General features: G+C 39.8%; 1 protein-coding gene across 1 annotated transcript; it reads left to right on the forward strand.

The window, feature by feature from the left end:
* Positions 1 to 24,441: 24,441 nt before the first annotated feature.
* Positions 24,442 to 59,356, forward strand: gucy1b1 (guanylate cyclase 1 soluble subunit beta 1). The gene is made up of 13 exons (XM_052042320.1): positions 24,442 to 24,475; positions 25,015 to 25,088; positions 29,048 to 29,148; positions 31,633 to 31,751; positions 38,691 to 38,888; positions 42,072 to 42,302; positions 45,664 to 45,780; positions 45,891 to 46,024; positions 47,972 to 48,169; positions 55,280 to 55,517; positions 57,659 to 57,799; positions 58,633 to 58,787; positions 58,954 to 59,356. The coding sequence occupies exons 1-13, from the start codon at positions 24,473 to 24,475 to the stop codon at positions 59,084 to 59,086; spliced, it is 1,842 nt and encodes a 613-aa protein (XP_051898280.1). The 5' UTR covers positions 24,442 to 24,472; the 3' UTR covers positions 59,087 to 59,356.
* The last annotated feature ends 12,733 nt before the right edge of the window (positions 59,357 to 72,089 follow it).

Here is a 72,089-nt window from a genome sequence, read left to right on the forward strand (position 1 = left end):
ACTACCTCAATGTACTTATGTTTTGAAATGGTCTGTATGGATGGCTTGCAAAACGAAGTTTTTCACTGTAGCTCGGTACATGTAACAATAATAAACCAATTCCAATTCCTACATGCGGATGAAGAGGTTGTGTGTTTGAGAACGAAGTTCCTCACCATCAAGTTTCAGTTCAAAAGGGGATATGATATTGACTTTAGTGGGAATTCCTGGCCCATGATCACGTAAACAGAGAAGGAGCTTTTGGAATGCTACTGAGAACCTTGAGTTCCTTCCTCAGGAGCAACACAAGTCTGGTAGAAGGAACACACCACCTCATGAACTACCAACCCACCCACGTTGACATGCATCATCTGCCTCATCTGTGGCAGGCTCCACACAGGCCTCACCAGTTACTGTAGAACTCACAGACAGGAGTGGAAGCTAGTCAGAGAGACACAAGAGACTGCAGATGCTGGAATCTGGAACAAGATGGCACTGTACTGAAGCACCAAACAATCTGCTGGAGGAACTCAGTGGGTCAAACAGCATCTGTGGGGGGAAAGGAACTGTTGACATTTCGGGTTGAAACGTTAAAGCAAAAGCAAATCACCCTTGATACCACAGGATTGCCTAATAAGGAGAAGGACTGTTTAACATTTTACTGTTAAAAGTGCAAACTAAATGTGAACTGTCAATAAATGTATTTTATCAATACAGTTCACCACTCTTTACAGAACAGCCTAACAGTTTTTTCAGGTGGTTTTTCATTGTGCTATGGAATCTGATAAATGTAAATTCTCTAGCCAGTCTGGTTAGACGTGTTTAGTTCTATGATATTGCTTCATGTGAGCTTTACGATCTGCTGTACATTAATGCCTAATACTAAGTTTCCTCCCTGATATATAATGATGGACAATTGGAAGGTTAGTTACATAGAAATGCAATATATGTGAGAAAGAATAGTTGTCCATTCATTCATTAAAAACTCAAAATAGAAGACACAGAGTCAATAAAAAGAAAGACATAAAGCAATTGTTACGGGTATAATGTACTTTATGAAACTGCCCAAGTACTCCAGAGCTGGTGGAATATGTGATCATAACCTAGTCCTTTACAAATGGGAATGGTCAACAATTACCAGCACAAAAACAGTTCTGACGAAGGGTCTTTGACTTGAAACGTTAGCTCTCTCTTCCCACAGATACAGCCCTGTGAATAGAATAGAAGAGCGACCTCCTGTGGAGGAAACTGGGTTTCAAAATGATTTTGAACGTAATTTTCAATCTTGTATTTTGAATGCTTTTGTGGTATGTTTAAGGTTGTGTATAGCTTCTTTGTTTCAATGTATTACAGAAAAATATTGTCTTTAATTGTATTTACATTCTATATTTTAACCATAAGTTTTGTATTTCATCCTTCGTTAAATGAACCTGAACTGTAGATTAATTGGGATACAATAAACATGGTTTATAATTAGTTTCCTCCCAAATCACAATTAAAAGCAATTCACTTTTCTTCCAGCACCTTTGTGGTACAGATCATTCCGTAACTGAGAAAATGACTGAAAATCTTCTCTAATTCCTTACTTCACTGCTGCCCCTGGTTCTGGACAGAAATCTGTTTTCCCCGGGCCAGATTTCATTTCCTTGCTGGCTTTAAAGATGGCTCCCACATTTGCCCTCATTTAAAATGAGAACATAAAAAATAGTTGAAGTAGCCTTTTCAGCCCTCCTTGCTTGCTCTGTCATTCAGTAAGATCATGGCCCACCTATTACCTTAGTGCCAGTATCCTGCACCAACCTCGTATCCCATGATTCCCTTAACATTCAAAATCTATTGACCTCTGTCTTGAACGTACTAGTGAATGTACAAAGATTAATTATGCTCTTTGTGAAGAAATTTCTCCTCTGCCTTGAATGGCTGACCCCTGGTTCTAGATAGCCCAGCCAGGGGCAACAACATCCCTGAATCTATCTTGTCAAGCCCAGTTTTGGCACATTGTCACACTACTTGTCTTAGTAGAAAACTCTATCAGGCAGTAGGCATCATGGAATGTCCTGCAGGCCTTGCAAAAGAAAGACATGATGGATCCAGTGAGATGGTTCCCTGAGCAGACTGTCAAAATCATTTGGCAGAATGCCTCATCACCAGAACTCACCAACAAACACCAAGAACTCGCTTGGCTGGCAGAGAGAGAGGGGCCCTCCCATTCGATCCTTTCTGCATAGTTAGAGTCTCACTCCCAACACATGCTGCCTTCTGGATGGCTGTAGTTAGAATGGGATGATCATCCACTTCTTTGTGGACTCTGCGTTTGCCAAGAAGGTCTGGGCAAGGATGCAAGGGTCCTTGTTGAGGTTTATCCTGAGCAGCTGCTTAACAGAAGACTCTCTAATCTATGGGCTGTTCCCAGGGATGTATATTGAGACAAACATCAACTGCTCCTGGAAGATCATCTTCTTTCTTTTTTCCTTTCTTTTTCAATATTTTTATTAATTATTGGTATTGATATTGGTTTATTATTGTCACTTGTACTGAGGTACAGTGAAAAGCTTGTCTTACAAACCGATGTAACAGAGCAGTTACATTGAGTTAGTACAGAATGCATTGAAGTAGTACAGGTAAAAACAATAACAGTACAGAGTAAAGTGTCACTATTAATTCCAAATAGTTCCAATTAATTCCAAAATTAATTCTATTAATTCCAAATAGAAAATACAAAGTACATGAAAAAAAGAAAAGACAAAATGTTACAAAATACATTGTATTGAATCACACTTGAAATCACAATACTTCATATTAATAAACAGAAATGATAACTAATTAATATTAATAGATTGGAATAATTTTATTATTAAAAAAATCTAACCCCACTACCAAAACCGAAGCTGTTTGGTAAGAAAAAAGACAAAAAAAAACACTCTAAAGACATAATAGTATTGGCCAATATCTGTACTTTAAGCACCAAATCAGTGGTTTTGAAAGTAGTTCAAAAAAGGTTCCCATAATATTTGAAAGTTCAGAACAGATCCAGAAATAGAACAATGGATCTTCTCTAAATTTAGATATGACATAACATCCCGTAACCATTGAACATGAGTTGGGGGAGTAACTTCCTTCCATTTAAGCAACACGGCCCTCCTGGCTATAAGAGAAATAAAGGCCAATATGTGTAAGTCGGAAGTCTCCAGAATTATATCTTTTTCTCCAACAATCCCAAATAATGCAGTTCAAGGATTTGGCTTAAAATTTATTTTAAAAAGCACAGAAAAGGTTTGAAATACCTCTATCCAGTATTTTTTCAGACTCGGACATGACCAAAACATATGATTAAAGAAGCCTCTCCATTATTGCATTTGTCACAATAAGGAGATATATCTGAATAGAAATGCGATAACTTGTCTTTGGACAGGTGAGCACTATGGACCACTTTAAATTGAAGGAGGGAGTGACGCGCACATAATGTTGAAGTATTAACCAATTTAAAAATTTGATTCCAAGTTTCCTCAGAAATTGAAATCTGCAGATCATGTTCCCAAGCATTTTTAATTTTGTCTAAAGGAACTTTATTCGTTCCTGATAACCTACCATAAATCTTGGATATTGAACCATCATAAAAAGGCTTCAAATTAAAAATTGCACCTAGTAAGTTCTTACCAGGACTTATAGGGAAAGTATGTACTTGAGATCGGAGAAAATCTCTAATCTGCAAATATCAAAAAAAGTGAGTTCTTGGCAAATTATATTTAGCTGACAATTGTTCAAACGTTGCGAAATTTCCTCCAACAAACAGATCCTGAAAACAAGTAATACCCAATCTATCCCATTCTTTAAAAACTACGTCAGTCATGGAAGGTTTTAAAAAAACAATTAGCAGAAATGGGACTAGACAAAGAAAATCTCAATAAACCATAATATTTTCTAAATTGTAACCAAATCCTCAAAGCATGTTTAACTACCAAATTATTAGTTAATTTATTTATTGATAAAGGAAGTGAAGAGCCAAGCAAAGAAATAACAGAACATTCTTTAACAGAACTAGCTTCCAAAGAAACCCATATTGGACAGGCCTCATGATTAATGTAATATAACCAAAACGTAAGATTTCGTATATTGACTGCCCAGTAATAAAACCTAAAGTTGGGTAAGGCAAAGCCTCCATTACTTTTAGCTTTCTGAAAGTGAACTTTATTTAATCTAGGATGTTTATTTTTCCATATGTAAGAAGATATAATTGACTCAAGGGAATAAAAAAAACTTAGGAATAAAAACAGGTAAGGCCTGAAATAGATACATAAATTTAGATAAAATATTCATTTTAATAGAATTAATGCAGCCAATCAACGATATAGAGAGGGATGACCAGTTTGATAAGATCCTCTTCACATAATTCAGTAAAGCAAGAAAGTTCTCTTTAAATAAATGTTTATAATTTTTAGTAATTGTTACACCCAAATAGGTAAAATGATTTTTTACAATTTTAAAAGGAAGGTTAATATCGAATGGCATCAGATTGTTCAAAGGGAAAAGTTCGCTGTTGTGTAAATTCAGTTTATATCCTGAAAATTGGCGAAAACAGGAAAGTAGAGAAAGCATAGAAGGTAACGAAGTCTCAACATTAGAAGTGAAAAGCAGTAAATCATCAGCATAGAGTGAAACTTTGTGGCTAATACCTCTCCTAAAGATACCGGCAATATCTGTAGATTCTCGAAAAGCAATAGCTAAAGGTTCTAAGACCAGGTCAAAGAGCAGAGGGCTCAAAGGGTATACCTGTCTGGTTCCGCGTTGAAATTTAAAAGGTTCAGAAAATTAAAAGTTAGTAAGAACATGGGCAGAAGGAGATAAATAAAGTAATTTAATCCATTGAATAAAATCGGGCCCAAAATTAAATTTCTCTAAGGTTTTAAATAGGTAACTCCATTCGACCCAGTCAAAGGCCTTCTCGGCATCTAGAGAAATCACACATTCCAATATTTCCTTAGAGGGAGAATAAATAATATTCAATAAACAACGAATATTAAAATGGGAATAACGGTTTTTGATAAACCCAATCTGATCATCGGATATAATTAATGATAAAATATTTTCCAATCTATGAGCCAAAACTTCAGATAAAATTTTAATATCGACATTCAGTAAAGAAGTTGGTCTTTATGAAGAACATTCCTTTGGGTTTTTATTCTTCTTAAGAATATGTGAAATGGAAGCTTCATAAAAGGATTGTGGTAACCTTCCCAATTTAAAAGAATCCGAAAAAACAGAACTTCAATAAGGTATAAGCAGTGAGGAGAAAGCCTTATAGAATTCTCCAGGAAATCCATCAGGACCTGGAATCTTTCCAGGGTGCATTGACTGTATAACCTTGGTGATTTCCTCATAAGTAATAGATTTATCCAGTTGTTTTCGGTTATCAGCAGAGAGTGTAGGAATATTTAATTGGTCGAAAAAGTTGTTCATTGCAGTATCGTCTTTAGGAGAATCAGAACTATAAAGTTTAGAATAAAATCCTCTAAAAGTATAATTTATTTCTAAATGATCCATTGTCCTTTCTCCATTGGCTTTGCAAATTTCTTTAATTTGCCATCTAGCTATAGAGGTTTTTAACTGGTTAGCCAATAATTTACCTGTTTTATCTCCATGAATATAAAATTGACTTTTATCTTTTAAGAGTTGATTCTCAATTGGATATGTTAAAAGGAGATCGTATTTGGTTTTAATTTCAACTCCCCTTTTATACAAAGTAGGATCTGGATCCAAGGCATATTTTTGGTCTAGAAGTTTCAATTGATTGGCTAAATCAATCCTCTCTGTGTTAGCTTTTTTCTTAACGCTTGCCGCGTAAGAAATAATTAGTCCTCTGATAAAGGCTTTAAAAGCATCCCATATAATAAGTCTATCCCGGCGTATTCTCTTTAAAAAAGAAAGTGATTTGTTTCTCCAAAAATTTTAAAAAGTCTTTATCAGGTAGCAAAGTTAGATTAAAGCACCAGGATCTGTTTATTTGAGGGAGTCCAGGGAGATTTAAAGATAAAAACACAGGAACATGGACTGAAAGAACAATCTCTTTATATTCACAGGATCAGATTTGACTATCAATAAAAAAATAATCAATCCTGGAATATGTGTGGTGAACATGAGAAAAAAATGAATATTCCCTGTCTTCTGGATGTAAAAAATGCCAAACATCAGTAACACCAGCTTTCATTAAAAACGATTGAAGAAATAAAGCTGATTTATTAAGAGCTGCTGGTTTAGTAGATGACCTATCTAACCTTGAGTCTAACCAACAATTAAAGTCTCCTCCTAGAACCAGAGAGTAAAGATTCAAATCTGGCAAAAGTGCAAAAAAACATGCAAAAAATCCTGGATCGTCCGTATTCGGAGCATAAATATTGGCAAATACCACTAGTCTATTATCTAGCCTCCCTAATACTATAGCAAGATGACCAATAGTGTCCTTTATTACCTTATGTTGAAAAAATGAAACGGTATTATCTATAAAAATTGAGACCCCCCTGGATTTAGCTTGGGAAGAGGAATGAAATTGCATCTCTCTCCATCGACTGAAAAAGCATGAAGTATCACAATTGCGTGTATGAGTTTCTTGTAAAAAAATAATTGAAGCTTTGAGCTTTTTAATATAAGCAAAAATCTTGTTTCGTTTTACAGGATGGTTTAATCCTTTAACGTTAAAACTAATTAAATTAATCACTCAATTCATTTTAATATTATTTAAATGTGAGTAATAAAAAGGGTAATAAACAAGCCATATTGGAATGTAGATTCAAATTAGACAATGAACTTTCCGATAAGGTAACTAAGCAACAGACTTGGCTAAAAGCCCAAAACAGCTTCCAAAGAAAGAACCCATTCCCCCTCCTACCACCCAAAGAGAGAAAGCCGACCAAAAGAAAGCCGGCATCTATATCTAAGGACAGTATAACCCAAATAATCCTGCTGCCAATTTCTCAAGGTTGGTTAATTTCAACCCAGTCAAAACAGTAACTTGAAAAAAACCCACAGGTTCAAAATCATGGAATAATAAGTATCTTTGTTAGTTTATTAGTAAAAAACCTCAAAAGAATATATGTAAAATAACATGTCAAAAGAAAGACCAAAAATCAAAGTACATAAGCATTCAAAGTATTAGTAAAGGGTTATCAAAAATAAAGAAGTAGATGTTTATGAAGAAAATTACGGAGTTTTTCAATCATCAGATTCCAGAAAATTTTGAGCATCTCCAGGCGAGGTAAACCACTTATACGAGCCATTTTTCAGAATAATTCTAAGCTTTGCAGGGTAACAGAGGGAAGGTTTATAACATTGGTTATAAAGCTCTGACATGACCTTTTTGAATTTAACACATTCATTCATAACCTCAGGTGAGAAATCTTCAACAATTCTAATCTTGTAATCTTGGTAGTTAATCATTCCTCTTCAGTGGGATTCATGAATTAAAAGGTCTTTAATTTGAAAGTCATGTAGAGAGATAATGACTGACCTGGATTTCCCTTCCGTAGGAAGTTTGTTCACCGGTGATCTATGTGCTTAATCAATCTTAGGCACAGCTTTTAAAATAGTAGGAAACAATTCAGCCAAAAGGTTTGCAAAGAATTCTGTAGGTTGGTTGCCTTCCACTAGCTCCTTGAGACCTAGAATTCAAAGGTTGTTTCTTCTGTTCCTGTTTTCTATGTCAATAATCTTCTGCTTTAGTTTTTCATTGGATTTAGATTGCTTTTTACAAAGCTTTTCCAAGTCATCGATTTTCTCATCCAAAACCGAGAGAGACGCTTCGTGCTGTTTAATCCGTTCGTCATGACCATGTGAAGTTTCTTGGATAGAGTCCTACTTAGAATTGATCTGTTGAAGTTGCTTTTGAAATTGTTCAAATTTTCGGAAGAATCATCTATATGTTTTCGAAGCAATTGTAAAATAGATTCCAGAGATGCAGGAGTGTCATCTTCCTTGGTAATTTTAGTACCTTTGGCATGCCTTGTAGTCATGGTAAAGTAAAATTGCAATTAGAGAGTTTCAAACCGGGTTGAAAAAGTAAGATAAATGGATGCTACGGCAAGTAGCTGTTACTCCATTAACGACCAGCAGGCTTCTGGAAGATCATCGACTTGACGAAAGAAGCACTTTGGTCTGCCCGAAACTTGTTGGTCTTCCAGTACAACAAAATGTCCATAAGTGAAAGTTGCCAACTGGCACATTCCAAGCTGCAGGAATATTTGCTGAGGGATATTTTGAAGCTCGGTGCTGCCACCACAAAGACCTTGTGGGGAAGGACCACAGTCTAAGGTCCTGCTGTGCCTTGACACTGTGGGGTTAAGTCCTGTATAAAAACCTCTCAAACAATTTGTCGTGTATTGGATAAAGAAACACAAATGGCATTGATGCATTGTAAATAGAATGTACTGGTTTGATGGCACAATGAATGTATTGACTTAACGGCACAATGAAAGTGAAGAAAGGCATGTTCTGATTGTGTTGTATTTCCTGTATTCACATTTATGAATGAAATTTATTTTTGAAATAAAAAATTTGTTTCAATGGGATCACCTCTCTTTTTCTAAACAAGGGAGAACACTAGCCCAGCCTGTCACCTCAGCAATCAAACTGGTGAAACTTGGCTGCACTCCCTCTATCACAAGAATATCCTTCCTTAGGTAGGGAGTCCCAAATTGTTCACAATATTCCAGGTGTGCTCTCACCATGGCCCTATAATAATTGGAGCAAGACCTTGCTACTCCTGTACACAAAACCTCTTGCAATTAAAGTCAACATACTGGTGGCCTTCCTAATTCCTTGCTGTACCTGCAGTGAACTTTCAGTGATTCATGTACATTGACAACCTGGTTCCTCTGAACGCAAACCTTCTTCTTGGGCAGTACGTCAGGATCAAGGATGATTTACTTCCACTCTGTTTTTCTGAGTTTTGAGGTAACTAATGAGGCCAATGTTGTGAGTGCAGTGTCTTAGAGTTGGGATGGGTGGTGGCTGATGGGACAGGCAGGTAGGTAGTTTGTGAGGTGGTGCACTACTTCTGTCGCTTACACAGGGCCCCTGTGCAATCGTGACGCATGGCCTTGAGTTTCTCAGTATCATCCAGGATGCTCCTTCTTCAGCTTCAGTGGTGCTGGGGCAGAGGTTTCCGCAAGTAAATGGGGATGTTTTATTTAATTAAGGAGGCTTTGAACACATCCTTGAAACATTTTTCTCTCTCCTCCTTGTAATCTGTTCCTATGACAAAGCTTAGAAAAGAGTATCCATTTTGGGTGTTAGGTATATGAAGCAAGTGGCCTGCCCAATGTAGTCGACAGATTAGGGTCTCAATGCTGGGACGATAGCCTGGGAGAGGATGCCGATTTGCTTATCCTTCCCATGAATTTGGAGGATTTTGCACAGTAAGTGTTGGTTGTACTTTTCCAATGCCATGACGTTCCCACTGCAGGTAGTCCTGGTCTAAGAAGCATATAGGAGGGCAGGGATCACTGCCGCCTAGTAGACCGTAAGTTTTGTAACAGGTCTGAGGTCTGATCTTCAAACACTCTTTTCTTCAATCATCCAAGGCTCTGCTGGCACAGCTGAAATTAGTGGTGAATTTTCTCATTGATAAATGATAATGCTACCTTGGTGAAGCAGCCAGCATAATCAAAGACCCCATCCACGTGGATTATTCTCTCTTCTCCCCTCTCCCATCAGGCAGAAGATACAGGAGCTTGAGGATACATATCACTAGGCTCAAGGACAGCTTCTATCCCACTGTGATAAGACTATTGAATGGTTCCCTTATATGATGAGATGGACTCTTGACTTCACAATCTACCTTGTTATGACCTTGCAGTTTATTGTCTACCTGCAATGCACTTCCCTGTAGCTGTGACACTTTACTCTGTATTCTGTTATTGTTTTTACCCTGTACTACCTCAGTGCACTGAGTAATGAACTGATCTGCATGCAAGATGAGTTTTTCACTGCACCTCGGTACAAGTGATAATAATAAACCAATACCAATATCTGCCTTGGCCGAAAGATGGCTCCTGAGATATGGGAAGTGATCCACATCGTCTATGGTCTCACTGTGAACCTTTATTGTTGGAGAGCGGAGTGATGCAACAGGGGACTTGCAGTTGTTGAGTGTATGGCCCTTTCTCTTGTGTGCTTCAGTGAAAGTATGGACAATGCAAGTGTTGTCTACATATTGCTTCTCAACTACTGACTTTTGGGTAACCTGGCTCCTGGAGTGCAGTAATTATAGGTTAAACAGCTTCCCATTACTTGCGAAGATTATCTCCACTCATGCGGGACATTTTTTGGAGATGATTTGTGACATTGCAACAAGAAAGATTGAGAATAGTGTGGGGCTGTAAGCAGGGCCTTGCTTGACATTGGTTTTCACTTAGGACGGCTCAGTTGTAGACCTGTTGGCTAATATCTTGGCTTGCCTGAGGAAGACTCTGGGAATGATTTTTCCCATGGTGGACAGGCAGGGATATCTCTCTGTACTTACCACAGTCGGGCTTGTCTCCTTTCTTGAAGGTGGTCATGATTCCAGCATTCCTGAGATTCCTGACATATCTTCCACTTCCCAGATGTGGTCAAAGAAGCTGTGAATTTGTGAATGAAGCCTTTTACTGCTGCAATAATATTTCTCCAGAAGCCTTGTTATTTTTCAGTCTCTCACCATTTAAACAGTACTCTGGCCTTCTATTTTTCCTCATATTTTTCCACATTACAATATGTTCCATCTGTCACACCCATGTCTATTTATGTAACCTGTCAGCATCCCTATGAGGCCTGGATGCATCCTGCTCACAGCCCCACACAGCCACCAGCTTTGTATCATCAGCAAAATTGGATATATTATACTTGATCCCCTCATCCAAATCATTGACATAGATTGTGAACAGCTGGAGCCTCAGCACCAATCCTTGTGGGACCCTACTACACAGCATCCCAACTCAAAAAACAATTCCTTTGTTCCTTCTCTCAGCTTTCTGTCTGTTAACCAATACTTAGTTCATGCCGGGATATCACCCCCACTTCCAACTGCTCTAAATTTGTTTAATAATTTCTCATGTGGCATCTTATCCTGTTATTCTCAGTCCCGTTATCATTTGTAATAGATTCCAGTGGGACAGCGGTGCGGCTAGTGGAGCTGCTCACAGCTTGAGAGACTCAAGTTCAATCCTGACTTGGGATGCTGCCTGTGTGGAGTTTGCATGTTTTCCCTGTGACCACGTGGGTTTCCTCTCACATTTCAAAGATGTGCAAGTTAGCAGGTTAATTGCCCACTGTAAATTGCCCCTGTTGTGTAGGTCAGTAGTAGAATCTAGGGGAAATTGATCAGAATGTGTAGAGAGCAAAATATGGGATAAATGTAGGAATAATATAAATGGTGGTGGATGGTCGACACAGACTCGGTGGGTCCAAGGGCCTGTTTTGCGCTGTATCTTTTGATGACTATTTTTCCTACTACTGATGTCAAGCTCCCCATTTTCCTTCTGGTGAACTGCCTCTACTCCTGAAATTGGTCTGTTCTTTTTGGCTGCTGTGCTGGGACCTTCTGGAATTTGGGAGCTTGAGTTATAAGGTGAGACCGGATAGGCAGGGACTGTTTTCCCTGGAAGGAAGGAGGCTGAGGAGAGACTTAATAGACATTTATAAAATCATGAGGGGCACAGATACAGTGGACGATCACAGTCTTTTTCCCAGAATAGGAGAGTCTAAAACCAGAGGACATAGTTTTAAGGTGAGAGGGAAAAGGGGATCTGAGGGGCAGATTTTTCATGCAGAAGGTGGTGGGTATATGGAACAAGCTGCCGGAGGAAGCAGCAGAGGCGGGTACTATTACAACGTTTAAAAGACACTTGGACACGTTCATGGATGGGAAAGATTTAGAAGAATATGAACCAAATGCAGTCAAATGGGACTAGCTCAGGAAGGTACCTTAGGCAGCCAGACAAGTTGAGCCAAGGCCTATTTCATTGGTGTATAACTCTATGATTCTATGACTTGTCCTGAGCAAGCTGTGATATATGATGCTGAATGACCTCTGCTTCACTGGAAATTGGATCCAAAAATGGCTGAGTGGGGTACAATTGACATTTGTTTTGTAATTGAATGGCTGCATCCAGTGCTTTTTGTAATATATATTGATGATTCACATCTCAATAAAGAAGGCATGATAAGGTAGTATGCAGTTGATAGAGGTTAGTTGTTTGTGAGAAGGAAAGCTTTGCATTGCATTGATGATCCAGTCAGTTTTGCAAAAAAAATGGCAAATAGAAATTAATTCAGAGAAGTGTGAGGCAATGCTGTTGGAAAGGAGCAACAAGGGAATATCGAGTAAGTGGAAGGATACTGAGTGGTGTGGAGGAAACGAAGGGAATTTGAATTGCTCTTGAAAGGTACTGAGTGGTGTGGAAGAACAAAGGGACCTAGGAATGTTTGTCTGCAGATCCATCAAGTAGCTGGAGAGGTCAATATGTTGGTTAAAAAAGCATTTTTAATTCTTTTATTAGCCAAGACCTGGAATATAAGAGTAGGGTTACGGTTATGGTAGAATTCAGTATCAATTTCAGATAACCAGTCATTTATGCTTATATCAGAACTGGCCAATCACTGAACACTCTAACAAACTTCTACAGATGTACTGCTGAAAGTATCCTGACTGGTTGCATCATGGTCTGGTATGGCAATTTGAATGCACAGGAACATAAGTAGCTGTAGAGAGTAGTGGACTCAGCCCAATACATCACAGACACATCCCTCCCCACCATCGGTAGTATCTGCACGGGGCGTTGCCTCATCAGCAAAGATTCCCTTCATCCGGGCCATGCCATCTTCTCACTTTCAATGTTGTGCATCTGATGCTATGTGCCTGTGATGCCGCTGCCAAGCTCTTCATTGCACCTGTGCATACATGTATCCTGTGCAGATGACAATAAACTCCACTTTGACTTTGAGCATTGTAAATCTGAAACTTTAACTCTGTTTCTCCCTCCAGACCTACTGAGTATTTCCAGAATTCTGTTTTTATTTCAGACCTTCCAGCATCTTTTAGTTTTATGATGGAAAGAAGGTAATTGATGAAGCAGCTTGGGTTCAGCACACTGTCCTGAGGCACTCCAGCTCTGTGACTGGGATGACTGACCTCTGATAATCACAACCATTTCCCTTTGGGATAAGTATCATTCCACTCATTGTAGCTGTTTCCCTTTGATTCCCATTGACTAGTTTTACTTGGTTTCCTTGATGCCATACTTAGTCAAGGGCAGTGACTCTCACCTACCCTCTGGAATTCTGTCCTTTGATCCATGTTTGGGCCAACATTAGGAAGAAGCCTGGAGTCAAGCGGGCCTGGCAAAACTCAAACTGGACATCATCGAACAGGCTATGATTAAGTAAAACTGCTTCTAATAGCTTCCATTACTTTGCTGATGATTGCATGTAGACTAATGGGGTGGTAATTAGTTGGGTTGGGTTTGTGCAGTGTTTTTGTGGTCAGGACATATCTGGGTAATTTTCCACACTAATAGATGGATACCAGTGTTGTAACCAATTGTATAGTCTGGCTAGAGGTGCAGCTAATTCTGAAGAGCAAGTCTTAAGCATCAAAGCTTTCTGGTATCACGGCCTTTGGTGTATCTCATCTTTTTCTTGATAGCATCTGGAGTGAATTGATTTGGCTGACTAGCTTATGTGATGGTAGGGAGCTCAGAAGTAGGCCGACATGGATCATCCATTTGCCTCTTCTCCTAGATCATGATTGTAAATGCTTCAGTCTTTTTGGCACGCCCATGCTTCTAAGAGTAGCAGAGGTCTGGAACTCACCACCTCAAAGGTGGTGGAGGCAGAAAGGCTCCTCACAAATAAAAGGTAATTGTATGAACCCTTGTAGGCTGTGATCTGCAAGGATATGGATCAAGAGTTGCAAAGTGAGATTAACCAGAATAGATCATTTTACGATGGACTTGATGGCTTCCATTCCTCACTGCAATCTTCTATGACATTTTGATGTGAAATATTCCATGCGACAAGCATTCTGTTGAAAAAGAACAAATTGATGATACCAGACATCCTACTCATAGTGGAAAACACCAAAAAGTTTGTAAATGACTCCTAAAATCTATTTGATTGGAAAGAATTAAGATATAAATTATTGTAATCTGCAGTCACTATTTTTAGGTCTGCTTTTTATATACTTGCATCAGCTGTTAATTTAAGAAGCTGCTCTTTCAATGAAAATAAGTATCATTTCCCCATTATTCTCCAGCATTCCTCAAGAGATGAATAGCAGGCATTGTTACCACATCAAGTGTTCCTGGATTGAATTATGACACCTTTTGACTTGGAAACAAGAACAAGGTGGTAAAATCAACACCCACTTCCTTCAGGGTCAAGTTCTTCTCAACACGATGATGCTGGAGGAACTCAGCAGGCCAGGCAGCATCCATGGAAAAAAGCAGGCGGTCAATGTTTTGGGTCAGGACCCTTCTTCAGGACTGAAGATAGGTAGGCTGGTGGGATGAAATATGAGGACAAGGGGGACATCTGAGATGTTCAACTTCTTTTCTAACTGGGGTTTCCCCCTGACTGTGGTCGAGAGAGCTCACACCCGTATCTCTGCCATTTCCCGCACCTCTGCTCTCACCCCCATCCCTCCCAGACCCAACAGGGATAGGGTCCCCTTGTCCTCACATTTCATCCCACCAGCCTACCTATCCAACACATAATTCTCCACCACTTTCACTATCTCCAACGGGACCCCACCACCAAGCATACCTTCCCCTCCCCACCCCTTTCTGCCTTTTGCAGGGACTGCTCTCTCCATGACTCCCTAGTTCGCTCCTCCTCCACCCCCCCCCCCCCCATCCTGCTCCCATCCTGGGAACTTTCCACTGCCCCCACCATAGGTGCAACACCTGTCCCTACACCACCTCCATCCAGGGACTCAAACAGTCCTTTCAGGTGAGACAGAGATTTACCTGTACTTCCCTTAATATCATCTATTGCATTCGGTGCTCCAAGTGTGGCCTCATCGACATTGGTGAGACCAAACGCAGACTAGGTGACCACTTCACAGAACACCTGCGCTCTGTCCGCAACTGTGATCTGCATCTTCCCGTTGCCACTCACTTCAACTCCCCCTCCCACACTATCACTGATATGTCAGTCCCCGGCCTCCTCCACTGCCAGTGCAAACTGGAGGAACAGCACCTCATTTTCCGTCTTGGAACCTCGCAGCCTAATGGCATGAACATTGAATTCTCCCACTTTAAGTAACCCTCCCCCACCCCCAACCATGCTTCTTCTCATCTTTCCTTTCCTAGCCCCTTTTTGTCAACCTTGTTTTCCCCCCTCTCTTCTTACCTTTGACCCATCCCCCAGTGGATCTGCTCTCCCCTCCTCCCCCGCACCTGCCTATCACTATCTCTTACTCTTAGCTGCATCTACCTATCACCCCCTTGTGCCCACCCCGCCTCCCCTCTTTTGTCCACCTATCACTGCTCTGCTTTTCCCTCCTATGTATTGGGCTTCCCCTTTTCCTATCTTTAGTCCTGAAGAAGGGTCCTGACCCGAAACGTTGACCGCCTGCTTTTCTCCACGGATGCTGCCTGGCCTGCTGAGTTCCTCCAGCATCATCGTGTTTTTCATCTAGATTCCAGCATCTGCAGTCCTTTGTCTCAAGTTCTTCTCACTTGTCCTCAGTTCCTTGTTAATGGCAGTCATCACACCCTTCAGGAATTCTGTAACTAAAATCTGTTTCTCCACTTGTTTCACTATTCAAAGAATTCTCAAAATATACAGTTTGCCTGAAATCTGTCACATCACAGCACATTCATAAGATGTAAGGAGGCCATTTGGCCTGTTGAGTCCTTCCTGGTTCCATAAGAGCAATTTTCTCTTAGCACTGCAAATTCTTTCCTTTCAGATGCTTACCCAGCTCCCTTCTGAATGTTACAGTTGAATTTGGCTCCAATACTATCCCAGTTAGTGCATTTCATACTCTAATCACTCATTGTACAGAAAAAAATTGCTTCTTTTTGCCAATCATCTTCATGCTATGTTCCCTCTTGACTCCTTCAGCAATGTGGCAGTTTCTGTCTATAATCATTGACTTAATATCAATATCAATGTCTCTGCAATCTCCTTGCAACTTCCTCTGTTCCAAGGAGAATACCCTAGCTTCTGTCTATCCACATCACTGAAGTCCTTCATCCCTGGAATAATAATATATCTTTTCTGCTCCCCCTCTAAATCCTTTTTTTTTTAAAATCTGTGTAGCCCAAAATTGGATACAATTGTGGCTGAACCACAATTTCATTAAGATTCTTTGTGACTTTTTTTGCTCTTGCACTCTATGCCTCCTACTTTTTAACTACTTTCTCAACATCTGCTGCCACTTTCAATGAAGTGTGCATGCATACGCCAAAATCTCACTCTAGAACTTCAGCCTTGTCATTTCATTGGAAGAGATTAAAGCAGTGTGCATATGAGTGATGGAGAGAAAAATGACAAGCCTTATCAAAGCATCAATCCTTATCTTGCAGAAAGTCTTTTAGCTTGTATATTGTTGATGGATTAATTCTGCATCTATAGTATTACATTACACAAGTTTTTGGCAGCTTTATAAATAGAATATTCTGAAATATTTGAAATATCTGAAATATTTGGTTTTGCTCAAGATTTAATTTTAGTTTGTATAGTTAGTATACACTCCAGTTTTAATTCAGTATGTACTCCAGTTGTTTGCCCATTACCACAAGGCATGCAAACAAGTACATTCAGCTTTGCAGAATTAACACAGCTGGCTTCATTAAGATGTGGAAACACAGTTTCATTTGTTGCTCATCACTGTACACAATTTTAGTTCGTTGTCAGCATCTGCTGAATATTCTCAGCAGTTTCAACTTCCACCATTGCCACTTTTGTAACTCCTTTCCTTTGTTATACATCATCACAGATCTTCCTCTTTATCTCCTCAACTCCTCCCTTTCCCAGTATCTTAGTTTTTTCTCCAACTACTTCCAGTTCATCAATCTGAAATATTAACTGTTTCTTTCTCCACACACAGCCTTATCAGCTGAGTATTTCCATCATTTGCTGTTTTTATGTCATATTTTCAGCACCCATAATATTGTGCTTTTGTAATTTCTCCTTGAATTTCCCATCAGATGGCTTTTATTGAACAATATACAATTTAAAATGGGACCAAGATGACACAGTACTGAGATGACTTCTTGACACAGGGAAGTGTTAACATTTTTGGCTTGAAATTTAGCATTGGCAATGCAACATTCAGTCTTTCTGTCCAGCCAGTAGATAGGCATTTGATACATAATTACCAAAAAGATAAAACAATCCAAAATGCGTCTTTATAAGTCAATGATTATGATTTAAAAGCACATACCATATATTAAAGGCATCCATCAACTTGTGAAGGGATTACATTCCAGGAAAACATTGTGTTACGTAAAAACATAAATTAATAAAGCATTTCCCATTAGCTTCAAATTAAAAACTCATGTTCTGCTCCAGAGCTCAAGAACTTTGTTTAAAAACCCTTAATACCTAAATTAGTACAAGTATTTGAAACAATAAAATATTGTTCTATTAACAATTACACTTTAAAATAAGATAATTAAAAATATAATTACCGTACCCATTTGTGATAAAGGATTTCTCGCTCTCTCTTTCTTTCTCACACACCCTTTTTCCTCCTCTCCATTCCCCCCAGTTACTACCTTTGACCTCCACCCTGGCTCTTGCCAAACTTTTCTCTTTCAAGGCTTACGTTGGCCCTCTGACTCCCAGCTGACTCTGCTGTAACTGTACCACCCCTCCCACATCCATTCCACCTTCCTACCCTTCCTCCCACACCATCCATTCTCCCACCTTTTCCCCCAGCACATTCTCTCCAGTTCTTCCACTTTCACTCTCTTACTCTTTCCCTATCACCCGATACTTCATAACCTTAACCCTCGATTCCCCACACTCCTTCCAATAACTCACACTCTCTCTTCCCGACTCCGTTCTTTCTCCACTACACCTGCACTCTTGCCCCAGATCCCCCTCTTGTCTCCCCAATCTTCCCCCACTTTCCAACATCCACCCTACTTCGCCCATTCTAATTTCCCAACTTCCACAATTTCACCTGCACTTATTACCCCACTCCCATGCCCTTCCATCTACTGTATCCCCATACTCTCTTCCTCACTTTCTCCCCACACAGTCCCTCTACTCAGCCTACTTTTCCCCTCCAAAACCTCACTCTTCTGCCCATCCCCCATTCTACCCCACTGTTCTCTTCCCTCTCCCTTCCCCAGTCTCGACCCTCCCCTTCTCCAACCACTCTTCCCTTTCTTCCCGTTCCCCTATTCCCCTCCCCTTCTCTATCCCACTCTCTTTCCTTTCCCTCCTCTTCTCCCATACTCTTCCCTCCCCCAGTGCTTTTCCCTCTTCCTCCTCTACCATTTGCCGCCCTGACCCTAGTGCTCTTCCCTCCTCCTCCCATTGCCTCCTTATCTTCCCTCCTCCTTCCCCAATCTCTTCCCTAGTCCCCTGCTCGCTTCCCATCACTCCTCCCCCTACTTTCCTACTTCCTTCCCCCACTCTCTCACTCCTCCTCCCTCTCCTATCCCTACTTAGCACCCCTCCGCTATCTTCCCTCATCCTCCCCTCTTTTCCCTCCTCCTGTCTCTCTTCCCACCACTTGCAGCCTCTCTTGTCCTCCTCCTTCCCCAACTCTGCCTTGACAGTGTGTCAATGAGAATCACTCGCCACTTGACTGGAGTCTCAGCTGCTTACAATTTAGTTATAGGATCGTACAACACAGAAGAAGGCCCTTTGGCTCACCATGTCCATGCTGACCATCAAGTACCCAACTATGCTAATCCCATTTACCAATACTTGGTCCATGGCCTTCTATGCCTTGGTGATTCAGATGTTCATTCAGATGCTTCTTAAATTTTCTGAGTGTCTCTGCCTCCACCACCCCCTCAGGCAGTGTGTTCAGATTCCAACTACTGTCCAGGTGAAAAAATTCTTCTAAACCCCATACTCCTCACCTGAAACCTCTGCCTTCAGGTCTCAGATATCTCTGTCATGTGGAGTAGTTTTTTTATTATCTGTGCTATCTATGCCTCTCATAATTCTGTATGCCTCTATCAAGTCCCCCTTCGGCCTCCTCTGCTGGAAAACAAACACAACCGCTCCAGTCTCTCCTCATAACTGAAATGTTTCATGCCTGGCAACATCCTGGTGAACCTCCTCTGTGCTCTCTGTAGTGCAATCATGTCTTTTGCCCAGTGTGGCGACCAGAACAGCAACAATATTCCAGCAGTGAACTAAACGATGTTTTATAAAGTTGGACCATAACCTCCCTGCTTTTATATTCCATTCCCTGGCTAATGAAAGCAAATGTCCTATATGCCTTCTTCACCACTGTATCTAGCTGTGTTGTCACGTTCAGGGATCTTTGGACTTGTGTACACCAAGGTCCCTTTGTTTCTTAATAAAAATGTATTACCTCATACGTATCAGGATTAAATTCCATCTGCCATTGCTCTGCCCAATTTACCTGTTGATCAATGTAGGCTAGGAATATCCAGCTCACTCTCAACAACACCACCAATTTTCAGTCATCATCAAACTTATTAATCATACCTGAGAAACAAAGGAGTGCAGATACTGGAACCTAGATGAATAAACAAGATGCTGGAGGAACTCAGCAAGTCAGGCAGCATTGGTGGAGAAAAACAGATGGTCAACGTTTTGGGTCAGGAACCCTTCTTCAGGACTGAAGATAGAAAAATCTTCGTTTGCTATATCAACGACCACATTGGTGCCACCTCTTACACCTGTATGGAACTCGACAGTTTCATAAATTTCGCCACTAATTTTCGCCCAGCTCTCCAATTCACTTGGACCATCTCTGATACCTCTCTCTCCTTTCTCGATCTCTCCATCTCCATCTCAGGAGATTCTTTATCCATTAACACCTTCTACAAACCCACTGCTGCCCACAGCTACCTTGACTACAGCTAATCTCACCCTGTCTCTTGCAGGGACACTATTGCTTTCTCTCAATTTCTCCACATCCGCCGCATCTGCTCCCATGATGAGGCTTTCCACTCCAGGACATCTGAGATGAGTTGAGATGGGTGCTCCGGTTTCCTCCCACATTCCAAAGACGTATGGGTTAGTAGGTTAACATGGGTGTAACTGGGCGGCACGGGCTCGTTGGGCCTGTTACCATGCTGTATAAATAAAGTAAAGAGAGTCGATTGCCTTTTTCCCTACCAGGGCTTTTAAAAAAATTTCTAAAACATACATTTTTCATAAAAATATATACAGGAAATACAAAACAATCAATACATGTCTTTCTTTATATTCATTGTGCCATCAAACCAATACATACATAAACAAAGGAGCAATGCTCCTCATGTTTCCTCTTTAAACAATACACCGATGAAGTATTTGAGAGGCTGCTACACGGGACCCAGCCCCTCAGTGTCCATTAGTGGCAGGACCTTATACTGTGGTCCTTCCCCACATTGAATTCTCCCCGTGACTGCGTGGGTTTCCTCTGGGTGCTCCGGTTTCCTCCCATGTTCCAAAGACGTACGGGTTAGGAAGCTGTGGGCATGCTAATGTTGGCACCGGAAGCGTGGCGACACTTGCGGGCTGCCCCCAGAACACTCTATGCAAAAGATGAGTTTCACTGTGTGTTTCAATGTACATGTGACTAATAAAGAAATCTTATCATGACCAACTTCTTTACAAACTGTGGTTCCCCCCCCTATGGTTGAGACCTGTGCTCCGACTGTCACCGCGATCTGCATCTCCCCATTGTCAGTCACTTCAACTCTCCCTCCATCACTGATATGTCAGTCCTCGGCCTCCTCCACTGCCAGGAGAAGTCTAAACGCAAACTGGAGTAACAACACCTCATTTTCCGTCTTGGGATCTTACAGCCTAACAGCATAAACATCAAATTCTCCCACTTTAACTAAACTAACCCCACCTCCACCATGCCTCTTTTTTTCTTCCTTTTCCTAGCCTCTCTTTTTTCTCCTTGCCTTTTTTTCCTCTCCTCCTCTCCCCCCATACCTTTGATCCATCCCCCGGTGGATCTGCTCTCCCCTCCTCCCCTGCACCTGCCCATCACTATCTCTTACCTGCCTCTACCTATCACCACCTTGTGCCCATCCTGCCTCCCCTCTTTTGTCCACTTATAGCTGCTCTGTTATTACCCCCTATCTATTGGGCTTCCAATTTTCCTATCTTCATTCCTGACCCAAAACATTGACCATCTGTTTTTCTCCACGGATGCTGCCTGGTCTGCTGAGTTCCTCCAGCATCTTGTTGTTTTTCTATTATTAACCATACCTATTACACTCACATCCAAGCCATTAATGTACAGCGACCAGAACCAGTCCCTGTGGCTCACTGCTGGTCACATGCTTCCAATCACGAAAACAACTCTCAATCACCCTCTGTCTCCTTTATTAAGTCAATTTTGAACCCAATTTGCCAACTTGCCTTGGATCTAATAGAGTCTAACCTTTTGGGCCAGACTTCCATGTGGGATCTTGTCAAAAGCCTTACTGAAGTCCACATCAACCGCTCTGTCCTTATCAATATATTTAGTTACTTCTCCAACACACTCAATTAAATTAATCAGACAGGATCTCCCACCAACACATCTCTTCTGATTATTGCTGATCAAGCCCTGCTTTTCCAAGTGTAGATTAATTCTGTCCCTCAGAATATTTTCCAATAATTTCTCTACCACAGATGTGAGACTACCTGGTCTGTAATTTCTTGGCTTGTCCCTGTTGCCCTTCTTGAAGGGAATATTGTTGCTGTTCTGGTCACCACACTAGGCAAAAGACATGATTGCACTACAGAGAGTGCAGAGGAGATTCACCAGGATGTTGCCAGCGATGGAACATTTCAGTTATGAGGAGAGACTGGAGCTGTTGTGTTTGTTTTCCAGCAGAGGAAGCCAAGGGGGGACTTGATAGAGGTATACAGAATTATGAGAGGCATAGATAGCACAGATAACAAGAAACTACTCCACATGACAGAGATATCTGAGACCTAAGTACCTCATTTGTCCTCCAGTCATGTGTCACCTCACTTATGACAAATGAAGATTTAAATATCTCTGACAGGGTCCCAGCAATCTCCTCCTTTGTCTCTCATAGCAGCTAAGGATACATCTCATCAGGCCTTTGGATTTATCCACCATTATGCCCGCTAAGATATCTAAAACCTTTTTAATCCTAACATGATTTCACCATCCCAAACGAAATCTCCCATCTACAAATTCTTTCTCCTTGGTAAATGTGAATAAAAAATATTAATTTAAGTCCTTGCCCATGTCCTCTTGCTCCACACACACAGATTGCCCCTTTGGTTATGACCTTGCCCTCTTACCGTGGTTACGGTCTTGCTCTTAAAATACTTGTAAAGTATCTTGGGATTTTCCTTAATCTTATCTACCAGAGACCTTTCATGGCCAGCCTTTGTCCTCCAACTTTCTTTTTTAAGCACCACCCTACACCTCTATACTCCTGAAAGGCCTCCCCGGTTCTCAGTTCTCTATATTTTCCATGCTTCCTTATTTTCCTTTATCAAATATTCAATATTCTTTTATGTCCAGGGTTCCCTGGATTGCTGTCTTTACTCTTCACTCTTACGGGAACACATTGGCCCTGAACTCTCATTATTTCACCTTTAAAATGCTCCTATTTCCTGACTGTAGATTTACCTGCTCCCAGTCTATGTTTGCCAGGTCCTGTCTGTGATATTGAAATCACCTTCCCCCAATTCAGAGATTTAATTTCCAGACTGTTCTTTTGCCTTTCCATACTTGCTTCGAAACTTACTGAATTATGATCACTATCCCCAAAGTGCTCAACCCTGACACTTCATGCACTTGTCTGGTTTCATTCCCTACAATTAGGTCTAGCACTGCTCCATGCCCACTAGGACTACCTACATACTGGCACAAAGTTCTCTGGGATGCATTTTAAAGATTCTACCCATCTAATCATTTCACACTGGCGCAATCCCAGTCAATATTGGGGAAGTTGAAATCCCTTACTAATATAACCCCATTCCACTTACACTTCTCTGTTATTTGCCTACATTGCTGCTCCATTATTTTCCAATAACTGTTGGAAGGCCTACAGTATAATCCCAGCAAAGTGATTACCTCTTTTTAATTCCTAAAATCTACCATCTGGCCTCATTTGAAGAGGTTCTTAAGACATCCTCCAAAACGGCAGTGACAGTCTTCTGCAAATGCAATTTCCCCTCTCCTCTTCCATCTCCCATCACGTCCGAAGCTTCTATACAGGCGATCCCACACAACCGGGGAGTCATGGGCGTGGGGTGGGAGGGGGGCTGTGTTCATAGAAAAAGGTCCATATCACAATTTTCCGTAACATGAAGCCATGTCGTCTGTACATGCGTCAAGAATGCAGCTTGAAAAAATACTTTTTGTGTTTACTTATTTACTTTTTTTCACATAAATTCTGTAAGAATAAATTGTATTCTACATCTCAAAATTTTGGTTAGTGATATGTGAATTCTGTAAGGGCGAATTTCCGTCTCCCGATCGGCCGTAAGGCGGGGGTTCGCCTAAACCCGGGAATGTGGAGTTGCCAGTCCTGCCCTTTCAACCATGTTTCAGTGATTGTGACAATATCATATTCCCACCTGCTGATCAATGCCCTATTGCCATTTATCGCCAGCATTAAAGATTGTACGTTGCAGGCTAAACGATACTCGTAAATCAAAGACACAGACCCTGGAGTCAATTGCATTATTGCGAAAATACGACAATAGAACAGCCGAAAATGGAGGCAGAATTGCTTGTAAATTGACAGTCAGGTACTTCCAAAATAAATTCTAAACTACTTTGAATAGTGCGCTTGTTCACTGGAGCTAAATCCGATTCCATTACTGTATAACACTGATGTACCCATGCAACGGAATTTCTATTATATTTAATGCAGTAAAAGATTAATTAATATTCATCTGGTGATTCTTCACAATAGTAAGAACATTGTAAACTTTCAGTTATACCCCAAATACTTCATTAATATGAGATACATCAATCATAAGAACAACTCTTATAAAGGTTACTTATTTTGGTTGCGATAAAGAAATACTTACTAAATTTTTTTCCATATTTTGCACGCCTTATGTTTGCACTTTATGATCTCAATTCATTCCTGCGCAATTCTTATCCCTGCACTGCTACTTCATACCCGAAGAACGTTCTACTCGCCCAACGATTGGCTTTTTATACTTAGACTAAATCCTGCGAAAATACTCTGTTCCTATTGACGGCGCTCCTTGTCAATCAGAATTGGACGCACGGCATTGGCTGGCGGCGCCTGAGCTCACTGACGGATTGTCTGCCTCAGTAAACTTACCCAGAAAGAGGGAGACGGCTGTCAGCATCGATATGGTAAATAATCGCGTTACTCGCGAACAGTAAAAATGTATCTATGGTGAATTTATTTAATTTAATTTGAAGGTTCCAATAACGCTGCCATTGCAATGGAAGAACAATGCTGTGTATACGCGATGATGGTCTTTCTTTGGAATTTATTTCTCTTGGATGAAATTCAGTTGTTTTCCCCCCCCCCCCCCCCCCCCTCCTTCTCATTCCCGCAATGTCTGTTAGATGGGAAAGGAATCCTGTTGTGCAGCGTTTGTTGGTTGGGAAAGGAATCCTGTCGTGTAGCGTTTGATGAATTCCTCAGAGTGTTGATGATGGAGAAAAAACGATTTGCATCGGTGTTTGTAAATATACGTGTTGGCTTATTGGCTGCTTCCACCTCTCACCATGGAGGAGAAGACAGTAATTCATGGCTTCCCAGGGAACTATTGACACGCACGCACTGTTCTGCTATACTTTACAATTATGCTTTAAGATATTTAAAATTATGACGTCAGTTCATGAAAAAGAAATCACATATTTTGCATTTTTTTCCTTATTTATAGTATGGTTTCGTAAATCACGCTTTGGAATTATTAATACAGCGCAATTATGGACCTTTGGTGTGGGAAAATATCAAGTAAGTGAAGCATACATGTATCTTAAAATTGCAGACATTTTATCATTATTACCTTAACTTCAAATTACCGTTAAACGTGTTTCGGGAATGTCTGGGTTTGGAAATGAGTAAATAGAAATTTGTTTGAACCAGAGTCTGAAATAAATAACGGTAATCCACAAGCAACCGTTGTCGGCTGAGGTGAAAACTCCAGCGCAGACCCATGCATCAGTCGGTGTCTACTTGACATAACGCACTTTCGTTTTGCTGTGAAGGACCTTTGCATAGTTTATTTTGTAGGGACACTGAGAGAAATGCGTGAAACTGTCATCACTTCTGTTTGTAATTGGTTATCGAAAAGCTCGTGTTGACAGCTACAGTAGAGTTTATATGGACATGTAACTACCAGCCATTTTATGTCGGTGAGTTTGCAATATTATTCGTAAAACACTGTTTGAAGATGTGTTGAGAAGACGTAAGGATTAGTTCATGCCAGAGCTGTGACAAATTGGCTAAGTAAGATTATCATGAATGCGTGTAACCAGCAAGTATGGAGGTGTTTACTTCTTAATGGCCCAAATAAAACCCAAGCTTACTAAGTCCAGTTTGAATAAAACATAAAAAAAGCAAATAGGCTTTTGCCTATCTGATTTTATCCAAGATTATTTCAAATTTGTTGAAAATTGATATTTATCAACATATGAACTGGATTGTCTAATTTATTTTCATTTCAGTTTAATTTGGTGTTATCAGATATTATGTCATAACATGCAACATATAATATGCTTTACTAGACAGTTTATTGCCTATTTTTTATTAGTGAGAATTCCAACATGCATTTTCCTTTTTAAGATGCAGGTAATTGAGAACCACAGCTGTATTTAATAATGTGCAGTGTGATTCATTTGCCAGTAGACACTGCTGCCAAAATTGGTGGAAAGCAAAGCTGGCAAGATAGAGATATTTAGAGTTCACTTTGGCTGTTAGTTAATGTCTGTTGCTAATTGAGGCTAGTTAAGAGTATGACATTAATTTGTGATTATTTTTCATTTGATAAAAGAAATCTCTGCGGGAGTCACTATTGGGCCTGAAGGGTTTGGTTAATGGATAGTATTTGGGACTTGTTACACAGCAATTGCTAAGACCTAAAACCAAAAGAACATTACTGGAAATGCCCAGCAGACCAGGCAGCATCTGAGTGAGAGAAAAACTGAGTTAATACTACATATGGATAACCTTACAGTAGAATTGGCTAGTGAAGAATCAGAGGTGGATTGTGTGAGTTGAAGGAGGTAACTTGAGTAGTACTGACCAAGAACTGTTCCATGTGACCCACAGAGTCAGACATAACTTGGGTACATGTGAGTTCCCATAGTTACATCTTTGACTATGGAGAGGAGTTGAAAGAGAAGCAGTTAAATGTGAGGAGTACAGCAAAGCAAATGGGTGTGCTAGAGGAGGGGAACTGGTTGAGCCTCTGTTCAAAGAAGAAGCAGAGGTCCTCAAACAATCCTGGTGTGAAAGGAAGGTGGTAGAGGGATTATATGTCCATTGGTGAAGTTGGAACCATGAAACTGTCAAAGTGGTGGAGGTTATCTAAGATATTATGGATGTAAGTGGGGAGGGAATGGACTGGGAAGAAAGAACAGAAGAACATAAGAATTAGGAGCAGGAGTAGGCCATCTGGCCCATCGAGCCTACTCCACCATTCAATAAGATCATGGCTGATCTGGCTGTAGACTCAGATCCACCAACCTGCCTTTTTCCCATAACCAGTAATTCCCCACTATGCAAAAATCTATCTAACTGTGTCTTAAATATTTTTAATGAGGTAGCCTCTACTGCTTCCCTGGGCAGAGAATTCCACAGATTCACTTCTCTGGGAAAAGCAGTTTCTCCTCATCTCCATCCTAAATCTATTCCCCTGAATCTTAAGGGATGTCCCCTAGTTCTAGTCTCATCTACCAGTGGAAACAATCTTCCTGCCTCTATCTTATCTATCCCTTTCATAATTTAATATGTTTCTATAAGATCCCCTCTCATTCTTCTGAATTCCAGTGAGTATAGTCCCAGGCGACTCAATCTCTCCTCATTGGCTAACCCCCTCATCACCAGAATCAACCTGGTGAACCTCCTCTGCACTGCCTCCAAAGCCAGTGCATCTTTCCTCAAGAAAGGAGACCAGAACTGCATGTAGTACTCCAGCTGCAGCATAACCTCCCTGCTTTTAAATTCAATCCCTCTAGAAATGATGGCCAACGTTCCATTTGCCTTCTTGATAACCTGACGCCTCTGCAAACCAAACTTTTGCAATTCTTGCACATGCACTCCCAAATCCCTCTGCACAACAGCATGCTGCAATCTTTCACCATTTAAATAATAATCTGATCTTCAATTTTTCCTTCCAAAGTGGATGATCTGGCATTTACCAACATTGTACTCCATCTGCCAGACCCTTGCCCACTCACTTAACCTGTCTAGATCTCTCTACAGACTCTGCATCCTCTGCACAATTTACTTTTCCACTCAATTTAGTGTCATCAGCAAACTTAGATACACTACACTTGGTCCCCTCTTCCAAATCGTTAATGAATATCATGAACAGTTGCGGGCCCAGCACCAACCCCTGCGGCACCCCACTCACCACTGATTGCCAACTAGAGAAACACCCATTTATCCCAACTCTCTGCCTTCTATTGGTTAACCAATCCTCTATCCATGCTAATACATTACCCCCAACTCCATGCATCCTTATCGTATGGATAAGTCTTTTATGCGGCACCTTATCGAATGCCTTCTGGAAATCCAAGTATACAACATCCACCTGTTCCCCTCTATCCACTGCACTCATCATATCCTCAAAGAGCTCCAGTAAGTTTGAAAAGGATGGAAGTAAGTTCAGTGGGGCAAGAACATGCCGAAACAATGAATCTTATAATTCCTTGGTTTACTTACTTCCACTTCCTTGAAGAGGTTTATGTTTGTTACTCTCCACTCCTTTGTTTTAATTCATTTCTAAGTATATGTGGAATGTTAATTTTTGCCCCTGGTTTCTCTTCCGAGAACTTCTTCAGGATTCTGAAGAATATCTTCTGGACATGTGGAATAACCTTGGATAACATCATATGGGCAAAAGATAATTTATGTTTTTCTTAAAATTTTTGATTACTCAAACTGGATTTAATAACCTGAGTATATTAGGGCCATTTAGAAACAAATACCTCCGTGCTTGCTAGTTACGTGCATGCATATGAGCAGGAAAACATAATCTCTATAGTTGCTGCCTGACATCTGAATATTTTCTGGTTTTATTTATTTTCCAGCTTCTGCAGTTTTTTTGCTGTTTGACACCTCATTCTCTGACACCACTATAAGCCAACTATAGAGCCATTTTCATCTTTTGGAGCTTTCACTTTTTACTCAGACAATGCAGAGGAAGTGATTTGAAAAGCTACTCATCCTTTGAGCAGCCATGGTCATCCACATAATATTCAAAGAACAGAGGGAGATGTTGGAATAAGCAATACATGCTGGATCATCTCTGATCAATTGGATCATTAAGTCAAAACAATACCTCCTTGGGAATTCTCATTATTGGAAGCAATTATTAACCATGAAGTAATTTACACCAGACTTTGAAAATCTGTCCCAGTTTCATTCCAGTTTGATTTCAACAACTTAGATTAACCATAGCAGTGGGAAAGTATTAACATTAGTGCACATCTCTCCCTTTGTAATGTTTATAAGTAGCGATATTTTGGCAATGATTTCTTACCCTTGAAGCTTTCTCATCATTACTTTTGTATACATTGTAAAAATGCTTTGTTCTCCATGGATTTTCACAGAAATCCTTGTCGGGAGATTCATGGAAGCCCTAAATAAAACAGCATAAACAGCAATGGAGAAAGACTGGCTGAACCCCTGCAGAAACTCATTGTTTATTGTGTATCATATTTTCTCATTATGCTTTCTTATTATAGAAAAGAAGCACAGGTGGACGTAGAAGGACAATTTCTGGTACGGATTATATATGATGATTCTAAAACATATGATTTAATCAGTGCAGCAAGCAAAGTCCTAAGTAAGTAGTTCTACTTTATTTCTATGAAGTTTGATAATAGAATCATGAATGGATCATTTGTTTTCTTTAAATTAAACTATTATACCACTTTATCATGAGATTCACAGCCTAATTGTTTTGAGTTAGTTACCAAATACTTGCAGCTTCATTCACTTAGCTTTGATTCATAAAGGGCAACTTCTACTTATGAATATTTGGGTGTGGGGAATTTGAGTGTGACAGTGACGTTGATCGCCCCAGGCAGAGCATTCTGGGCATGGGTGTGTGGCTGGAGGAAAACACACAGATTGTCACATCTCTCTGATTGCCTCAGGCAATCTAAGTTTACAGAAGCATTGCTCTTTAGAACAGTCAAGACAGCATATGTCCCCATGAAATCCTTGAATGTGAGCATTACCCTGCTTCTTCCCCTGACTGTACCAGTTACACATGTGATGCCTGCCATGGTACTCCCACTCGAGAAGAACATGTTGGAAGGATCATCAGGGAAGCACCCATTTTAGGTAACTTCCAAATGCTGAAATGTCAGTGGAGGAATGTGTTCACTGGGAGTGTTCATCAGCTTGAGCAGTGAGTTTTGAGAAAAGTTTGACCTTTCAGTTTGACTGATGCTTTTAAATAGTGTTGCTAGAAAACAAGAGATGTTATGGAAGCATGGTTGTTTTGTGACTGCCGAGTGCCAGCTCTGCCTTGGTAATGTCCCAGTGAATGAAGTTGATGTTAACACATGCTTGTCTAAAATGGAAAAACATTCAAATATGTATTGTGAGCTGAAGTACCCAGTTCTATTTCCAGAGCAGCACAATGCAACCCAGAAATCATTGCAGTGATATTTCACTTAAGGCAAAATCAACTTTCATTTGCATAGCATTGGGAACCAAAAGTGTGGGGCACTATTTAATTTCAAGGCAATTCTGTTTATTTCATTCTTACCTCCAAAGTGAATAATCTCCTATTTTCCCATATTATAATTCTTCTCCACTTACCTAGCTTTTGCATACTCTTTGCAGCCACCTCATTTTCCCATCTATCTTTGTATCATCAGCAAAGTTGAATCTATTAAATTTTCCCAGTCTTCTGGCTTATTACTAATCTCTGTAATATTGTATAGAGAGGGAATTATTAACAGCAGTATAGATAAAGCAAGGACTCTGAGATTATTTTGAAAGTGGGATGGAAGTTTACAAATAAGGCACTGAGAGAAGTTCGACCAGAAAATGTGGGCACACAATGTGATTTTTATTTCATTTCTTTTTAATAATGAAGAGTAATACATGGTAAGTGTAAGCAAATAAGGGGACCACGAGAGGTATTGGCCCAATAAATCTGTTCCGTTGCCTGGAAAATGGACAAGTGAAAGGTACTGCAAGTATGAAATACCCAAATCTGGTGGGCCTGATTATTAGGAAAAACTGAATTTCTCCCTAACGGGTCAAAGGCTTCAAGCTGGAGGATGCAATGTAAGAAAATATTAAGCCATAACTTCTTGGACTCATTTGTTGTCAGGCCCTGGAATTGGGAGAATCTGGAAAATTCCTTTGATCATAGAAGTTGATCTATCAGGGCTGAACTTGTCCCACCAACCTGATAGTTGGATTCATAAATTGCACATTATTACGAAGAATCGAGGGAGCTGAAACAATACCAGGTTTACCCTTAAGCTCATCCATGCTATTTGGTTCATTCACTTCCATGTGCTGGTGATTTTTCACATTCTTACCACTCTGAGTAAAGAAGTTTCTTCTCAATTGCCTGTTTGATGCTTGTCTTCTGTTGATAGCTTCTTCTTTTGGTCACCCCCACAAGCAGAACCAACTGTTTTATTTCAAAATTGGGGGGGGGGGGGTGGAAATGGCATTATGGATATGAAATTGACTCAGTGAAAAGTAACGGTGGTGGATTGGTGTATGCTTCAGTCTGGGAGGAGCTTTCCCCTGAGTCTGAAGCTTTCCATGACAGGAGGGAAGTCTCTCTTAAAGGTTAGTTTTGGGACCATACTTGTTACAGTGAAGTGGGATTAACTAAGATCCATTTTTGACAGGAATGCATGTGGTGGGTCAAATGCCCTCCTTTGCTGTAAATTTCTGTGGTTCTATGATTCTGTTTTGATCAATGACTAAGACTCCAATGCCATTGACTTTTCAACCAGAATATATTTGAGTCGAGAAGGTATTTGTTGAGAGTGGAATGTTCATAAATGTGATTCACAGGAAATCTGAAAAGGTTTATATATTTTTACCTTTCTCGGATAGAAATTCAGCTTGGTCTGTTGCACAAAATGGGCATTATTGAATGTTTCTTCTGTTCCATGTTGCATCAGATACTTAAATTCCCTTTAGTCATTTCCATTTTGCCATAAGTTATTATGAATATTTTTGTTTGAGAAGTTACTAAGCTTCTACAGATACAGCCAGGTAATAATACAGATACTCAATCTTATTTGAGATATTTGGAACGAGACTTAATGAGATAATTTCTTTCTAGAAATCAATGCTGGTGAAATTCTGCAGATGTTTGGGAAGATGTTTTTTGAATTCTGCCAAGAATCTGGCTATGATACAATCCTTCGAGTTCTGGGCTCCAATGTCCGAGAGTTTTTGCAGGTAAATGCATAACGACAACGTATTTCAGTTTAAACATATGAACATAAATTATTTAAAAATATTTGCTCCAGAGAAATAACCTGAATTGAAATGTTAAAGTTTGGCATGCAACATCATACCTTTTCTAGAGCTGAATGCCACTTGTTTGCTCTTTCCTTATGGCATTGCATATTTCACGAAAGCACCACATTCATTAAACATTTCTAAATCTGTCAAGGTTAAGTTTATTTTTCAACACCTGGTAAATGAACAATCCAGCTAATTCCAGTCCCCTGCCCTCTCCTTGCAGTGCTATAAATGATTCCCCTTCAGATATTTATCCAGTTCCATTTTGAATGTTACAACTGAATCTGTCGTCATTCCTGCCCCTGGCAGTGCATGGCTGGAGGATGTCCAAAGAGGGTCTGAAAACCCATAATATTAATGTTATATTAAAATACTACCTTCTCTAGTGCATCAGTAGATGCACTAGGGAAGGTAGTATTTTAATAGTGTTTGGCTATGGTACAATGGTAACTTGCCTCTTATTATTCAATGTCCAAATGGCTGCAGTATCTCACTGCATCTGGTCATGGACTGCTTCTTTGAGCCCTGAGCTTGAGGAAAGTGCTGCTCATGTTGACCTTTGGTCTGTAAGGCTTGTCTGAGAGCACACCCAGAGTGGCCACTGTTCACAACTTCCTTTTAACTTTTTTTTTCTGTTTTCTTTCTATCTTTATCAGTCTGCTCTTTGCAGCAAGGTCTGTGGCCTCATGGTTTCCAGATTATTTACCATGCAGCAGATACCAACAAATCACAAGATCCTACCTGGCGAGTACTTCATGATGCCTTTTGAGTTATTTATTCAGGAAGAATCTGATAACAATCTCATCTGAGGTCATTATGGCCCTTTGACTGTGATTGTAATTGCATTACAACATGAGTCTGGGTTGGAATGGATTGAGGAACCAAAGGTAAAGCAGGGTAGCTTTGCACCACAAGAGCCAACCAGCTATTTGGTGAATTGGCTGAATCATGACAGGCACTACAAATTGTCTCAGAATGAATGAGTCATACAAAGTTCCTGGATGCATAGCATCCCTCATTTGCTGCTGGTCATACAATCTGGATATTCACAGAATGGCAGCATTTCCAGTTGTAGAGGCCTTGGTAATGCACACTGCAGACTAATACTCCTTGAAATCCTCTATTTAGGCAACTTTCCAATACCCAATACACTGTCCTCAAGAAGGGGATCAGTTTCATTCTTCTTCAAGAGGGAACATCTGTGATGCCCCATTTATTGTGGTATGCTGCAAAAAGGGAGAGTTAGTAAATATCGTTGCCCCTGGCTGACATGATATAGAGATAAGAAGTTCAATGCAATGATGAATTTCACCTTTACAAGCAGAGCTCTGCCTGCAGAAGGTGACAGAATACCTCTGACTTAGATCTTAGTCTCCAGACACAATTCTCCTTAGAAAGGTTGAGTTCGGAGTATAGCTTCTGCAACACTTCTGGCTACTGGAAAAAAGACTTCTGGAGAAAGGCTTCTGGGACATGCTTACCTCACAGTCAAAGCCAGTTTATCCCTTCTACAGTGAGGCCTTGCCTTCAGCCCATTCATGATGATCCTGGATGCTCAGAAGGACCAAGATTAAAGCACCCACAGTTGTTGATGAAAAAAAAAGGCTTCACCTCCCAAGTAGCCACATCCTAACTTTACTTTGCCTCTGTCCAACTGATACCCAGGAATCTTGTAAGCAATGAATGACCTCTTTAAATGACATGGGTGCAGGGCAAGATTCTGCTAGTCAGATCTGATTTTCTATGTGCAGTCCAAACTGTATGGTAATTAGGGCTTGAATTTTACAGTTTCAGGAGAGGTTGGAGGATAAGTGGAAAAAGGGCTCTCAAGCCTGCTGTGCCATTGAATAAGATTGTGGTTGATCTGACCTGGGCTACATTTCTATTTAACCCTTCTGGAGGCCACAGTCTCTCTTTCATGACCTTGATTCAGCCTCCAAAGGGTAGAGAATTCCAAAGATTTAAACTCTTCAAGAGAAGAAACCCTTCCTCAACTCCAACTTGGATGGCCAATCCCTTAGTCTGAAACTGTGCCCCCTAATTATAGATTCCCCCAGGAAGAAAACATTCTCTCAGCATCTATCAAGACCCCCCCCTCAGATTTTTATATGGTTCAATAAGATCACCTCTCATTCTTCTAAACTCCAGTGAATATAAACCTAACCTAGTCAATCATTCCTTTATATCACTCCATCATTATATCAATATATAATCGCTCCATCATTATATACTTTACCTCAGGTTTGGTCTCTCTAACACCCTCTGTACGGTTGTTGCAAGGCATCTATAGTTATACTCCATTCCATTTTCATATGACTTCTTAATTACTTGCTGTATCTGCATGCTAACTTTCTGTGTTTCATGTATGAGGACACACAGATCCCTTTATGCAGCAGAACTCCATGGTCGCTGTCTATTGAAACAATGTTCTGTTTTCTGTTCTTCTTATTAAAATGGTTAACCTCACAATTCCCCATAGTATAGCCTATCTGCAGTTTTTAATGTATGAAATAGCTGCTTAAGTATCTGCCACTGTTTATTCACTGTTTTTCCTTTCCCAGTCCACTGTGGGTTCTGTTTTCAGTTCAAGGATTTCTGGATTATCATTGTTTGATTAAAATTAGTATTGCTAATAAAAGAAGCTCTAGTTAAATACATCAGTTTCTGTTTTCTCTAATTACAACTAAACTTGTACTGACAAAAGATAACTGTGGAATCAATGTTGTCCATTGCTACTGTGTCATAGAGTCAGAGTCATACTTAACAGAAACAGGCCTTTCAGCCCATCATGTACGTGCCATCCATCACATGCCCATCTCTATATATTTACCAGCAATTGTGTGTTTTAACAAATCTGTGCTTTTCACCCCATTCCTCACCCCTATTACACAGTCATGAAACTGGTGATTTCTATTACGTATTCGCAAACAAATCCTATTGCTTAATAGTCTATGCATAATATTTATGTTTTAAAAGCTGCATTTTTCTGGTAAAATGCATGATTGTTATTATAAGACATCAATAAGAGTACTTTGATATAAAAAACACTTCTTATGTCGGAATTCGGGGCTGTTTCTTCATTTATTGTCAGTGAAAAGTGGAAAAATTGAAGCTTTGATTTATCAGTCTGGAAAAGGAGACGACAATAGTGCACTACATGAATGTTGATAACACTCCTGTACTCTCTGTGAGTTGTGTGCAGGTGCCTGCTGCTTGTACGGAATTGCCTGATCAAAAATGTAAGGCCCCAATCATATTTAGGAAATGATTGTTGGACTACAATTCAATACTGTGGCTCATAAAAAATAAGCCATACAAATCAAATATGCAGACCATAATTGAAAATCTAGTTATAATCCAAATGGACAATATTAATTAAGGTATTATAGATTGCAAATGATTATTAATATTCAAAAAGTGTTTAAAAAAAATAGAAATTGTGTTCAGGTAATTCCAGTACATATATTGTTTGGAATTTGAAACGGTTCAGAGTTAAGTTCATGAAAATCAAAAAAAAAACTGCAGCTGTTAGAAATTTGAAATAAAACAGAAAATGCTGGTAACACTCAGCGGGTCAGGCTGCATCTACAGGAAGGGAGACAGACTAAATGCTTCAGGTCAAAGACACTTTATCAGAAGGGATCATCATTTTCTGACAAGGTTCTCGCAAAGCGTCTTTGACCTGAAATGTTAACACTGCTCCTCATTCTATGGATGCTGCCAGATCTGCTGAGCATTCCAGCATTTTATTTTTTTTATTGCAGTGTTAAGCTTCTCCATTAAACTGCAAATTAATAAGCAACGACCACAGTAAAACTCTGTTAACCCAGCATGCTTGAGATTTTGCTGTTTCTAAACTGTCTCTTCAGAACTGTGCCTTTATGTTGTCCCTCTTCATTGCTTTTGCCAAAATCATCACCCCAGTAGTAAATTCCTATCTGTTCATTCTGTGAACTTATCTATGTCATTTTATTGTATGGTAATATCATCATTGATTGCCACACCTCCAAATTTGGTATCATTGGCAAAATTTGATAATTTATTCTCTTTTCCTACATGCAGGTAATTTACAAATATTGATGTGACAGTGCAGACCCTTTGACTGCTGTCTTATTTCTGAACCCAGCACAATGTTCTAGATTTTCATGAATGAACAGTGAAGATTGTAGGTTTCCCCCAATATCACAACTTTCTGCTGGCTTTCATGTGCCTTGTGGACCATGACATCATTAGATACACTGCAGACACTGGGAAATATCATCTGCACCATGGAGAATCACACATGGAATTGTCCAGGACAGTTTCCCGATAGATACTATTTGACCTGAAAATGGTTGTTAGTCTGTTCTTACCCAGGGAAAATCACTTTTAGAAAATATGTGCAAATGTGTCCAATTTCTAAAAGAGTAATTTTATAAGATATTTCAGAGTTCAGTGTAATTCTGTCTGCTAATCTATTCTTGCAACTACTATTTTACTTCAGAATTAACATGTTATTTCACACATATACTTTCTATAATCTTCTTGATTATTAACTATTTATTTTTCCTCTGACATTTGACATAAGTATTTATTTTAACTTTTACTTTGAACAGCATCCAAGGCTTGGTTTGTGCAGTGAGAACTGAAGCTTAGTGGGAACAAACTCATGTCTGAGTGAGAAGGTTTCAGGTTCAGATTCAAGTTCCATTTCAGATCATTTGAGTTCAAGTCTTTTTAAATTAAATGGAGTTTATTGTCATAGGCACAAGTACATGTATGTACAGCTGCATTGTAAAACTGAGTTTCTTTCTAAGATGGTGCCGGAGAGAGGTGACGCTTTGCAGGCAGCTAGCAGCAACATAGTTTCATACTCTAGATTTGACCTTTTAAGTCTTGGCTGATACTGAGAGAATGCTGCATCGTCAGAGGGGCAAAAAACTGAAGCTCTGACCTCTGCCTGAAGTTTCCATGGTACTGTTTGGGATTCTTACATTCACTATAAGTGGAAGTTGTTCTAAATTAATAATTTAGGGTTGGTGACTGCTTTCCAAATTGCTGAATTCAATCAGAAAATGGGATAGTGATTAAACTATGAACAATTAGTAATTGCAATTGTATAGGGATCACTTTGGTATTGCCACCATTGTTGCATTTTGCAGAGGCACTTCTTGTGGTGGAAAAAAAGGCGATGATTACCAGCAATTTCTGGTGAATGACATTTAAATTTAGCTCCATTTCTTTTTGCTAAGCAGATAAAAGAGCTCAGATGCACAAGGAGGCTTAGTCTGAGAATAAAGAGAAAAGGTTTCTGAGGGGATATTTAATTGTGGGAGATACATATATGAGGCCTAGAGACTTTGAATAAGAATGATCTATTTCCCCTGGCAGAGAGAACAATACCTGGGCAGGTGCTGGTTTGGAGAGGGTGGGGCAGCTGGCAAGCATTTAATTTAATTCATGAGGGGAAGTTGGAGACTTGTCCTCACAGTCATCTTGGCCTTCCCTAGTCAGAGATGTTCCCCTTGTCCTTTCTTTCCCTCGATATCACCTTATTTGCAACTTAAAACTAGCTTGTTTTCTCTGTTTCCGTTTCTACAGATGCTGCCTGACTTGCAGTTTAACTTGTTCTATTTTTGGCCACAATGAGGTGAACAACCTCCTGCGCCACAAATTTTTAACCCTTCCTGAAATTCCACTCCATTGACCCACCCTTTGGTGTTCATGATCCCAGGAATCAATCCATCAGGAGGGGAAGCAGGGACAAAGGAAGGAAATTTATTTTCACAAAATTGCTGATGTAGTTCTCTTGGCCATGAATTTCCTTGGAATGGCGAGCTGCCCATGTTCAGCTCTTGTCTATCTGCTAAGGCCACTCAAGCTTGTGTAAATCCCCTGTGAAATCTTTTTAAATAATACTAGCTCCAACCTGTAACAAGGCCTTTTGATTGTATATCCCATTATGGTAATTTAGGTCCCTAGGCAAAACTGATTGTTAAAGCTGTAAGACAGCTTGAATGTATCCGGCATTTACATTCAAATGTTAAAAAATTAAACTACTTACAAAAAAATGGACAATTAAAAGTGCAAACATTAGCCAACACTTAAAAATAACTTCATACATTTAATTTACTTAACTATATAAAAATGTACTCCCCGGGTAACAAACAGATTCTGTTTGTTCAGATGTCCATAAGTCAATTTTTGTCCATAAGTCAGAAAATATACAAAAATAGCTCAATACAGTAACCATACCTCCGCAGTATTGTAATGAATGGCATCAAAAGCACATAAGACTGATAAGAAAGAACACTTACTAAAAGTGGAAAAAGAGGAAACTAGTTCTGCTCTTTGCAGGAACGAATGTATGTACACATATTGAAGTTTTGAATTTAATAATATGGGAGCTCAATTGTACATAAAGGTGCAATTGTTTGTAACCTGAGGACAGACTGTACTGAAGATTTCCCCAGTTACCTGTCTCGCTTGCAGTGGTTTCTCTCCATTGAAATTACATCACCAATTGATGCATGATTAGCTGCAGATTTCCTAGCATGCACTACTGACTTTACAGGAATGTATCATCTCAGTGCAATTTGAGTGACAGCTTTGATCAATTATGAGAAATTTTCATGTTCTTGCACATTTGTCCATGAATCCTAAACTTTCTGATAGTTGGAACTACCAGCTTTTTTCTCGTGGAAGTTTTATGCCCTTTGTTTTCCATGTGTTATGCTAAGGTTAGTGAGGCCTGTAGCAAATAGGATGCATTATTGAAGTTAGAAGCTTTGGCATAATTTAAAATTTATCTTTCTGTTGCTTATGTATTAATTATGTCCGTGCTTTATAATGCTTTGATAAATATGAAGAGAGTTGTTAATCTTTTCTCCTCAGAATCTAGATGCTTTACATGATCATCTGGCTACCATTTACCCAGGGATGCGTGCCCCATCATTTCGATGTACAGATGCAGATAAAGGGAAAGGTCTCCTTTTACATTATTATTCCGAAAGGGAAGGTTTGCAGGATATTGTAATTGGAATAATCAAGACAGTTTCACAGCAGCTTCATGGCACTGAAATAGACATGAAGGTAAGATCATAATATTACGGTTTTAATAATGAAAGTTAGAAAACTGGAGACAGAGGGGTGCAATATGTGTTTGGTCACTAGCAATTAATGTGCCAGAGTATTGTCAATCAATGGTATTCTCTTCCATATGAACATGCTCGAAATGAGTACAATGTTCTGGCACCTACTTAGCACTAAAACTCACTGACAAATAATGTATGTCTGAAGAATTATATGATCTTTCACTTTATTGCAAGATTAACATTAACCATTTTAAATTTAAACATTTCTAATCCTTTCATTGTTTAATTGTATTAATTGCTAATCCAGTTATACATCTATTGTAACTGGGATTACAGTATGTATGGATTATTGGTAATTTGGACTAGGAAGACATGGCTTTGGACTGAAGTCTTGCCATTTGAACGGTTTTTACCGTCCATATACGTTGTTAGCTGGGACATGTGCCGTTAAGTCTTGATGTTTTTAGTTGGTATGATATTGGAATCATAATCCACTGCCCCCAGTTCTCTGGTGGCATTATACATAATTTACTAGATGCATTGTAGCTATTTACTTTGACAGCATCTCTCACATTAATTAATTAGTTTATCTAGGACCTAGACTGATGATGCAACATTTAAAGTGGTAAGGAATGTAATAAGTTTGGGATTAGGTTAGTTCATCCTAATATTTTCAATCCTCTGACTTTTCTTTGTCAGAAATGGTATAATACAGAAAGGGTTGAGGTAATAAAATCAAAGTCAGCTTTGATTAGTGTAAGACAGTCATTTAAAGGGCCTCCATTTTCTCTGGGGTACAAGGGATGGTTGCCAGAATCACCCACAGGTTGAGAGTAAATTTAAAAATAACATTCATTGGGTTTGCTGATGTCAGAGTTTTTCTACCCTTCCATTTGATGTCACAATACAGTTTGGTACAATGCAACCTTGAAATTGCATCAGATTCCCACTATCCTAGTGGGATCTTGCAAAAGAAAACATGTATTTAGTTTCAGAGCATGGGGAGTTGACGTTCTGCATAGATTACTTCAGATCTGCATTGTACCTTTGAGAGTTCAATAGATAGCTGCTGGTGCTGCTTTTACGTTTTCTGCGAATTTTCCACCGACTCTGCAGTGCCCAGCAAGGTTTCATCTTAAATGCCTATAGATTGATCATATCGGAGGATAAGTGGAAATGATTGTTTGCTGATTATGTATAGAAAATGAGCATGGGGTGCAGCAAGTAATTGGGAAGGCAGATGGAATGTTGGATTTTAATTGCAAAGGGGATGGAATATAAAATTAAGGAATCCTTGCAGTAGTTGTCCCACATCTAAACGTGCTGATACTAGATACCGGTTCAGTCTCTTTATTCATATACAGATATACTTCCATTGGAGGCTCTTCAGAAAACATTCAGTAGGTTGATTCATTGGATGAGGAAGTTGTGATAAGAAGAAAGGTTGGACAGGTTTGGTCTATGCTCACTGAGGTTAGAAGAATGAGAAGTAATCTTATTGATAGAGCTCTGCAGGAGAGGTGCTGAAAGAATGCTTCTTCTGTGGAGGATTCTAAAACTAGGAGCGTGGTTTCACTTTCAGGGGTTTGTTTTTACTTACTTGCGCCAGGATGCAAGGTAGAATTTTAATTATGGCATCATCAGCATGCTCTGTTCTCTTTATGATACACAGAAAACACCAGGCTTACCGATTTTTGATGATTTATCGCAATAGAATCTTGTTGAATTTCATTGTACAAAGTATTGTATGAAATCTTTATCGTATAGCGCAGTTTAAAGTCATAAATGTGAATTTAAAGTTTCCTTATGAATTTCCTGCAAGTTTTGAACTAATTAGGATAAATATCCCTTCCAAAATAATTTGCTGTCAAATATTCTGAACAGCTTCTATATTTTGCGATGATTGGCTTGTTTTTTTCTTTCCTAATGCAGGTTGACCACCCAAGAGGTGAAGGTTAATTGCACTCTGTATTTCTTAGTCTCTGGACTAATACAGAAAGAGGTGGCCGATCTGTGCCATATATCATAGTTTGACCCTCCCCCCCACCCCCCCTGCGGCTTTGGGGACTTCATTTCTGTTTCGATTCCTTCTTGATTAGAGACCAGCAGGTTTCATGGGGATGCAGATTTGTCAGAGGACTGGACTTACAACTTCTGGTACCGGGTCTATGTTATTACGGTGGCATGATGACCCAGCAGGTAGTGTTGCTGCCTCACAGCTCCATTAAACCAAGCTTGATGCTGATCTCGGGTGCTACCTTCGTGGAATTTGTATGTTTTCTCTGAGATTACATGGATTTCCTCCCAGATCCCAATGATGTGCTGGTAGGTTAATTAGCTACTGAAAATGACCCTTTTGTGTAGGTAAGTGCCAAAAGATCCAAAGAGAATTAGTTCAGGACCACAGGGACTAAAGAGTGGAAATGGGATTCATGGGATTGCTCAGCTGGGAGCTAGCATGGGCCGATGGATTTACTGGGTTCCTTCTGTGTCATAATAAGGAAGTGAGAAGTTGGAATTCTTCATGAATCACAAGTGCTTTTTTGCCCTGACTATGAGTATCTTCATAGTCAGTAATATATCTAAGGGGTAAAAATGATTGCTTAATCTTAGGGATATTTCAAGAACCATGTCACAGGAGTAGCTGACTAGTCAAAGGCTCCTCCCTCGTCCTCAAGTTTATCCTGCTGATTTTATTGAAGAGGATTAAAATGGTTGTAACACTTCAGTTCTTCAGTCCTGCTTCCGTATCCATAATGGATTGCAATATTGTGGCTGGAACTTCTGTTACTTCCATCCTTACTTCCTCAGCAATTTAAGACGATCCTTTCTGGACTGCGTGACTTTCTTTTTGAGCCAACTGTATGAATGCATCCCATCCATCTCCTTGCATCCAACCAATTTTTCTGTCAGCTTCTCATTTATGCAAAAATCTCAGTGAAAATGGAATCAAAGATCTGATTTGGTATTATGTTTTTGTCCTTATAAATACATTATTTTAGGCCATGTTAAATGTGTGCTTAAATTGCTGTTTTTGGTAAAGGAAGATAACATAACAGAGATGGTGTGCATCAGGTTTTAGGATGAGCATTACTAACAATGGAGATTGCTTCTATTGATTGATATTTTTCTCTGCCTGAGATTGAGGAGATTGCTAAGGCTAGTCTTTCTGCATTTTTAGGTGATCCAGCAGAAAAGTGAAGAGTGTGATCACATTCAATTTTTGATTGAGCAAAAAGATTCCGAAGAAGAGGCTTTTTCTGAAGATCTGGATAGGTTTGAGGAGAATAGTACCCAAGAATCCAGAATCAGTCCATTCACCTTCTCCAAAGCATTTCCTTTTCACATCATGTTTGATAGAAAATTTATGATAACACAGTCTGGGAATGCAATATACCGTGTACTTCCACAGGTATGTAACCAGTAGGAATCATAAGATGATAAACTTGATTATGACTCAAGAAAAGAAACTTGGCTAATTTTCTGAAGGTGTTGATTCCAGTATAGGGTCTGGCTCTCTCTGGCTCTTATCTAAGTATCTACCTTATCTATCTCTATTTCTCTCTGTCATTCTCCTCCATCTCTGCCTAGCTCTATCATTCTCTTTCTTGTTCTTTTGGGTGGCATAGTGGTGCTGCAGGTAGTGCAGCTGTCACACCAATACGTTGAAGGCTATAGACCAAGTGCTGGTAAATGGAACTATTATAGATAGATACTTGATGGTTGGCATGGACATGGTGGGCTAAAGAGTCCGTTTCTGTGCTGTATGATCCTATGGCTCTATATTTATTTTAGCCAATTTTTGTTACTCCCAGCACTTGATTCTTGATAATTTACTAAACTGTCTAGCCACCTATTTGGGGAAGGAGAATGCTACATTGCATTGAGCATACTTTGCATTATAGGGCATTCAAGTAAAATGCAATTCTGTCAAAGTGACTTTTATAAGTGAGAAAAAGTGTTAGAAATCTGAAATAAAAACAAAATGTGCTCGAAATGCTCAGCAGGCTAGGCAGCATCTTTGTGGAGATAATCAGAGTTAACCTCTCAGGTCTTTCATTAGAACTATGAAAAGTCAGTAAAAAATGTACTAGGTTGCAGAGAAGAGAAGATCAAAGGGAATGTCTGTGACAGGGTAAAGACCAGAAGGACCAAGACAGGTGAGAGAGGGTGGTAAAGGCTTGTTTATTATGGCTGGTCCATCTGGAGGAGATGTAAATAAAAAGAGATGAATGATGACAGTGGAGAAAAAGAAAATTTCTGGAGGGCTTGATATTGAATTCAACAGTTTCGAATAACCAAGCCTTCCAGTTGTATCAGAATCAGCCAGTTTTGATAAAAGGCCATCGATTTGTAACACAAACTCTCAGTTTTTCTTTCCCCTTTAGATGCTGCCTGACCTGCTGGGCATTTACAGCTTTCTCTCTTACTGCAGATTTCTAACTACTGCAGTATTCTGTATCCCATGTTTTCATTTTTTTTCTCACCTGCCCCCATTCATATCCTTCTCTGAAGAATCGTGTGCAGCAATGTCAAGTGAAGTGTGATTGATTGGCCCTTTAAATTATGTAGTTGCAGAGGCAACAGTGTTAGTGAAAGCTGGTTGGTATGTACATCAACTATGGCAGTTGTTCTGAACCAGTGAGGTTTAAAATCAAGTTGGAGTTGAAAATTGGGTGTTGCTTTGTTGTTGTTGTTCAGGGAATTCACTCCTGGAGCCATGTTTCCAGTGCAGACAAAGTTACTGTTCAGGTTTCCTGCCAGGTGCCCTACTCCAAATTAAGCCTATTTTCAATTGCAGGGTGGATTTTGCAAAATTGTGTACATAGTGCATGAGAAATCAGAATTCAGTTCTGATTGCCGAAAGAACTTGCAGTATTTTCATTTTCTCCGGCAGACTTTTCAGCATGTATCTCGTGCATCAATTAAAATCTGTAAAACCTCTCATATGGTTAATCAATAAACCTCCACCTTCCATTTTCATATTAGACATAACTGATAAGTCAGCTTGAAATTAATCAATTTAAGGATACGTGTCATCAAATGAAGATGAAATGAGCCTGCCTTGGATCTGACCTGCCAAAGGCTTTCAAGCAGGAATTTGATGTGCCTTGTGCTGTTCTTGAAAATGAATCAGACTGGTTTGAGGTTTCATTCTCTCAAAATCTGGTACTGCTATAAACCATGTTCTGGAAAAAGCAGCCCACCAGAAACTGCACTGCATGACACCCATATGACTAAGCTTCTTGAACACAGTCTTTTAAAAATATTAAGGACATTTCAACCAATTTTGAACTATTGATCTTTATGCAGGTTGTACAAGTACATGATAATTTGTGTACATCAATAGTGAGAATGTAAGCAGTCCCAAATTGTCTGATTTCTTTTTGTGAAGCCGAATAGACAGGTGCTAAAAACAGAAAGGAAATGGTGTGCTCCCATTATTTTGATTTAGATTTAATTTACCATATCAGAGTATTTACTCATGTACCTTGGGTTGCTGTTGGAACTGAAAGTGGGAAAGTATTATGATATATTGTGGTGTAAATTACTATTTGTCTCCTTGTCAAGTTGTACTCTCTTGTTGTAAACTTCTTGGAGGCACTTGGGCAACTCAACTCCAAATCCAGATCCTATCTGCTTGTCCTGACTTCCACATTCCTTTAGTCCCTCTCCAGATGCAACACACAAATTGCTGGAGGAATTCAGCAGGTCAGGCAGCATCTGTGGAGGGAAATGGAGAGTTGATGTTTTGGGTTGAGACCCTTTATCTGGACTCCAGATTAAGGGTCTTGACCTGAAACATTGACTGTCTATTTCCCTCCATGGATGCTGCCTGACCTGCTGAGTTCCTCTAGCAGTTTGTGTGTTGCTCCAGATATCCAGTATCTGCAGTTTCCTGTGACCCCTCTCCAGTTCATGCCTTTGAAATTCCTTCAGTCTCATTCCACCTCTAACATTCCTGTTTGCCTTTCTTAGATTCCAAGTAAGTTGCTCTTTGTTGTGCTACTTCTTATCTTCCACTTGCTGTCTATATGTGGCAGCTTGTGAAACAAACACATTCAGTGATATACCAAATTTCCAAGCCTCTGCGACCTGTCATCACCTTGACATGGGTTACATATTTGTATTTATGGTTTTTCAGATTACATTCAAGAAGTTGTGTAATAAGTGAGACTTCATATAGTTACGTGTAAGTATTGAGATATATTCCCTTAATGGAACAAGATCATTCAAACACATTTGTGATCAATTGAAAAGTAAGTAAGGTATTGGGTCAAAGGACTACTTATTTCTTTGCCTATTGAGATTTCATTTGTTTGCCAGTATGATCTTAGAAATAAAACAGTGATGTTATATTTCCTCCTCAACTCAAGTCATTCCTTTCTAAAAAATGTTCAAAAGCTTATTTCAGGCAGTATGAAAATGAAGTAGATTTCAAATGATACAAGAATCTTACATGCTATTGCATATTATCAGGAAATCTTGGCCAATTCTTTATGATCATATGGCCATTATAGAAGAAGGATCATGGGGAGCACGCTGGAGATGTATCAGTTTGTGTTCTTGATGATCAAACCTCCCATTTAATTAATGCACACACAAAATCTACCCTTCCACATCACAGTTATATCTTAAGGAAAAACAACTTTTCTTTGCACTTGATTTTCTTCTTCTTTGTCTTAGACGATGGAGAAATTCAATTTGTGGTCTTGAGTTATGGAACTATTAATAGAGCATTGTTTGCAATTTTTCTTTACTTTCTGCTTTAGCTTCAGCCTGGAAATTGTAACCTGCTGTCAGTTTTCTCTTTGGTTCGGCCGCATATTGACTTCTCTTTTCATGGAATCCTCTCGCACATTAACACAGTTTTTGTGTTAAGAAGTAAGGTAACCTAAAGTTCATTATTTTGCTATTATGTACATTACAATAAGCTTAATTAAAACCATTAAAGAAGTAAATATTTTCTTTTAAAATGTATTTTACTTACCCACCTTAGGAAGATTTGCTCAATGTAGAAAAGGCAGAATCTTACAACGATCTGACGGGTGCTGAGATCTGCTGTTTACGTTTGAAGGGGCAGATGATCTATTTACCTGAAGCTGATAATATACTTTTCCTGTGTTCTCCCAGGTATATTGTTTATGTGTCAAGAAGATATACATTCAGTTACAGAATTTCTAGAACAAGACATATCCATATTAACTTCTAAGTAGCTTATTTTTCTTTTCAAACATGTGAACAGAATACAAGAAAGAGGAACAGGACTAGGCTCTACCATCCCCGAACCTCTTCTGACATTCATTAAGATCATGTAAAATTAGTTAATTCTTGAACTCAGTCAACTGCAATTCCTGCAATATCCAAAATCTATCAGCCTCAGTCTTGAGTATCTTCATTGACAAAGAATGCAAGGCCCTCTAGGGTTATCAATTCCAAAGGTTCACAGATCTCTGAGTGAAGAAATGTCTTCCCCACCATTAACAGCAGCATTTTCCCCTCCATTTGTGCCATGAGGTTCACTTGAGGACTTCACTACCTCAGGGCACAAATGGAGGGGTGGTTTGTGTCCAACAACAGCAAAATGTTGAATTCTGAGGTTACCACCCTGTCACAGTTGTGCCTAGGAAAGACCATTTATATTAAGCAAAGTCTCACCATTTCTCCTTCACATTCAATGAGATTATTTTTACCCATTCTACCATAACCAACATCCTGAGGATCACCATTGACCAGAATTTGCTAAACCAGACACTTTATAACAGTGGCATGTCAGATGCTGCATGCGAGTCACATCAAAACCCATTCTACCACGTACATGGTTGTGGGAGAAGTTCTGTGCATTTTCTGAGACTCTGAAGAAAACTCTCCAGTTGCTTCTTAACAAATTGAAGAAAGCTCCCTGTGTTTCATTCTATAAAATCAGAGCCAATTAATTCAGACAGCTGATTTGTACTCCATTTGTACTTCCATTGATTCTCCAGTGTCAGGGCTGTAAAACCTACTGGTGGGCATATCATTGGAGTGCCATGACAGCCTCCAATCCCTTGCCAAGAATGGAATTCAGAGCAATGATGGAAGCAGTCCGAGTTTGGATGATAGGTCAAAGCTTCCACTGCAGTCACTATACCTTGAATAGCTTCTGTTTCTGGCATCCGATGTTGCCTCATGATTGAGTCTGCAAATATTAACATGGAGCTGGCCACCAGTTCCATGTCGGAAAGGATGTCCATGGGTTTCAGATAGCTTGAAGCTGGAAACTCCTGTGTTTCTAGACATCTCATTCAGACTTCCAGTCAGATTGTACAATGCCCCAAGAATTTTCATTTCCATCTCCATTTTTTTTAGACCACAGTTGGTCTACATTCCATTATGTGCACAGTTCTAGACACCTCGCTGTACATAGCAGATTGAGTGGGTACAGAGAAGATATACATAGACGTTGCCTGGACTGGAGAATTATAGTCTGCCTATACTGGGGTTGTTTTTTTTGGAACAAAGGGGGCATTTAATTGAGGTGCATAGAATTATGAGAGGCCTGGATGGGTAAACAGGTAGGACCTATTCTCCTTGGCAAGGAAGTTGGTAGTGAGCAGACATGGATTTAGGTTAATTAGAAAAAGCATTAGAAGGGCACTTGAAGAGCCATAACCCACAGGGGTATGGATCAAGAAGGGCAAAGTGGAATTAATCTAAAGTCCATTTTTGTCCCATTTTGGACTGAATGGCTGCCTCCTGTAAACTTAAGTAAAATTTTTTATTTTGTGACAACAGAATTTTGGAAAGGTTGAATTTTGAGCTTTATTTTCTGCCCTATAGTTTCAATTGTACTATGTTATTTTGTTTTGCATACCTTTGAATATGTTCTTTTAATGATTTATGCTGTTCAATTTTTAAGATATCTGATGTATTCTGGTGGACTTCCATTATTGATGGATTTTCAAATACTGTACTTTGTTATTCAAAGGAGTGTAATAAGCATGCGTGACGTGTGTTTATGTGGAAACCTCAATGTAAATAAACTTGATTCTCTCTGTAATCCTTCAGTAAAGTATAAAAATTTTCTCATGTTCGATTCAGTGTAATGAATTTGGATGACCTGACAAGGAGAGGCCTTTACCTCAGTGACATCCCGATACATGATGCTACACGTGATCTTGTTCTGCTAGGTGAGCAGTTCAGAGAAGAGTACAAACTTACACAGGAACTAGAAATCTTGACTGATCGCCTGCAACATACACTGCGAGAACTGGAAGATGAAAAGAAGAAGACAGACAGGTAAGCTGCATCAGGCTGGGAAATAGACTGTATATATTTTTGCCACTGATACCAACTCTTCTTAAACCAGTAAGCTGAGAATAGAAGACATAGAACATAGAACATAGAACCTTACAGCACAGTACAGGCCCTTCAGCCCACAATGTCGTGCCGACATTTTATCCTGCTTTAAGATCTATCTAACCCTTCCCTCCCACATAGCCCTCCATTTCACTATCATTCATGTGTCTATCTAAGAGACTCTTAAATGTCCCTAATGTATCTGCCCCCACAACCTCTGCCGGCAGTGCATTCCACATACCCACCATTCTCTGTATAAAAAAACCTACCCCTGACATCCCCCTTATATCTTCCTCCAATCACCTTAAAATTATGTCCCCTTGTGTTAGATATTGCCGCCCTGGGAAAAAGTCTCTGATTGTCCACTTGATCTATGCCTCTTATCATCTTGTACACCTCTATCAAGTCACCTCTCATCCTTCTTCTCTCCAAAGAGTAAAGCCCTAGCTCACTCAACCTATCCTCATAAGACATGTTCACCAATCTAGGCAGCATCCTGGTAAATCTCCTTATACATATTCAGGACATATTCAGTTGTCTGGAAGGACTGGAATTGTTGGAGTAGAGCTGGTTAGAAAGGAGACGCAGTAAAGTCATGTAAACCTGTGAAAGGTTTTGATACAGTAGTTTGGGAGAAACAGTTTGATGAAGGCAGGACAGTAGATATTGTCAGTATGAACTTCAGTAAAGCATTTGACAAAGTCCTAGATGGTAGACTGGTCCAGAAGGCTAAGGCGCATGGGATGCAAGGGGAGCTGGGTAATTGGATCCAAAACTGGCTTAGTGATAGGAGGCAGAGAATAGGGGTGGAAGGATGTTTTTGGAAGTCAGTGATTAGTAGTGTATTACATGGATCGGTGCTGGCACCTTTGCTGTTTGTGATATATTTTAACAACTTGTGTGTAAGTGTAGGGGTTATGATTAGTAAGTTTGCAGACGACATGAAAATTATTGGTGTTGTGGATAGCGAGGAAAGTTGTCTAATGCTACAGGAGTGTATAGATCAGATGGAAAGTTGGGTAGAGCATTGGCAGATGATATTTAATCCTGGAAGCATGAGGTGATGCATTTTTGGAAGGTAAATTGGAGTAGGACATACGTAGTAAATGATAGGGCACTGAGGAATGTGGATAAACAGAAAGACCTAGGGGTCCAAGTCCATAGTTCCCTGAAAGTAGCAACATAGGAGGATAGGATGGTAAAGAAGGTATATAGTTTGCTTGCCCTTATGTTTCAGGGCATGGAATATAAGAGTTGGGATATTATGCTGCAACTTTACAAAACACTGGTTAGGCCGCACTTGGACTATTGTGTGTGGTTCTGTTCACCATACAATAGGAAGGAGACAGTGCAGAGCAGATTCATCAAGATGTTGCCTGGATTGGAGGACTTTAGTTATGGGGAGAGATTGGATGGTCCGAGCTTGTTTCTTCTTGTAGCGATGGAGGCTGAGAGGTAACCTGATAGAAGTATATAAGATTGTGAGAGGCATAGATAGATTAGATGGTCAAAAACTTTTTTTCTATGGTAGGTTTATCAAAAACAAGAGGGCATAGGTTTAAGGTGAGAGGAAGAAATTTTAAAGGGGATCTTGGGGGTGCATCTTTTACACAGACAGTGGTTGATATCTGGAACATGCTGTCAGAGAAGGTGGTTAATCAGTTTTTGTTTATTGTCATGGGCATACATACCCAGGGTATAAATGCCATGAAAATTAACTTCTTGCAGCAGCGACACAGTACATTATAAACATGACAAACGTAAATTAACATAAACTTAAATTAACATAAATTATACATAGCTTCCATGACAAAATAAACAAAATAAACATAATGACACTTGTGCATGTTGAGAGAGAGAAAAAAAGAAATAGAGTCCGAGGTAGTGTTAGGGTTTTTCAGGTTGGTTGAAGAACCTGAAGGCAGTGGGGAAGCAGATGTTGTTGAACCTTGAGGTGTGGGTCTTCCTGCTCCTGTACCTCCTGCCTGATGGCAGAAACAAGAAGAGGGCATGGCTCGGATGGTGGGAGTCCTTAATGATGGATGTTGCCTTCCTGAGACATTGCCTTTTGTAGGTGTCCTCGATGGTGGGGACAGCTGTACCCGTGATGGAATTGGCTGAGTCCACCACTATCTATAGCCTCTTGCGTTCCTGTGCATTGGAGTTTCCATACCAGGCTATGATGCAACCAGTCAGAATGCTTTCTGCTGTACATCTGTAGAGGTTTGTCAGAGTTTTCAATGACATGCCGAATCTCCTGAAATTCCTAGGAAAGTAGCGATGCTGGTGTGTCTTTTTCATGGTTACATCTATGTGCTGGGCCCAGGATAGATCCTCCAAGTTGTTGACACCCAGGAACATAAAGCTGTTCACCCTTTCCACCGCAGACCCTTCAATGAGCACTGGTGCTTGTATGCCTGACTTCCCCTTCATCAAGTCCACAGTCTTACCTTAGTTTTGCTGACATTGAGTGCAAAATTGTTACGACACCATTCAACCAGCTGACCTATCTCACTCCTGTATGCCTCCTCTTCATCCGTGATTTTGCCAACAGTGGTGTCATCGACGAATTTGTAGATAGCATTGGAGCTATGCTTAGCCACACAGTTGTAGTTAGAGGGAGAGTAGAATAGATACAATTACTGCATTTAAGAGGCATTTGGACAATCACTTAAATAGGCAAGGCATTGAATGATATGGACCTAATGTGGGCAAAAAGTTCATCATGGATAGAAGGTCCTGTTTCTGAGCTGTACAACTTTTTGACTCTGTAAGCAGAGGAGACAGATATAAAATAACTGGCAAAGCAGCAAGGGTAGAAATAAGAAGATTTGTTTTTACTTGGCAAGTTACCTGGATTGTATTCCTTCCATTGAGTGGTGCATCCAGATTAAATAGTAACTTTCAAAAGTGAATTTGATATTTAAAAAGAGACAACTGCAAGGCTGTAGAGAAAGAACAGGAGAATGAGATAAATTTAGCTCTCTCGGAGACTTGGCTCAGACACCGTAGACCAAGTGTCTCATTTTGTGATGTATTATTCAAAGATTCCATATTTTACTCATAGCCTGATAATAAAATAGGTGTAAAGAAAGTCACTATTCATATATTATTTTTAACTCCTCGGTTCCTTATTTTTCAGTATGATAAGGTGTGCAAGTACGAAAATAGTAGAACTAAAATGATTACTTATATCTGTTGGGTTTTGCAGATTATATGTATTTCTTATGGGGTAATGAGCTTTTGGAGTCACATCAGATAAAAATGTGGGAAATTATGCAGGCATGTAGATTTCAGGATGGTACCATAGATGTGCATGTCTCAGAGAAAGTCATATGACTCAGGGAACATACGAACAATCTGGTGTGAACAAATGTGTCCTAAAGATGGGAGGTGTAATAGGGCAATGAGCAGTGACAGGAGTGGAGCCATCGTGCCCTCTGATTCTCCCGTCACCACACCTGGATCAGCTTGTTCGCAAACCTTTGCCCTGCCAGCACCACCCCCACCGCCCACCCCGATTTCCCTAATTACCCAGCATGATGTTGGATGCCTATCTGTCTCCTGCCTAACCTCGACTACCAGGCTCTTGGACTGTCATCCACTGCAGGTCCACTACCCATCCTCAGACAACGCAGCAGTCCACACCACTTGGACCAATAAGTAGGAGGTTACCTATGCAGACCAGGGTGCTGTTAGATGAACCCTGGCCTCAAGGTACAGGAGTGAAGACCTACTAGTATACCTCCATCAGGTCTTCCCTCAATCTCCTCCTCTCGAGGGAAAACAAACCCAGCCTATCCAGATACAGGGTTTCAACCTGAAACGTTGACAACTCCTTTCTCCCCAGATGCTGCTTGACCCACTGAGTTCTTCCAGCAGATTGCTTGTTGCTGCAAATTACGGCATCTGCAGTCTCTTGTGTCTCCAGCCTCTCCAGTTTCTCATCATAACTGAAATGTTCCATCCCAGGCAACATCCTATTGAATTTTCTGTGGACTCTCTCCAGTACAAACACATCCTTCCTGTAGTGTGATGACCAGAACTGTACACAATACTCTAGCTGTGTTAAAGTTGTACCATAACCTTCCTGCTCTTATAATATTCGCCTGGTTAATGAAGGTAAGTATGGCGTATATCATCTTCACCACCTTATCTACCTGTGCTGCCACCTCCAGGAATCCTTGGATTTGCACACTGAGGGCCCTATGTTCCTTAATCTTTCTCAGGGCCTTGACATTCATTATGTATATCCTGCACTTCTTTGTCTTCCTAATAGCCATCACCTTGCATTTACAAGGATTAAAGTCCATCTGCTATTGCTCTTCCCATTTTAACAACTGATCAATATTGTCCTGTAGCCTAATACTCCCCTTCTCACTATCAAGCAAAGTGATTGATTTTTGTGAGAAACAACTGCAGATGCTGGAATCTAGATAAAAAACACTGTGATGCTGGAGGAACTCAGCAGGCCAGGCAGCATCCGTGGAGAATAGTAGGCGGTCAACGTTTCGGGTTGGACGTTCCGAAGAAGGGTCCTGACCTGAAAGGTTGACTGCCTGCTTTTCTCCACGGATGCTGCCTGGCCTGCTGAGTTCCTCCAGCATCACAGTGTTTTTCATGTTTGATTTTTGTGTTATCTGAAACTTACTAATCATACCTCCTATATTCATATCTAAATTATTAATGTACATAACATACAGTAAGGGTACCTCTGGGATCTTGCATTTTGGATCAGTCTCCTATGTGGGACTTTGTCATAGGTCTTACTGAAGTCAATGTGGACCACATTGACTGCACTGCATGGTGGAAAGGGTGAGCAGCTTTAAGTACCTGGGTGTCAACATCTCTGAGGATCTGTCCTGGGCCCAACCTATTGTGACAATCACAAAGAAGGCATGCCAGAGGCTCTACTTTGTTAGGAGTTTGAGGAGATTTGGTATGTCACCAAAGACTCTTGCAAATTTCTATAGATGTACAGTGGAGAGCATTCTGATTGGTTGTATCCCAGCCTGGTATGGAGGCTCCAATGCACAGGATCGCAAGAGGCTGCAGGGGGTTTTAGACTCAGCCAGCTCCATCACAGGCATAACCCTCCCCACCATTGAGGACATCTTCAAGAGGCGGTGCCTCAAGAAGGTGGCATCCATCATTATGGACCCTCACCATCGGGACATGCCCTCTTCTCGTTAATGCCATCGGGGAGGAGGTACAGGAGCCTGAAGACCCACACCCAACGATTTAGGAACAGCTTTTTCCCCTCTGCCATCAGATTTCTGAATGGTTCATGAACCCATGAACACTACCTCATTATTCATTTTTTTGCACTATTTATTTACTTCTGTAATTGATAAATACAAATTTTTGTAATTGATAGTAATTTTTATGTCTTTGCACTGTAGTGCTGCTGTAAAACAACAAATTTCATGTCATATAAGATAGTGGTAATAAATCTGATACACTTTGTTTCCTCCTCAAAATTCAATTTGTCAGACAGGATCTGCCCCTAACAATGCCATGCTGATTATGTTTTCTCATAAATTCCATATCTCCCTTCTACACTACCTCTTCAGCCACACATTCATTGTTGTATCCTCCTATGCTTACAAATACGTGGCAATATAAGTAGTCCAGAGATTATAAACTTGGAGGTCCTGCTGTTTAATCTGCTACCTAGCTCCCGGAATTAATAATGCAGAATTTCATCCTTTTTTTACCTGACCACAGTACAGTATGTTGATCAAAATGTAATTATTTATTTAATATTTTCATGCAAATGAATACCTCAGTCTTTGTTTCCTACCAACTAATTCACAACCTAATTCCAATGTATTAATGATTCTGCACCCAAAGCTCTGTGCCTAGAAATTGAACAAGAGACCTTTATCTAGTTCTCTTTATCCTGTCCTTCCGCAGGATTCCCTTAGCTTATTCCGAGACACGAACATAGATAGCTCACTCGATCTCAGTTTGGTCATTAACTACCAGGCAATTTTTTTTAGACAAAAGGTGAATAGCACATAACATATTTACAATAAATATATAATTATGCTAACTCTTTGAAGCAAGTCCATAAGAAATCATTTGCAGTCTGTATTCTGAATAGTTTCATATGAAACCTATTGCATTTTTCATAGTGCATTGTTCATCATTAGTTATAGGGGGTGAGAACCAAGTTGTGAAGTCCTTTCACTGATAAAGAGGGCCTGCCTGAAGCAGATTAAGTTAAGAACCTGTGTCTCATGATGGCTCAGGACCCCAGAATCGTTCACAACTCAATCTGTCCTTGAGCCCCTCTCCCCAGTTGGCAAAGATATTTTTCTCCCTCTCCCTAAATGATGCCCAACTCTCCCACTCTCCTCCGAGGCTTATAACCCATCTTCACCCCAAGCAAAATGTGAACAAGATCCACAACCTATGTTTTCTGTCATGCATTCAGCAATAGTAGAAAATATGTAGGTAATGCCTTTGAGACAATTGCTTCCATAAGGTTGTTCTATAGCAAACACACACAAAGTGCTGGAGGAACTCAGCAGGTGTCCTGATGAAGGGTCTTGGCCCAAAACGTCTACTGTTCATTTTCCTCCATAGATGCTGCCTGACCTGCTGAGTTCCTCCAGCATTTTGTGTGTGTTGCTCCAGATTTCCAGCATCTGCAGTCTCTGTAATGTTCTATAGCAAATGTTCTTTGGGCCTTCTACAACAGAATTTTACAGTTGCAGACTCTCAAACAGGTAGTTTGTTGGCTTGCAGTGCATCTTCAATTTAATGTGCCTTTCCAGGTGCCAAAAATTACTATGCCTATACTGTATATTTTATAACTTAATTTTATGTGTTATGTAGAACATTTTACATTTAGGTTATAATTATGATTGTTACTGATTTTTAATTTCTTACATCCAGTGGCTTTGCTGAATGAGGCATTATTAAGCTAAAGCCAGATAAAAGTTTTTAGAATCCAATCGTTTAAAGTTAGAATTGAAATATCAAAAATGTTTTGAAAATATTTAGAATATGTTAAAAATCTGATATACATTCACCTGTTTTCAGATTACTGTATTCAGTACTTCCCCATTCTGTTGCCAATGAGCTAAGACACAAGCGCCCTGTTCCTGCTAAACGGTATGACAACGTAACCATCCTTTTTAGTGGAATTGTTGGATTCAATTCTTTCTGCAGTAAACATGCCTCAACTGAGGGAGCTATGAAAATTGTAAATCTCCTCAATGACCTTTATACAAAATTTGACATCCTCACTGATTCACGCAAAAACCCTTACGTGTTTAAGGTGAGTAATCCTATTTTCATTTGGTTCAATTTAGAAGTAAATACTATCAGCTAGAAATTTGATATTGGTTGGTTACACTAAATGTACAATCTTGTAGTACCTGTGCTTTACATTCCTATTGTAAAATCAGTCCCAATAAATTGAAACCAAATTTGAAAAGTAGAATGCAAGGTGAAACCATTACTATTTTGTATGTGTGGCACCAATGTATGAGAATGAATTTCTAAACTTGGATTCCTGCACATTATGGACTATTATCTGTCTCTGATATGCTCAATAGAAATGCTGCTAACAGAATCACCTGCAGAAGTTGTCATCACTGATTTGTTTTGCCTAGTTCCACAACCTTGGGATGATAAATCACTGATAAAATGTATTCAGCACACTGTGCCTGTCATTGATCTTTGATGATTGCATGAAAATAAGGCTAATTATTGGGCAAGCACTTTCCTTATAATCCTACAATATCTTCTCCTGCAAGTATTTATCCAATTTCCTTTTGAAGGTTATCGGTGAGTCTATTACCAACATGCTTTCAGCAATAACATTTCCAGTTCTTATCCAGTCGTTGCAGAAAAATAATGGTCATCTTCTTCACTCTGGTCTTTTTATCATTACCTTCAAACTCTATTAAAATTCCTTGATTTTGAACACATCTCCTAAGTCTGTTGTGGCACAAGGAGGAGAATCTGTTCCTCTAGTCTCTCCAGATGACAGGCAACCCCCACCCACCCACCCCCCCCCCCCCCCATGCTATTTCCCTTTGCATATACTTATTGCAACACAAAAATTTGGGATACAGAATAAAATTCACTCTCATGGAATTTATGTAAAGGAAAAGCAAATAAATAAAGACTAAATTTTTTTCTTGAAAATTCGTGTTTCTCGACGTAGGCATAGATGATGCGGCTTCACATTATGGAAAATCGTGATACAGGCCATTTTCTACACACCCCACCTGTTACTTAGATTCATTACCTTCCCCCACTTGGTTCCACTTGCCCATCACCGACACGCCTGTCCACCTGGGTTCCTTCCCCCTTGGCCCTACCTTCACCTCCCCTCCACCCACCTGCCTCCTTCTGCTCATTATTTTCCCCCTTATCCATTTCCACCTATCACCCACCAGCCTCTGTCTCAAATCTCCCTCCTCCTCCTCCCACCTGGCTTCATCTACCCATCATCCCCAACCTCACCTGGTTCTACTTATCACCTACCAGCCCCTGTCTCACCCCTCCCTCTTATGTCAGTTCAGATGCAGTCTTAACCTGAAACGTCGACCATCCCTTTGCCTCCACAGATGCTGCTTGACTTGCTGAGTTCCTTCAGCAGTTTTTTTTTGCTCCTGAGCAAATATTTGGTCACTAATATTTCCTACATGTCCTGTGTTTTATTTTGTTAGAGATGTGATTTAATTTCAAATTGTTGCCCAAATTATGCTGGCCCTGGTTGACAGCTCTAAATATTCAGCATTCAGATTGGTGCAGTTCTCTGACGAATGTGCAGAACAAATGTTTCGCATTGGTCTGTCACTCATGGAGGCCAACAGCAGGGCCAAGTTTACTAAAATTCCCTGTGCCAAGTTATATCGGGCATGGCAACCAAATCCCCCATGTCAACAAGGATTCTAAACCTGCAGATTAATATGTAGAGAGACAGTCATTTCTAATTATATTTTTATAGCTTTTAATTATTTCTGTGTTTTTATATTTTTCATCAACCTTTCTGATCCTTAAAAACTATCAAACACAACTTTGACAGAAGACAAAGCTCTCTTCCCAGCTTTGCCTCTTTCTAGGTTTTTTTTGGGGTTGCGCCCTCTGCACCATGTTACCCACAGTCTAATCATCGTTTAAATCCTGCCACTGACTTTGGGGGTGTGGAGGGCCAGCCCAGGCATGCAAGGACTGTAGACTGCGATTCCAGACATCGGGTCCTGTCCAGCAGAATCTGGCCGATTGTTGTTGATAAGTTCTTTGAAGCCAAGAGTTGAAGAGGAATATAGTGATATTGGCTGACCTGTTTTGAATTAATGCAACAGTTGAAAGTATAGTGAGATCTGTTACATCTCCAAATTTTAGATTGTTCATTATTCGGTTAGAACCTTATAATGAGGCTGTACTTTGTTCTTATTTTTTCAGGTGGAGACTGTTGGTGATAAGTACATGACTGTGAGTGGCCTGCCAGAGCCATGTGTCCATCATGCTCGTTCCATATGTCACCTGGCATTAGACATGATGGAAATCGCAGGACAGGTGAAGATTGATGGAGAACCCGTGCAGGTTAGCCATGCAAAGCTCTGAGTTATAAACGTTGGTCACATTCACCCTCTCTGTGGTACACTTAAAAGCCTTGTAAATCTTAATGCACAATTCTCAGCGAGTAAACATTCCATTGCAAAAGAAAGATTCCATGAAACAGTGATACATCCTTTGTCAACCAATAAAGTTAAAGATGGTGGTTAATTTAAAAAAAAGTCTTACAAAGTTGTGAAGAAATGAATCATGGAACTGTGGCACAGAGAAGATCAATTGTCCACTGAACCATTTCACTGTAAAGCATCTTGTTTAGTCCCATTCCCCTACTCCACCCCCAGCCCTACCTGTTTACTTCCCTTAAGAGCCTCTCCAATTTAGTTTTGAAATCATTGTCTCTACTTCCAGCACTCTCGTAGGCAGTGAATTCCAGTTCACTAGCATCTATTAAGTAAAGAAAGATCTTCCACATGACCCTCCTATTTTTCTTCTTTTGACATTAAATCTGCCTCTCATTCATCCTTGTACAATCAGCTAATGGGAACAACTTTTCTTTGTCTACCTTATCTAAACCCTTTGTAATTTTATACTTTTTTCAAATCAGCACCCTTTGCTCCAGGGAGAATAACTGCAGCTGTTTCAACCTGGTACTATCCTGATAAACCTTCTCCACATCCTTTCAACTGTCCAGCTTCACATCCTTTCTTGAGTGTGGTGACTAGAAATAGGTACCTTTCTCTAGTTGTGGCCCAACCAGACCTTTCCTACCTGCAACTCTACTGGCTCAACTCAGATGCTGCTGATGTTGCATTCTCTAAAACTATGAGTATAATCTGAAACTATATCTTCTTTCACTTCAGATCACCATTGGCATTCACACTGGGGAAGTTGTCACTGGTGTAATAGGCCAGAGGATGCCTCGCTATTGTTTGTTTGGAAATACTGTTAACCTAACGAGCAGGACAGAAACCACTGGAGAAAAAGGGAGAATCAATGTCTCAGAGTATACATACAGGTGAGTGGTAGTTTAATTAGTTTGGAATGGTATGATTACAATGGCAGGGGGTGGGGAGCAAATCATGTTTATATCTTCCGCAGTTATCTTTTCTGAATTGATGTTGTATTAATCTGCACTTAAAATCAGATAAATAGTTCTAATTACCACCTTCTTTTATAATTAGATGCCTTATGAGTGTTGAGAACTCAGATGAGCAGTTTCAACTGGAGTACAGAGATCTGGTTAGCATGAAGGGTAAGAAAGAACCGATGAAAGTTTGGTTCCTGTCCAGAAAACGCAAAGAGACTGAAATATGATTCATCAAAGAACAATTTATAATTATGAACATAAACAGTGGAAAAATCATTCATTTGATGAATAGTGAAGCATTAACTTTCACAGCAGTAAAATGAAACATTTATTAGTTTAAAGGGCATTTTATATGAACTTTGACAAGTAGCAAAGTTGTTTAATCACAAGATTGTTTCTAGTCTTTCTTCATTAAATAAACAAATACTAGCGAGCACTTCTTCGTTTATTTTGAAAACAAAGATTTGCAGATTGTGCCAAATCTGACAACATTTACTTAAAAGAGCGAGATTCCGTAAATCACTGATTCACCATGCTGGCGGTTTGTGTGATTTGGGAGGTGGGGGCATGGTTCTGCTGTGCTGACGCAGTTGAACGTTGTATAATTAGCAGAAGTTTTTAACTTTCTGTGAGACCCATTAGAGATGTAGCATGTGCACATGAAACCATCCAATTGGAAAGTCCTGTACCTGGCCATTGGGGATGGGGGTGGAGGTGGGGTGGTGGTGGTGGGTGCAGGAGACTGTATTGTTGCTGAGGTTCCCATTCCTCCCAGATTACAAAGAGCCTTAATTTGAAAAAGGCTTCTTCCTAGCCTGGAACTCTCCCAGTTCCGTTCACCTGGCAACTGCAACAATCAAGTACATTACTCATGAAGGTGGGGATACACAACTTCCAGAATTTCATTGCCTCAGATGTTATTTGACTCCAGGATCAGCCAAAGTTAGTATCCTTTTCAGGGTTGCCTGGAAGATCTCAGGAACAGTAGAAAACCAACATTACTTGGACTCTTTTAGGATGGGTTCTGTCAGAATCCTAGTGAATTCTGGGGGAAAATAACCTCAATGATTTTAAATACAGTCAATGATATTGGGCTGGAACATCCTCCAGAATTGCTGCTCACTGAATATACATGATGTATACTGAAGGTCCTTCTGAGGGCTTGTGACCTGTTCTGAAAGGTTTTGCATTTCAAGAAGCCTTCAGAATGGCCTCTAGTGCATTTAAATCAGTCAAATGGACAATTAACCAACCTTGTAATCATTTGCTGTTCATTCTGCATTGAATTGAATGTGCTTACTTGAACATAAGCTCTTAAAATCTTCTGTTCAATGGTCCTGTGATATAATGGTTAAATATCTGAAAGTGAATGAATGGCGTGTTATATATACTGTCGGGGTTTATACCTAGATTTCCTTAAGAAGAAATGTCTATAAAAGCTTACGTTTCAACACACAGATTCTCCCCAAGATCAGTGACCTTCTGCATCCTTAAATGCATACTCACACCCATGCCTGGATAACTCTGGTGGTCAAAGTCAGAGTCACTATCACTGTCACTCTCAGCTTTGACATAATGCTAGGCAGCTGCCAGACCACAGTTTTGCTACTCCCACAAGTGTCAGGGAATCATTGATACTTCTTGTCTATGAGAATATTTTGACTTTTCCATTAGCCCACAGGAAGAGAGAAGAGTCATACAGTCAAAGTCAAGTTTATTGTCATATGCACAAGTACATGTATGCACAGGTGCAATGAAAAACTTACTTGCAGCAGCATCACAGGCACATAGCATCATATAAGTGACACTCACAAGAAAAACATAAATTAATCATAAATTATACTCAATTTTATTTTACAAGAAGGAACATAAGTAGAACAAAAAAAAGTCAATTTTAGTGCAAAGTGGTCATGGTGTTGCTCTACTGTAGTGATTAGGGTTGTGTCAGTTGATTCAAGAACCAAATGGTTGAAGGGAAGTAGCTGTTCTTGAACAGCAAAAAAAAAATTCTGAGGGCAAAAACATTAAGGTTTGCAGACCAGCCTCCTCAACTGACTTGTACACCACCATCTTCCTATACTTGATTGTGTTTATGAATAGTGAGCAAAACCCGCAGCAACATTCATTCATCTTTAAGCATCTAATCAAACCACCACTACATTCAGGAGTAGAAAAATAAGGTAAAGAACTTATCCTTATATGAAAACAGAAGTACATTGAGCTATTCTGCACAGATGTGTCTTTAAAATCAATCATTTAAATATTCCTGAAATGTTCACTTCCATGTACGTCAATTTGCTGATCATACAATCAACCATGATGAGATAACTAATATCATGGTAAACACCTTCTTTCATTAAAGTATTTTTCTAATGCTAATTAGAAGTTCCACTTAAGGACCTTGGAACCAACAATCCAGTTCAGTCTTTGGGCTTTGTGAAGTCAAAGGTACAGCTGACTCAATGAGCTGTGATATAACAGTACGCCAAAAAATATTTCGTCTGGATGTAAGGCCTTGCTGAGACATCATGGGCAATACTGAATCATTTAGATTGATCAGTACCTTATTGACTGCATGATTATATAAATATGGAGGCAAGATCCTAAGAGCACATACATGCATATATAAATGTGACAAAAGCCACAGTGTCATTTGATGGAACACTGAAGGTAGTCATTACATCTCGCAAAATAGTTCCCCACAATGGTGAGTAGCCTTGCTAATGAGATGTGATGTATCTTGCTGTGACAACTGCTAAAGTAAATTGCCCACTCTTGGCACAATAATGAAAAAACATTAAGAGCCCATAACAAAACTACATTTTTCTAAACATTTTCCAAATGTCAGATATCATTTATGCTAAATGAATACCAGTCTAGGAGTACATGGATTTCTGCCTTGAAAAGAATATACTTGTTAAGAGAGACACTAACCTTGTGGCTTCAGGACAGAACAAGTGATTTTGCACAAGAATAATCATTGGACTGGCAACAGAAACCATGTAATGAAATGCAGGTTCATTTATGGATGGACATTATGAAGCAACCAAATTAATTAGGTCATGTACCTCATCTGTTCTCTTTCCAGGTGGCAAGACATGAATCTTGTGCCTTGTCCTAAAATGACACAACTCATTAGTCTCTGATTTTGTGCCTGAAATACATTAGCAAATATAAGCCAGTCCACAAAAATAGTTCAAAGGAGTCATCTTATTCTGCATGATATTACATAATACGTGATAGACGATTGGCTATCAGGAAATAGTTGGCATATATTGATCTTTTTTTCTAGCTGCCAAGATGAAACAAGTGGTATGACACAGGGATTGGTGTTGGGGCCTCAACACTTTACAATTTATAAACAATTACTTAATAAAGCATGGTTTAAGTATGGTTGCTAAATTTGTTGATGATTCAAAGATGGGTGGGAAAGAAAATTGTGAAGACACAAAAGAGATGTATAGGTTACGTGATGGGCAAAGATGCAACAAATGGAGCAAAATGTGGGAAAATGTGAAGTTGTCCACATTGGACAGAAAAATAAAAGTGCAGCATATCATCTAAATGGTAAGAAACGGCACCTTATTAAACACATTTTGAAGTCTACATATATCACAGTTACTTCATCAAAAACACTATCAATTTAGTTGGACACAATTTGTCCTTAACAAGTCCGTGCTGGCTTTCTCTAATCAATCCACACTTGTCTATTCAGCTGTTAATTCTTACCCTGATTATTGTTTCTTGAACTTTCCACCAAGGTTAAATTGACTGGTCTGTATCTACTGGGGTCATACCTTTTTTTTGAACAAGAGTGTAACATTTGCTGTTTTCCAATCATCAAGTACCTAGATCTAAAACTGTTTGGAAGATTATGGCCAGGGTCTCTGCAATTTCCTTCTTTACTTCCCTCACCAATCTAGTATGCATTCAATCAGAGAAAGGTGATTTATCTACTTTCAGGAGTACATGTCCTCCTCTGTCAATTTTTAGCCCATTGAGGATCTTAATTTCATATTCCTGTGATTAGATCCAACAGCATCTTCTTCCTTGATGAAGATGGATGTAAAGTATTAATTTAGTGCCTCAGCCATGCCTTCTGCCTCCATGAGCAAATTTGCACTGGTCACTTCCGTTACAACCCTTTTCCTGTTTACATGCCTGTTGAATATTTTTGGATTCCCTTTTAAGTGTGCTCCCAGTCTTTGTCTCATGGTCTCTCTTTGCCTTTTTTATGACTTCCACTCTGAACTTTCTGTAACCTACCTGGTTGGCACTTGAATTAACAGCCTGGCTATGCTCTTTTGCCAGGGAAGTCTCTGAAAGGACATGACTGCAGTCTCACATACTAAACCCCTTTAGTTTGAAATAGTGCTATGTAAAGAGCCAACATTTCAATTGCATTCTTTGTCCTCGCTGAGATCCATGACCTCCTCCAACTGCAACCATATGTTTGGCTTTACTGCCTTGCCCTTGTAGGTTCAGGTCACAGTCACTTTCAGCTTCTGAGCCTCTGGATCATTCCAGGATGCTTCTGCTGGTTTTCTGTGACATCTCAGTTTGCTGACTTCTGCTCCTTTAGGGAGGAAAGCAAGCACATGAAGAGCAAGCACTGGCATTTGCCTACTTTGCAGGCCTCCTTAAAGATCCACTTCCATTCAAAAGACTTCTTGGCAACATAATGTAGAGTTGTTCCTTCCTCTTCATACTTGGTGGCCTGTATAATACCCCCAGTAATGTTAATTCTCCCTCTTTGCTCCTTAACTCTAATCGAATAGATTCTGCACTTGATCTCTCCAATAGTGTACTTCTTTAATTTAACACAAACAATTTTTTTCCCTTTCCTGATCTAGAATTTAGTCCATGCTGAAAGAACATTGCACATCTGCTCTAAAGCTGTTTGTGCAAGGTTTATAAAGAGAGAAGACTTCAATTATGAGGTTCGTGACCTGTGTAGTCAGGTTTTCCTGTGTTATGTGCTGCTGGAACTGAGATTACCAATTTCAGTTTAGTGTTTCAGTGTATTGCAAGTTCCTTGCAAGTAGTACAACATTTGCCTTCTTTGCAGTCAGCTCTTTGAAATATAGCACAATACAGAGAACTACAGAGAAATGTTGCTACCAGATGAAGAGTTGCTTCAAGGATGGGAGGAGTTGGAGCAGAGAGTGAGGGGAGGATTGTTTCGGAGACTCTTGATGGACCCCTAGCACCAAAAAAGATAGCTTCTACAGGCACCGTTCTTCACTATGGAGACCGTTTCTCATTAGCCTGCTCATGTCCTCTGACCCATGGGAGCAATCTCCCTTCACCAACTAATCACCCCCCACTGCCTGCCCAAGCCCTGCTCTGCCCTCCCCAGAAAAGGTTGTGGCTTGGGCCTTTTGATTCTTTTGGTAACATATCATGAAATAGAATGGAGAAAAAACACCATTGTTAGCGTGAATTGCCGCAGGAAGTTTCTGGTACGGTATTCCACTGGGGACAAGTTCCATCAGTAAATTGTCACACACACTTCAAAATGTGTGCAAAACCTTTGGTTTCTACAATCTGTACATTCAAAACCAGGTACAAATTTGTCCAATTTCTTGAAGTTTTTGGTAAAAGCTGCAGACATTCACAAGGTGAGGGAACCAAAGCCAGACTTCCCTGGATGAACAGGAGACAGAGAAGCAGATAGAGGTAGAGAACCATTGAATATGGTTGAATATGGCAAGCTGAGAGGGAAGGTGTAAAGGAAAATATGATGAGCGAGGAGATAGTATGAGAAGAAAATGGCAGTTAATGTAAATGGGAATCTAAAAGTCTTCTTTTGGCATGTAAATAGTAAGGATGTGGTAAGTGGAGGGGTGGAGCCTCTTAGGAATGAAGAAGGTTATCTACGCATGGAGGCAGAAGGCATTGCAAGATGAGTAAAGCGGTACTTTATCAGATATATCATCCTTGCATCCAGCCTGTTGAGCCCTGTAAGAATTCTATGTGTTTCAATGAGACCTCCTCATTTACATCACATTCAAAGTCAATGTAAAATTCTATTATATTATGGTCCATTAATGCACCATTACAACAAGATTATCTGTTAACTCTCTCATTGCACAAAATGAGACCTAAAATATGCAGGGTCCTAATGTAGGGTCTCGACCTGAAACGTCAACCATTCCTTTTCCTCCACAGATGTTGCCTGGCCCGCTGAATTCCTCCAGTAGTTTTTTTTTGCGTCAGACTCCAGCTCCTGGCAGTCTCTTGTGTATCCCAAAACAATGCTTTTCCTTATTTGGTTTCTCAATGTATTGTTCACCTCCACAGTAGCAGCAGCCAGGCTCAAGTGTGTGATTGGACATCAGCCCACAGAATGTCACACATCTTAGTCAGCTTAGAAAACCTGAGCTTGCTTGAAGATTGCTGATGGTTGAAATTCACGTGGGAAACGTGCCTCTGTAAACTCTTTGTGGATAGGGTCTGTGCACAGGTGCCTCCTGCGCCAAGATCCCCAACACTCTGTGTGTCAGCTGAGCCTAGCCCGAAGCTAACATTCAAAGAACAGCTGTGATGTGATTAAGGAAGATTTCCTGTTTTCTGAAGGAGGGGCTGGTGGTGCCGGATTGGTGAAATCCATCCTGAGCTCTCAGGAATTGATCAGTGCTCACTGATCTGTATGGTCACTCAGCTGGATGGTCTCTGCTCAAGTGAAACCAGTGGTTCTGCTCAGTTTAAGGATCTGGGAAGAAAATCTGTCTCATTTCAAGATTATGAAATAAGTGCAAGTTGCTGCCATTCACTTACAATTTTCTGTATCCAGCAGGTGGTGTGCTTGTTCTGTAATGTTTATCTTTTCCCTTTTGCAGATTGCTTTTTTCAATGGCATAGTTGGGGCCTGATGATACTTGTTTGAATGGCATTTGAGAGTAAAATTCAAACACTTTCTCTGGAATTCAATGATCAGAGTGTACAATCTGCTCCCAGTGCACAACTTATGGATACTTGTCTGAAATAAAAGTACTACATTTATTGTGTACTGTGGTATTTCAAAAATCATTAAGTAAACCAATTAAGAACTACATATAAGATTAATAGAATCTTATTTTTTTTAGTCTAATACTTTCAAGTAAGTAACTTTGGAATCACTGGCAAAAAATAACATTATAGCATTTTCAAGAAAAAATATTCATCTCTTTGGGCATTTGATATTTTCTTGGGGAGAAACAAGTTGGCAAAATAAAAATAACTGGATTTCTGAGTTAATGAGATAAGAGTCCAACACGTCAAACTCAGCAAGAATGATTTTGATGCTCATCCTAATAATAATGTTTGATCAATTGGATTGAAGTTTTTGAATAACTGATCAATTTGATTATAACTTTCAAGGAGGGAACAGAATGTATCGGAGGGTAGTGCAGTTGATGTCATGCACATCGATTTCAGGAAAGCCTTTAATAAGATCCCATGTGGGCAATTGGTCCAAAAGGTGAGAGCTCATGAAATCCAAGGCAAGTTGGCAAATTGGATCCAAAATGGCTGGGTGGTAAGAGGCATGTGATGGTGAAGAATTGTTTTTGGTGGTGGAGGATTGCCACTTTTCTACTTCCTTCAAACTTCATGACCTCACATTTTCCTGCTTTGTATTCCATTTACCCCTTCACTTCGCTAGTCTAAATCCTGCTGACCCCTCTCTATATCTTCCTCACAACCCATACTGTTGCCCAGCTGTGTAACATGAGAAAACTGGAATATATTGCACTTGTCTGCTCATCCAAATCATTGAAACACATAGTAAATGGCTGGTGCCCCAGCATTGATCCCTGAGACACTCCCTTAATCATAGTTTCCCAACTTGAAAATGACTTGGCATTGGGATAATTTACAGGCACGAAAAGAAGGTTTGTTAATAGAATAAATGGCTCATTTTCAGATGGGGCTATATGGGTTAGTGCTGGGCCTCCAACTGTCTGCAATCCAATAATGATTTGGAAACGAGGATCAAGTGCAATATAGCCAAATTTACTAACAGTGCAAAGCTAGGTGGCAGAGTGGCCGTTGAGAGGTTTTGGAGTGATATAGAGGGGCTCAAAGAATGGGCAAAGACATGACAGATGGAATATAATATGGAAAAATGTAAGGTCATTTGCTTTTGCAGGGAAAAAAAGTAGAATGGCAGGGTATTCTTTTAGATGCTGAAAGAATGAAAGGTGATGTGTTCAGAGGGACTTGTACATGATTCACTGAAAGTTAACCTGCAGGTTCAGCAAGCAAATAAGAAGGTAAAGAGTATGTTGGCTTATATTTATAACAACAGAGAAGGAAGCCATTTGGCTCATTGAGTCCATTGCACCCATTTTCTCTCTCTACTTATCTCAGGTACCCCTTCAATTTATTCTCTTAACTCTATAATGACTTATTTTGACATTACTCTTCACAAAGTGATAATTTACAGGAGCTAATTTACCTACCAGCACAACTTTGGCATGTGAGAGAAGATCAGAGCAACCATGTGAAACCTGCATGGTCACAGAGAGAACGTGCAAACTCCACACAGACAGCACCTCAGGGCAGGAAGGAACCAGGTCCCCGGAGCTGTGAGGGAGCAGGACTAACTGCTGTGCCACTTTGCCAAACAGATTTGACAAACATCATTTCACTTTCATAAATCTATGTGGACTCTGCCTGATTCACGAAGACTTCATGAAGAGATATTTATTTATTTATCAGCCAATTTCTTGATCCCTGGTATATTTTCTCCTGTCTCAATCGAAAGGACCCGCATTATCTTTTACTAACCTTCTTTGCATTTTGCACATTCATAGCAATTTTTTCAATTTGTTTTTATGTTTCCCACAGATTACTCTGATATTCCATGCTCCCTTATCTGTTTCTTAGTCTGCCTTTCCCAAATATTGAATTGTTGTCAATCCTGCAGCCTATTGCTCTTTATGACATCATTACAATGAAAAAGATTGATCTAAAACTATCTTTAACTACTCTTGTTAGCCACAGCCAGACCAATTTTCCTTTGCACCTTAAAGGGACAGCTACTTTTTGTAAACAGTATGTTCTTTAAATATTAGGGAACCAGACAGGTCAGGTGACAGAAGTCTGTGTAGGGGAGCATTTTGGGTCCAGTGACCATACTGTCATTAGTTTCAAGTTACTTATGGATAAGGACGGGTCTGGTCCTCAAGTTGAGGTTCTAAATTGGAGAAAGGCCAATTTTGTGGAAATGAGAAAGGATCTAGGAAGAGTGGATTGGGATGAGTTGTTTTCTGGCAAGGATGTGCTCAGTAAGTGGAAGGCCTTCAAAGGCGAAATTTTGAGAGTACAGAGTTTGCATGTTCCTGCCAGGATTAAAGGCAAAGTTAAAATGCATAGGGAACCTTGGTTTTCAAGGGATATTGGTGATCTGCTTAAGAACAAGAGAGAGGTATATAGCAGGTATAGGCAACTAGGAACAAATGAGGTACTTGAAGAGTATAGAAAAAGTAAGAAAATACTAAAAAAAGGAAATCAGGAAGGCAAAAAGAAGACATGAGGTTGCTTTGGCAGATAATGTGAAGGTAAATCCGAAGGGTTTCTATAAGTATATGAAGAATAAAAGGATAGTAAGGGACAAAATTGGTCCCCTAGAAGATCAGAGTGGTTGTCTATGTGTGGAGCCTCAGGAGATCTTAAACAATTTTTTTGCATCAGTATTTACGCAGGAAACGGGCATAGTGGATATGGAAGGAAGGGAAACAAGCAATAGAGTCATGAACATATAGAGATTAAAGAGGAGGAGGTGCTTGCTGCCTTACAGCGAATAAAGGTAGATAAATCCCCTGGGCCAGGTAAGATATTTCCTCGGACATTGAGGGAGACTAGTGTAGAAATTGCAGGGGCCCTGGCAGATATATTTAAAATGTCCTTAGTCATGGGTGTGGTGCCGGAGGACTGGAGGGTAGCTCATGTTGTTCCGTTGTTTAAAAAAGGATCTAAAAGTAAGCCAGGTAATTACAGGCCGGTGAGCCTGACATCAATAGTGGGTAAATTATTGGAAGGTGTTCTGAGAGATCGGATATACAAGTATTTGGACAACCAAGGGCTGATTAAGGATAGTCAGCATGGCTTTGTGTGTGGTAGATCGTGTTTAACGAATCTTGTAGAGTTTTTCGAGGAGGTTACCAAGAAAGTAGATGAAGGAAAGGTTGTCGATGTTGTCTACATGGACTTTAGTAAGGCCTTTGACAAGGTCCCACATGGGAGGTTAGTTCAGAAGGTTCAGACACTAGGTATCCATGGAGATGTTGTAAACTGGACTTGAAATTGGCTGTGTGGGAGAAGACGGAGAGTGGTAGTGGACGATTGTTTCTCAAACTGGAGGCCTGTGACTAGTGGTGTGCCTCAGGGATCTGTGCTGGGGCCATTGTTGTTTGTTGTCTAAATCAATGATCTAGATGATAATGTAGTAAATTGGATCAGCAAGTTTGCTGATGACACTAAGATTGGAGGCGTTGTGGACAGCGAGGAAGGCTTTCAAAGCTTGCAGAGGGATCTGAACCAAATGGAAGAATGGGCCAGAAAATGGCAGTGGAATTTAATGCAGACAAGTGTGAGGTGTTGCATTTTGGAAGGACAAATCAAGGTAGGACATATACAGTAAATGGTAGGGCACTGAGGAGTGCGGGGGAACAAAGGGATCTGGGAGTTCAGATACATAATTCCCTGAAAGTGGTGTAGCAGGTAGACAGGGTTGTAAAAAAGGCTTTTGGCATCCTGGCATTCATAAATCAAAGTACTGAGTACAGGAGTTGGGATATTATGGTGAGGTTGTATAAGACATAGGTGGGGCCAAATTTGGAGTATTGCGTGCAGTTCTGGTCACCTAACTATAGGAAGGATATCAGTAAGATTGAAAGAGTGCAGAGGAGATTTACTAGAATGTTGCCAGGTCTTCAGGAGTTGAGTTACAGGGAAACAGGTTAGGACTTTATTCTTTGGAATGCAGAAGAATGAGGGGAGATTTGATAGAGGTTTACAAAATTATGAGGGGTAAAGACAGAGTTAATGCGAATAGGCTCTTTCCACCTAGATTAGGAGAGATAAGTACGAGAGGACATGGCTTTAGGGTGAAAGGGGAAAGGTTTAGGGGGAACATTAGGGGGAACTTCTTCACTCAAAGAGTGGTGGGAGTATGGAACGGGCTGCCATCTGATGTAGTAAATGCGGGCTCACTCTTGAGTTTTAAGAATAAATTGGATAGATACATGGACGGGAGAGGTCTGGAGGGTTATGGACTGGGTGCAGGTAAATGGGACTAGCGGAATAACGTTTCGGCACAGACTAGAAGGGCCGAATGGCCTGTTTTTCTGTGCTGTAGTGTTCTACAGTTCTATGGTTCTATGATTCTATTAGCCATTGCTTGTTTACTGCAATACTTTGTTTACTGTCATACATTCCACGCCTCATATCTCCGTAGTATGTTTATTTTTAAGATCCCTGATTCACATGGAACTAAATCACTTTCAATCTTGATTTTGTCACGAACCAGCAACAAAAGAAACACACTGAGCATGATTCAGTGTTAAAAACTATTTTATTAATCACTACTTATGATAATACATAAAATAAAAGTAAAAATGTTAGTATGTTAGAATTCAAAAATGTTAAACCTTGAACGTTAACCCCAAAACTAAACTCTTCGTGTGTGTGTGTGTGGCAAAGTCCAAAACTCCCAGTTCAGGAATGGTTCTTAAAGTTCAGTTCCGCAAGCCATAAGGTGAAACATGAGCAAGGGCTTCTTCAACAACCACCATTGTCTTAAGATAAGACGTAGACGTAGAGAAACATAGAGTAAATATGAAATCCAAATGTTCCACGATGGAACCCAAACGACACTCCAGTGTTTACTCGGTAGTGACTTCCTCACCTCGAAAAGCAGCCGAATCGTGGTCATCCACACACAAATACCTGTTTCCTTCTACAGGTCAGCAACAAAGTGAACTCCACCGGATTACTTCCAACTTCCATACATGGATTTCAGTGGCAGACACAGTTATTGTTTCTCATCCATCGATAGAGAAAACTAGCAGGCTGGTGTCTCTCTCCCTTCTCTCTCTCTTCTTCTTCTTCTGACTTCTTCAACAATGTCATTACGTCCTTTATCTTCTATTGATGTAAGCACGCCACACACACAAATACACACACACTCTCTATCTTAAAGGGACATTCACTGAGTCCGTAACAATTCTACAATTCTACCATTTTATGATATTTCTACCCTAAAGCCCCCTTAACTCCCAAATCATTAATTAAACCTTTCTTATTGTGCAAAACTAGATCTAAAATAGTTGGTTCCCTTGCTGATTCCTCAACATACTGAAATAGAAAATCATCCAATAATTTCCTAATTCCATAAAAATATGCCATTAATTCTTCCTCCATATTATTACTTCTAATTTGGTTTGTCCAGTTTATATGTTGATTAAAGTTCCCCCATTACGTATGCCTTTAGTTTCTTTATATATATTTTACTATACATTGTTGATACTGAGTGGGGCATTTAGACAAATCCCACCAATGTTTTCTGTTCCTTGCTCTTTCTTAGCTCCACCCATAGTGATTCCACTTCTTGACTTCCTGAGCTAATATCCTTTCACTCTATTGCCTTTATCCCATGTATTATTGGGACTACTCGTTTTTCATTTGCCTATCTTCTAAAAGATAAGTATCCTGGAATATTTAGTTCCCAACCTCAGTCAGTTTGCAATCATGTCTTCATTATGGTTATTAGATCATACCTATTTTGATTTGTTTCATCTAGTTGTGAACACTCCATTCATTCAGATTTGTAACCATGCTTGTGAATAAACATGCAGATCATTTTGTTGTTACCAAATTGGCATTCCTTCATCTAATTGGTTTTATATCTCATTTTATATTCTTTTGGAATGTGTCTTCACATGCATATTCAAATTGTCATTGTGACATGGTTAGGCGATTCCTGGTTCATAGTTTCAAAATTTCCATTTGCAACAGATGGCAGACCTTGAGTATCCCTCCCACTTACACTGAAGGTTGATTGGACCATCGGCTGTATTTACATGTTGACTTTTCAGTGTTATTGATGTTTTATGCAATCTAAACATGAACTCAGTGTCACTGTTTCTGTACCACTTTTTGTTGTCTTTTCTGTCAAATAATCAATGAATCAGGACTCTTCTGAATTTCATATTTCTGACAATCATGTTGTTAATTTATTAATTC

The sequence above is a fragment of the Pristis pectinata genome, chromosome 2 (assembly GCF_009764475.1).
Source record: "Pristis pectinata isolate sPriPec2 chromosome 2, sPriPec2.1.pri, whole genome shotgun sequence".
Lineage (NCBI taxonomy): Eukaryota > Metazoa > Chordata > Chondrichthyes > Rhinopristiformes > Pristidae > Pristis > Pristis pectinata.

Bases quoted from the DNA above. Each gene is read 5' to 3' on its own strand.
- gucy1b1 (XM_052042320.1), top strand. The intron at 45,781-45,890 runs GTAACCTAAAGT...TACCCACCTTAG, and splicing joins TTTTTGTGTTAAGAAGTAAG to GAAGATTTGCTCAATGTAGA. The intron at 57,800-58,632 runs GTTAGCCATGCA...CTTTCACTTCAG, and splicing joins TTGATGGAGAACCCGTGCAG to ATCACCATTGGCATTCACAC.